At 34.3% G+C, this 60,948-nt stretch overlaps 3 protein-coding genes across 3 annotated transcripts; 2 read left to right on the top strand and 1 right to left on the bottom strand.

Moving 5' to 3' along the window:
* Positions 1-17,669: 17,669 nt before the first annotated feature.
* LOC117923046 (protein indeterminate-domain 5, chloroplastic) lies at positions 17,670-23,396 on the top strand. The gene is given in 5 exon segments (XM_034841304.1): positions 17,670-18,390; positions 18,584-18,980; positions 20,363-21,444; positions 21,447-21,669; positions 22,914-23,396. Coding segments are annotated over 4 exon segments (1,809 nt in total). The 5' UTR covers positions 17,670-18,239; the 3' UTR covers positions 21,626-21,669; positions 22,914-23,396.
* A 7,870-nt stretch (positions 23,397-31,266) lies between these two features.
* Positions 31,267-31,623, top strand: LOC117921030. Its single transcript, XM_034838785.1, has one exon. It carries the CDS (start codon positions 31,267-31,269, stop codon positions 31,621-31,623), a length of 357 nt encoding a protein of 118 aa, XP_034694676.1.
* Positions 31,624-52,907: 21,284 nt separating this feature from the next.
* Positions 52,908-57,378, bottom strand: LOC117919033 (protein indeterminate-domain 5, chloroplastic-like). The gene is made up of 4 exons (XM_034836074.1): positions 56,966-57,378; positions 56,594-56,817; positions 55,922-56,318; positions 52,908-54,310 (listed from the first exon to the last, which is right to left on the bottom strand). The coding sequence occupies exons 2-4, from the start codon at positions 56,745-56,747 to the stop codon at positions 53,098-53,100; spliced, it is 1,764 nt and encodes a 587-aa protein (XP_034691965.1). The 5' UTR covers positions 56,748-56,817; positions 56,966-57,378; the 3' UTR covers positions 52,908-53,097.
* Positions 57,379-60,948: the final 3,570 nt, after the last annotated feature.

The raw sequence follows: 60,948 nt of genomic DNA, 5'->3' as shown, positions 1-60,948 counted from the left end.
ATATTTAACAAAATTATGGACTTTGGTGAAACCACGTCCATCTAACCCTTCTCTGATAAGGATTTTTGTGGCTCAAGGAGGTTGATTTCCTCCTTTTCTGGCTTGAACGACTCAATGAATGGCTTGAGGCGACGACCATTGACTCTGAAGGTGTCTATGCCATTGAAATTTAGTAATTCCACCACTCCATTGAGATGTACTTGGTGAATAATGAAAGGGCCTATCCACCTTGACTTGAGCTTCCCTAGAAAGATATGGAGCCTTGAATCATAGAGTAGGACTCTTTATCCTTTCCGCAATTCTTTGTTGGAGATTAGTTGATCATGCCACTTCTTCATCCTCTGTTTTGCAACTTTGGAATTGATGTAAGCATCATTTCTTAATTCCTCCATCTCATTAAGGTCTAAGCACCTCTTTGCCCCAGCTCTGATCAAGTCCATGTTCAACCTCTTGATTGCCCACCAAGCCTTATTTTCAACTTCCATAGGGAGGTGACATGCTTTGCCATAGACGAGACGGTAGGGGGACATGCCAAGAATAGTCTTATAAGCTGTTCTATATGCCCATAATGAATCATGCAGCTTAATAGACCAATATTTTCTGCTTGTAATCACCACTTTCATCAGTATGTTTTTTATGTCCCTGTTTGCTAGCTCTACTTGCCCGGAAGTTTGAGGATGATAAGGTGTAGCTACCTTATGCTTCACTCCATACTTGGCTAATAGGGTTTCAAAAGGTTGGTTGCAAAAATGAGTACCTCCATCACTGATTATGGCCTTGGGCACCCCAAATCTTGAGAAGATGTTCTCCTTAAGAAATTTGAGAACCACCCTGTGATCATTTTGTTTACAGGGGATTGCCTCCACTCATTTGGAAACATAGTCCACCTCCACCAATATATAGGAGTTACCAAAAGACATTGGGAAAGGTCCCATGAAGTCAATACCCCAAACATAAAAAAGATCAACTATAAGGATGAGGTTCATGGGCATTTGGTTTCTTTTTGTAAGCTTCCCGAGTCTTTGGCATCTATTACATCTCCTACACATGATGTGGGAATCTTTGAAAAGCGATGGCCAAGTAAACCCTGATTGCAAGACCTTCATGGCTATTTTCTGAGAGACAAAGTGACCTCCACAGGCATTCTCATGGCAGTGGCTGATGATCCCTTGTTGCTATTTTTCAGGGACACACTTCCTTATGATCTGATCTGCACAATACTTGAAAAAGAAGGGCTCTTCCCAATAATAAGCATGAATCTTTGCAAAGAAGTGCTTCCTGTCTTGCGCTTTCCATTCACTTGGAACTTCACCAGTAACCAAATAGTTAGCAATATGAGCATACCAAGGAGCTTTCTCTAGCAACATAAGTGATTCCTCGGGAAAGTCATCATTAATAGGTAATACATGGGAATTATGTGCTATAGCCAACCTTGAAAGGTGGTCAACTACCACGTTCTCCACCCCTTTCTTGTCTCTGATTTGGAGATCAAACTCTTGCAACAAAAGAATCCATCTAATCAACCTTGTTTTTGCATCTTGCTTCGTCAATAGATACTTCAAGACTGAATGGTCAGTGAAAACAATGATGAAAGACCCTACCAAATAAGCACGAAACTTGTCTAAAGTAAACACCACAACTAACAATTCTTTCTCTGTAGTTGTGTAGTTTATTTGAGCCTCGTTCAATGTTTTGCTTGCATAGTAGATCACATAGGGCTTCCCATCTTCTCTTTGGCCAAGTACAACTCCTATAGTAAAGTCACTGGCATCACACATTACTTCAAAGGGTAATTGCCAGTTAGGAGCCCTTACTATTGAAGCGGTTGTCAAAAATTGCTTTAGTTGATCAAAACTCTTTTGACATCTTTCATCCCAGACAAACTTAGCATCCTTAGCTAAAAGTTCACAAAGAGGCCTTGACAGCTTAGAAAAATCTTGTATAAACTTCCTGTAGAACCCTGCATGGCCAAGAAATTGCCTTATTCCTTTTACAGTGGTTGGGGATGGCAATTTGGCAATAAGTTCCACCTTCGCTTTATCAACTTCAATACCTTTCTCAGAGATAATATGGCCAAGGAAAATTCCTTGACGTACCATAAAATGACATTTCTCCCAATTGAGCACCAAGTCTTTTTCAATGCATCTTTTAAGAACTGCTTCCAAATTTACTAAGCATTCTTCAAATGTACCTCCATATATGGTGATATCATCCATGAAAACCTCCATAATTCGCTCCACCATATCACTGAAGATACTAAGCATACATCTTTGGAATGTTGCAGGTGCATTGCATAAACCAAAAGGCATTCTTCTGTAGGCGTATGTTCCAAACGGACATGTGAAAGTGGTCTTTTCCTGATCTTCAACATCAATTTCAATTTGGAAATACCCTGAGTACCCGTCCAAGAAACAATAGAAAGGATGACCAGAGACTCTCTCCAGCACCTGATCAATAAATGGGAGTGGAAAATGATCTTTTCTTGTCACAGCATTCAATTTCCTATAGTTAATACACACCCTCCAACCTGAAGTGAGGCGTATAGCAATTTCTTCGCCTTTTTCATTCTGAACCACAGTAATCCCTGACTTCTTTGGTACCACTTGAGTAGGACTCACCCAAGGGCTGTCAGATATGAGATAAATAATACCCGCTTGGAGTAGCTTCAGTACCTCAGTTCGCACCACTTCTTGTAAATGAGGATTCAATCTTCTTTGAGGTTGACGAATTGGTTTAGCTTCTTTCTCCATATATATGTGATGTGTACAAACCAAAGGACTGATTCCTTTCAAGTCAGATATTTGCCATCCTATTGCTTTCTTGCACCTCTTAAGAACTTCAAGTAGAGAAATTTCCTAATGATCGGTAAGAGATGAAGATATAACAACAGGACATTGGTTATTTTCTTCCAGGTATGTATATTTTAACTCCATGGGCAGAGGTTTCAAATTGAGCTTCGAGAATTCTTCTGTTACATCATCTTGTCCCTCCTCTTTATTGAATAAAGGTAGAATCTCTTCTTTCCTCCTCCAACCTTGTAGAGTAGCAAGCACATCAGCGGGTTCAGACAACCCTTTTCCAAGATCCTCAAGACTTTCATTCAACTCGTCTTGCATATTTTGATCACAATGCTCCTCCACTAGAGTGTCAATAATGCATACCTCTTCTGGACCTTCTTCTTCTTCCAGAGTAATTAGCCTCTTTGACATATGAAAGATATTAAGCTCAAGTGTCATGTTGCCAAAAGTAAGTTGCATAAGTCCATTCCTACAATTTATGATTGCATTTGAAGTAGCAAGAAATGGCCTTCCAAGGATGATAGGAACATAATTAGCTTCCTTAACTAAAGGATCAGTATCAAGAACAACAAAATCTACTGGATAATAGAAATTATCAACTTGAACTAAAACATCCTCAATTATCACCCTTGGAATTTTCACTGACCTATCAGCTAAAAATAGGGTGATTTATGTTGGCTTTAATTCACCAAGTCCCAATTGCTTATAAACAAAGTATGGTAGCAAATTCACACTTGCTCCCAAATCTAATAAAGCTTTTTCCACTACATTTCCTCCAATCATGACTGAAATGGTAGGACTTCCTGGATCTTTGTACTTCAAAGGAGATTTGCATTGTATGATGGCACTTACTTGTTCAGTCAAGAAGGCTTTCTTATTCACAATCAACCCTCGTTTGATAGTACACAGGTCCTTTAGGAACTTTGCATATGTTGGAACTTGCTTAATCATGTCCAGCAATGGAATGTTGACCTTCACTTGGCTCAATACTTCAAGGATTTCTGATGCATTTTTTATCCCCTTTTTCCCATGCAAAGCTTGAGGAAAATGTGGAGATGTGCGTTTCTTCATCAATTCTTCCTTAATAGGCTCTTTCTCCGGATTTGCATTCATTGTTGAATCACGGTCCTTCTTCTCTTCACTGATATCTTTCTTCTTTCCTTTCATTTCCTCCCTCTTCTTTGTCTCTTCTTCTTCCTTCTCTTCAACGTATGGCTTGGGTGTTGGTGACTCAAGCTTTTTACCACTCCTTAGAGTGATCAAGGCTTTAACATCTCTCACCTATGAAGATTCTCCCTTTTGAGTTTCCACTTCGTGGATACCCTTGGGGTTTTGGTAAGGTTGAGAAGGAAATCTACCCTTCTCCTGCACTGTGTTCAAATTAGTGAGCCTTGAGATTGAGTATTGGAGATTATCTATCTTCTGAGATAAGTCATTTTGCAGCCCATCAATCCTTTTATTCAAAGTATTCTCTACACTGTCAATTCTTTGACTGAGTTGAGAATTGATGGATTTTTGTTCTCCAACAAAATCTCTCACAATCTTGTTGAGATTCACTATTGCTTGTTCCAGACTCGAAGCTTGTTGGGATGGTTGAGATGGTTGAGCCGGCTATTGGTATTGAGGTGCTCTTGGCTTCTATGAAAAATTTGGATGATTCCTCCAACTTGAGTTGTAAGTATTGCCATACGAAGCATTGCTATTGGGCTTGAATTGTCCAATGACATTTGCTTGTTCTTCATACATTTCTTTAGCAACTGGAATTGTAGGGCACTCCTTCACCGAGTGTTCATAAGATTGACAAATCGAACATGACTTTACTTGCACTGGTGTTTCAGCAACAGCTTGCACTGCATGCATCTTTTTCAATTCTAGTTCCTCCACTCTTCTTGTCATAGCTGCAAATTTTGCTTTCATATCAACATCCTCATTCAAGGTGTACATCCCAGCCTTAGCATGAAGAGCATTTGGTTGAGACTTCATCTTTCCCACTTCTCCTTTGTGCGGTTCATCCCATCCCCTTGAGACTTCAGCTACATAACTCAAGAAATCCATAACTTCCTCAGGATTTTTACTCATGAAATCCCCTCCACACATTGTTTCGAGGAGTTGCTTCATTGAGGAAGACATCCCATCATAGAAATAACTCACCAATAGCCATGTATCAAAGCCATGGTGAGGACAAGCATTAATGGCTTCCATGTATCTTTCCCAACACTCATAGAATTTCTCATTCTCTTTAGCTGAGAAGTTTGAAATTTGCCTTTTCAAGCTATTTGTTATGAGTAGGAAAAAACTTCTTGAGGAATTTAGCTTGTAAATCAGTCCAAGAATGGATACTCCTTGGCCTTAAAGAATTAAGCCAAATCTTGGCCTTATCCTTTAAAGTAAAAGGAAATAATTTAAGCCTCACCAGGTCGATAGAAGCTCCTCCCTCTCGGAATGTATTACAAACATCTTCAAATTCCTTGATATGGGCATAGGGATTCTCACTTTCCATTCCATGGAAAGTTGGTAGAAGTGGCACAATATGGGGTCTGATCACTAGCTGCTCTGTTGGGGGCACTATACATGATGGTGCACTCATACGAGGTGGATGCATACGGTCCCTCATTGATCTGAATTCATTGGGATTGTCCTGATGATCATGGTGACTATGCTGATCCTCAGGTGTAGTTTCCATGATGTTCAAGATTACTTCCAACTCTTTGTTATGAGGTGTTTCAAGTTTAACAAGCCTTCTTCCACAATCTCGTATCCACTTTAGCATACACAACTAGTATCAACTGTAACAAAGAAAGAAAAACAAAAACAGAGGAAAACAAAAACAAAGACAAAACTACCAAAAAGAGTTCGATTAACTAAAACTAAATTAAAAATTATGCTTGAATATAAACAAGTAAAAGAAAAAACTAAAAGAGTTAGTAAAATGAAGGAAAATTCACCAAACTTGTGATGAAAACCACAAGTACCCTGAAATAATATCAATATGAAGTTGGCACCTTCCCTGGAAACGGTGCCATTTGATTCGTTCCCAATTGGTGTCTCAGCTGATTCATGTCCAGTTGGTGCTCTTTGATTGAGAGAGTAATCAACAAAATTTATAACCTATATCACCATGCATTAGGATAGCTTAGCTAATATAGCATAGTGGCTCTAGGATCGTTCATTGGGAAGAGTTTTCAACTCTCAACTGATACCAATTCAAAGTAAATTGGTGCTTTTTCATTTCAAGGTTAGCTCAAGAAATAAAACACAAACTTTGTTTAAATGAGGTTTTGTTTAAAACTAACTAAAAAGAAAGTAATGGAAATTACTTATGAAGAAAAACATTCATTGGAGGTTTAGGTTCACAGGGGAGGTTCTTTATGCAAAATCAGAGCTCCGGTCATTTGGTTTGTTTCCTCGCATTAAAGAATTAACATATAGTCAATTCTCTAACCGGTGTTGTACAGATGTATCCTTTAAATGGATTTCAGCTCTAATTCCCTCTCACTGATGCAACTTGCAATGGCTCGTGCCTTTCACCTAGCATTTGCCATTCAAGGTGATCTTTAACTTTGGACTTCCTTTCTCAAGCTCGCAAGAGATAACTAATGGATGTCTCCTTGGAGTCCAAAAGCTTACCAAGTGTTGGCAATTCTAGAAAATCCTACCTCCAAGTCACTTCCCAAAAGCTCGCAAGAGATAAACAAGTGCATCTCCATGGACGGAGATCACGTGCCTTACCAAGTGTTGGCTCAAGTGACTTGAAGGTGTTTTAAGTTAACTAAAAACATAGAAATCAGTAAAGGATCATACTTTATCTTCATTAATGATTGAAACCACAAAGCTACTAATTCATGCACTTGGAACCTTTCCCGGCAACCTTAACTCCAAGGAACTAAAAGTCTAGCCACTCATTCTCTGAGGAAACTTCCTCAGAGCTTGTTTGGCTAGTAGGAAAACTAACGAAAAAACAAATATATCAAGGAAAAACAGAGCAAGTGCTCTGTGAAATATATTTCTTTCTTCCACCGATTACATAATTGATATCTTTGTAAAGAAAATTACAAACTATATATATGAGGTTATTCACCCTTTTCCTTGCTTAAAGACTAAGGAATCCTATGATAGGTGGATTACAAGGAGATTTTGGGGATTTAGATAACAAATATCTAAAGCAAATATCCCAAAATATCTCAACATGTCGGTCGAAAATATTAGGAAGCTTCAGGAGAACACCGCTGCACTGTATACTGAGAGAAAAACTCTCCTGGTAAGCGCTATCAGAGGATCCGGATAAGTCTGACCGGAGAAGTTGAAACGTCCTCCTCTCCCATCAGGCTGTGAGATATCCGGATGTAAAATGTCGACGCACGGAATTCCGGATGTGAAAATGTCGGCGCACGGAATTCTTCCCCGGGTGGACTGAGCTATGCTAGGCAAAGGAGGACCGTCTGCGTGTGCAAGGTGTAAGGACCCCTCTTCCGGATGACACGGAGCGCGCAAGGCTATCTGGATCAACTCCATCCGGATTTCCCAAAAGGACATGCGCCGCAATGCTATCCGGACTCCCTAAGAGGAAAAGGCGGTGCAATGCTATCTAGCGCAGCTCCATCCAGATAATAGCATATACTATCCGAATATGTTGTCCGGATGGAAAACATTGACTAAAGTGAGTGAGCGAGCCTTACTACAGCCCACGTTCTGCCGCCCTCCGATGGTGTGTCCGGACGCCCTATCCGGACATCTTTTGCCATGGATTCCTAAAGAACTCTCCTTAATCTCAGATTGCTTTGGTGATAAAAAAATTATCAAAACACCAAAATTTAACACAATTTGATTAGAATTGATTGCAAGGGTCCTTAATATGTCAATTGGGTTAAAAGGTGATAACTACTACTCAAAAGTGTTTATAAGAGTTAATTACAAGCTATGAAATAACACTTTTTGAGTAGTAATCAATTATTTATTATTTGACTTTTTTTTTTTAAGATATTCAAATATTTTTCAAACATTTGACAAAATATAATATATTAAATTTATCATTGGGCAACTAAAAACCATAATGAACTATTAGTTAGGCTTATGGTGACTACCGTTTTATGTTAGGATTAAAACACCCTAATCCTATTTTCAAAAGGGATAATAAATGATTGCGAAAAAAATTAAAGCACAAGAACACACGAGATTTATAAGGGTTTACTCTCAATGTGAGAGCAACGTTCACTTTCAGCCATTGTAGATTTTCACTATGATGAAATAGAGATTATAAGAGAATCATAAAACGCCTTACACCCTTTAGGTTTTTCTCTCTCTATTTCTCTATCTCTCAATACTTTAATCTAACCAAGTTGGTTACCTTAAACATAACATAATTAGGGTAACCAAATTACATGTGTAAAATCCTTAAAATATCTCAACTTAAAATATCCTTACATACAAAATTTTGTCCAAGGGGTTCCACCCCATTTAACCTTTAGGAAATAGGTTTACCACCCTCTTTTTAACCCTCACATTTGTTAGGAACTTAAAGGGCTATCTAGAGTATTCACTTGTCAAGGCTAAAAGATTCCTCCACAACAATAATCACATCTCAATAATAATAACAACCTAACAAGAATCAATAATGATAATACAAGAACATTCAAAATAAAAAATAAAAGTGACACCAAATATAATGTGGAAAAACCCTCCAAATGGAGGTAAAGAACCATGAAGAAAATTTCTTCCACTTCAATAAAGTGAGAATACAATAATTAAGTCCTCATAGGTTCCTCCACCTTGAAAACTTATATAAATATCTCAATGCTTGAGGTGGGAATCCATCACCCCAGAAAATAATGAACAAAAAGAGATCAGAAAGAAATCATACCATAGGGGCTTCCCCAAAAGGTTGATGAAAGAACTTGTAACTTCACCCTTGAGCCTTAGAATAGTGCCCATAAAAAGAACCTTAATTTTATTTCTTTTTCTCAATCAAATCCCCTTCTTTCATAATGCCAAAGACCTAATGCTATTTATATATCTATATTTGGGCTTAAGGAATACTCAACTATAAAATAGCCTAATATATGGGCTCATGGGTTGGACAAACATAGCTCAACAATGTTGACTTTACCACAAAAGTTGATCTACGTGCTGTCTCTATATAGGTCAATTTGCATCATGGAGATCACCATCAGGATAATAATTAGGCTCCATACATCTTAACATTTTCTACTAAGAATACTACAAAATAGACGTGTGTAATTAATGACCTAGACCTCATTTGCTATAGCTTTTTATTTTTGGCTTTACTTGTAAGGTGAAGTTAAAACCAATGTCACAATTTCTAAAAGATAATATTGGTATTATAAAAGTTTTATTAAACATAAAATAGTTTCTATTTGAGTCAAGGCAGAGATTCTATGAGAAGTAAATTTTTTTTATAAGTTATAAGCTCTCATAACAAAATTAGCCAGACAAGTATATAATATCTTATTAAGCTTAAAAATGGTTTTAACTTAGAAGCTAATCCAAAGAAGGTTATCATCTTCTTAGAATCTCTAGTGAAATTGAGCACATGACTATCTATGTTCCCTACAACAAATCAAATCTAATTCCAATTATTCAATAGCTCTAATAGTGTAATCTTGAATTGTCTATCAATAGTAAAATGTCTTTGGAGATGTGTTAGCTTAGAGGACAAGATGTAGGTTAGAGTATTGGTATAAGAAATGAAAGGTAGAAAAAAGAATATTACAACGTAATAACCTAAACTTTGGGGTTTGCTTTTAACTCTATATTTCACTTTTGTATTTGAATTCATGCTACTGTGGTTGATCCCAACATTTATTGCTTACTTATCTCCCCTCAACGAATAAGGTCAAAACATAGAAGCAAAACCTTCTTTTGTTATAATGTTTTGCATTATGTGCGTTCTATATCTCAATAGATTTGCTAATGAGTAAAAAGTAGATTAAACAAATGTAGAAAATAGTTTTTTTTCTCATATTTACTGTTTCAAAAACATGACATTTCCATCTAAATTAAATTTGGTTTACTAAAAGGTAATAAAAAACTTTTATTTTACAGACTTACCTATACGTATGAGGGTGTGTCGTAAATGAAACATAATATGCCAGATGATTGTGTTGCGAGTGAGTTTTCTAATGGAATAATTTCTATCCAATAAAAAGAACTCCAAATATTTAAATTAGTCTCAACTCTATTTTTCAATTGGACTTAAACTTGGCCAATTATACACCAATAGAGCATAGTTACACTCTGAATGATAACACAACCTATCTTAACCCTATTTCGATAATCCCAAATCCTTAAGATCAAATCGTGATCATTGATTTCTTCAAAAATAAAACCAAACCGTTGATTCAAAACCCTAGATTTGCCTATAAATGGGCATCACTTCTCAACGAGCGAGCAGACTTTTAAGATAAAATTGATAGTCAAATTAGATCATTAAACATTGAGTTTTGTTTGATTAATGTGAACACATTAAGATTGCTTTGGGAGATTAAAAATGATCGAGCAAGTTACTTTGACGATGAAGTATACTCGTAAAGGTAAGAATTTCTAGTTTCTCTTTCTTTATCGGATTTTTTTAAAAAAATCCTTTTATAAGTTTCCCCTATGTTCATAATATTGTCAACTATGATATTTCCAAGATTCAATTTCATCCCTATTTTAACTAGGGCTAATGTTTAATTATTTGTTTCTTAATTGAAATTCTATACTAAAATCATGTAGTTAATTGATTTTATTTGTATGCCAATTTTGGTGATATTAATTTTGAGTCTATAGTTTGCTGAATTTTTGTTTGCATTACCTTAGATTTTGTTATGGAAGCACAAATCCTACTTTGAAATTGTTTTCTTTCTTAGAAAAAAAATTATTTGTTTTATTGCCCCTTCACGTTTTCTACTATTTAGTTTAATTTAATTATTTATTTTGTTGGTGCTTTTCTTGTTTCGATTAACATACTTTTTTAGTTTTTTTTTTCAAGCTTAGGTTAGGGAATTGATGATAAGTCATAAAAGTAGTAAAAAATCTTCATATGATATGTTAGACCTAGAAAAGGCATATGGTGTGATCCTTAGAGATGTAGTTTAGAAGCTTTAATCTGAAGGGAAATTGTATTAATTGATATACTAATGTGGCTAAGAGCAACAGTAATTGAGCAACAACTGGCCTCAAAACAATTAGAAGATAAATAATTTCTTTACAATTATAACATAGGTTTATTGCAAAACTTGGGAAAAGACCATTTATTTGCTTAAGTATTTGTCGTTTATTATTTTCCAATAATGTAGTCGAATGAAATAATAGTATTATGGGATACTTAGAATGTATGGTTTTAAGATGGAGGAAAATTTAGGGAAAATTTTATAATATGTAACTTTAGTAAACTAAGAGTAAAATTAAGGGTTTAGAGATGAATTAGAGGCAACAAAGAAAAAGAAAATGAGTGCCTCTTTGATAAGGAAAAAAAAAAAAAATAGGTAGAGCATTCTATCAAATGATTTAATTGTTGCAATGAATGAGAGCAAATTAACAATATAAATGCTATATTTTATTGAAGTTGAAGATGCTATAAGGGCAAGAAAAAGAAGAGGTCAAAATGGTGATGAGTTGAAGAAATAGCAAAATACATTGTTACTTATGGTTGAGCATAGAGGCTTACATAAAGTTGTATATTGACAAAGAAAGATTCATGTAGCCATTTCTATGTACTTTGTGTTAAATAAGATTTTGTTTAATTGATTCACATGACTGTATTAATTTATTTTCTTCTTTAGATATCATATTTGTTAGTTTCAACATACCTAAGTTTACTTGAATTTGATGTGTGTGTTAATTTAACTTACGCTCTTAGCCAAAAAAGATTTTCTCAATTTGGACTGTTTCTAAGTCAAAAAATTTCCTTATATGCATATTTTTGGTCTATTAATTAAGTAATTTTCATTTATTAATTTTTACTAACATAAAAGGTATTTAAGTAAAGGCTAAACTTTTTAACAAATAAAAAGTGCTATCTAAGCAAAAGCATTTGAATTCTTGGTTATGAAGTATAAGCATGTGTATATGGATTAGAAGTATTTTTGACTTGCTGCATTGTGGCTATAGACAAATTTAGGGTTGTTCTAACTTGAACTCTTCCATCCTAGAAATGACCCCAGTTTGGTGCTGATCAAAGAGTTATTGAATCCTTGGTTACAAACAAATGAGCACACTTGTTTGTTTGTATAAGTATGTCTATATGTATTGTAATTGCTACAAGTATTTCTGAATCATTGTATTGTGGCTACAGATGAATTTAGCATGATTCTAACTTTGAACTCTTTCCTGGCTAGACATGACCATAACTTGGTGCTGATTGAAAGTCCCCACTTATAAAGTTAGTAGAAAACCCCTGATAAGTTTGTTCTCGGAATTATTGATGTCCTCTCATTAATAATAGAATCGGTTCTTATAGCCAAGACTTAGAACATGGTTTGTGCATGTGTTACCTGATAACTTGAGTCCATTTTTGGAGGGTCTGAATCACCATCCATTGGTTTTAAGGATAGTACCCTTGATAGGTTTGTAGCAGTTATAGTACAGTTGTTGTTGGTGGATCTTGAAGTTGAAAGGATTGAGCTATAGTTTCTTGGCATTAAAATATATCCAAAGGCTTGTACTTCTTTTCTTTTTTGGTACTTTAGTTCCATGCTTATGGCTGTAGATCTTGAGTATGGAGAGCCTAGTTAATAAGCTCAAACTTTCCATATAGTGATTAGTCTCTATTACTTAGTTTGCTCCTAGTGCTACCAAGAGATTGGATAGATTTCCAAGAGAATAAGTGTATAGGTAACTTCAAATATTTTTACATGTGATCCCTTTCCCAACGCCCCCTTCTCATATTTAAGATCTTTTAGAAGGGGAAAACAATTTTGGTGGAAAATTAAGGATAAGGTATTTAAGCACCATTGCCTATATTTTATCACACTCTTCATTGTGGCATCCTTGGTTTGTGTGGCACAACATTTTTATAGTCTTGATGCTATAAATATGTTGGCTGAGAAACTTGGCTGGTTTGAGCCCAACTCCTATACTAGACTGCCCCTATTGGAGTCCCCATAACTTTCCATAATCTATTTTGTGTATTATCCTTTCATTTCTTCCACTTCTACCTTTGTTATTGTGTTGGTTAGCATTTTTGTCATTTTATCTCTTCCTCATTGTTAGTGACCCCTTTGGCCAAACAATATAGTGTGCCCATCATCATGGCACCAACAAGAGCAACAATACATGGATGGCGGTGGAAGGGGAGATGGCAACAAGAGAAAATGTGTAAAGCATCCTAATGGGCCAAACAAAAGAAGTTTAGTATCATCACCTAAATTGATGTATTGTTTCAAGGGGTACTAGTAAAGTGAGAAGTTTCAAGTAAACGGTAGGCTTGTGAGTTGAATATCATAGAGAGCACTGAATACCAAGCCTCTTCTTGTTGAATGCCATCTGATAATCATAGACATGTGAAATTTTTGTTCTTTTGATTCCTTGCTTTTGGTTGGAGAGCTAGAGCATGGAAAACTTGGGCAATGGGCTCAGTTTTCCATGACTAGAGCTCAAGTTTTTACCATCTGGGCTTTCAATTGGGGTTAGGACTAGTGCACATTGTTTTCATATATAAATATATATATAAAATGGAATTCAAACCCAATAATCTCACCTTGGTGGTGGCATGATTGCTTTGAAGGTTCTATCCAAAAAGACACAAATGCCTTCAATTTTTTCCTTTTATTTATTTATTTTTAATTTTTTATAAAAAAACTATTCATTTATCTCTAAGTCACAGTTGTCTCGAGCTGTTGTCTCTATTTCTTGTGGTGTACTTCAATACTAAACTATTCACTTTTGATTTTGCCTGAAGCTTCTTGTGTTGTACTGGAAGATTACACCAAGTTATTATTTCCTTGCTTTAGGAAAATTCAACAGTAGACCATGTGTTTGGTTTATTCTCATTCTCTCTTTGATTTTGCTTGAAATTATTGTCTCTAATCCTTATACTGCAACGGAGTATTACGCTATTCGCTGTTGAACAGTGGTGCTGAGTACTGTTGTTTTTCTTAAGTAATTCATAAAGAGAAGTTAAGACGTGACTTTTCTGGAAACAAAATCCTAATTCTTTTCTGAAAAATGTTTCGTCTGGTCTGAATACTTTATTGGAGATGATCTATGAGACTTGAGAATTTCAATATCCTAATATGCAATAGAGTCTGCAGCTTCCCTTGTTTCCATGCTCTTCACACGTCCATTTCAAGCTTCATACACACCGACTTGTAAACTGGGCCAAGAGAATGATACCAAACCCTCAATCTTGTCACCTTTATTCCTCACCGTTTTCCTCTGGTTTTTGTATTACATGCAAGTAGGAGTCATGAAGCTTCCAAGAAACCCCTTTCACTTTCCCTCCTCATTTCTTATCACCACGCTTTCCTTTGTCTCTACATCATCATATTATAGGCGAATCCCACGAATGAAAATGTGCATTCTTACAAACTATATATTAAAATAAAGAATCATCAAATCATGAATAGGGTTCAAAGACTTGCTAGGGTTTTACTAGGAGTTAGAATTGAGCCTCAAAAAACATAGGAAATTAGTAATCACGTCTCGGTTAATTTCGCTAACCATTTTTAAAATATGGTCGATCGGCCGGTTCACTAGGAGCTAGGGTTCAAACTCGACCTCTTTGCTACATGGGTCGGGTTGCGAATACTTGACTCAAGTGGCTGGTCCAATTCCCAACCCAACCCAAGACCATCACCGTTTGGGCCCGGCCCATGGAAATGGTCCGCCCTCAATTAATGTCACCATGAATGCATGGGGAACGTAAAAGAGAGGGTGGTTAACAGGTGGAGTCAAAAGGTGGTGAAAGCAAACAAAAAAGAGGAGAGAAGGTGACGCCAGAGCAGTTGATCAAAACGCAGCGTGTCGATGTTCTGTGAAACCCTCATAGTCTTCGTTTTGAAACGTACTCGTTTCTTGTCACTGCATGGCCTCAATCTTCAACTCACCGCTCACCTTAGCCTCTGGTCAAATGCCTGCTATGTTCCATCCTTTGGATATATGTATATGTATATTAGTTTCTTAGGCACTTCTCTGTCTCTCAAAATATGGAACTTTCTATATTTGTATACATATATGTACTTTGTATTTTTAAAAAAAAATTTATATACTGTTTATACTTTTTCAGTCTTAATTTAGGAATTAATGAGCTTTTCAAATATTAGGAAATATTGATTTTTTTTTCTTTGGAAATTTATCTTTTTAAATGACTAAATACTATGTATCTTACTTTTTTTTTTTGGAACAGGTTTTAGGAAAATAATAATATTATTTAATGGTCTCTTAAAATTTTAGGTATTTTTTTAGGAAATACTTAAAATTTTGACAGATTATTATTATTATTATTATTATTATTTTATTGTTTCAATGCATGGAAGTAATAAATTCAGATTTTGGTGTGATTTTCCTTTAATGTGTGATTGATGATGGTATTTATTGTGAAAATTATCTTTTGAATTTTTCCCCCTTTTTTCTTCTGCCTGTTTGGACTGATAAATTTATTGAATTGAATGGCATTAATTATTATGTTAGAAAAATTTTTACATGCCATTTTCAGTGGGTTCAGCTTGGAAATTAAACAGAATAATTATGACTTTTAGGAAAATGCATAAATAAAAATTAAAATACACTATATCTACAATAGACCTTAATTGATAAAGCATTAATGGCCTCTTAATAATTGTATAATATTGAAGCTCTTGTGATGGTAATATATTCATTTTTAGTGTTATTTCCTTTTAATGATATTTAATGTGCAAAAACTTTGACTATTTTTTTTTTAAAATTAATTTCATTTTGGGTCTGCTAGAAATTATTAATTGCATGTCATTAATGCTCTACCATTGTTATTTAAAAAAATACATTTTTATGCATTTCATTTCCATTTAAGTTTGGAAATTATATATCTATAATAAATAGTTATGATTTTATGGCAAGTATATGCACAAAAAATTAGAAAATTTTAGCCTATATATATATCTCACTAAAGTGGTTCTAACAAGACTCATCAGCCATTTCAAGTTCTCCAAGCTACACTTGAGAGTGATGCAGGCTTTTTGTTAGTCTTTCATTTTGATAATCTTCTGTTAGAAGAGGATAGCTGGTAAATATTAAAGTGTCATTTTTGAGAAATGACACCATGGTCATACATTTCATTGTCATTAAAAGAGAATTATAGCCTTAGCCCACTCTAAACTCAAAATCTACACATTCTTTTCCATGCATGTGATGATTATTTCTTTGATGATTACATTTTCCTTTTTATTATAATGTTCTATAGTTTTATCTATTGATTTGTTTTGTGGCTATCGTATTTTTACTTCCTGAATTACAAGACAATTTGAAATAAATGTATGATTATTAAAATTTAATGATTAAAATTGATGATCTGTATGTTGGCGATGCAATTTTTTTTCTTAAATTAATGTAAAATATTGCACTAAAAAAAAGGAAAAATATTTATAGGACATTAGAGATTGCTTAGAAGGCCTTATATTTTCATCCTCTAAATCCTAAGATATATAGAGCATGTCTTATCTTATAAAATTGATATTATTCATAGTTTAGAAAACCATCATGAAAATAAATTATCATCGTTGAGATAAACTAAGTGATCTATAAATCAATTATGATGATCATCAAGCTAATATAATTTTTATTTTTTTATTTTTACTTTGAATTGTTCATTTATGTTCTATAATCAAATTAAATAATGTGATTTGACTGTGGTTTTCAACAGAATGCATGGCCAGTGGCCACTGTGTAGAGAGACAGCCCTTGTAGGGCTATCTAATTGTAGTGTGTCTAAAATTCAGTGTGAGCATTTGTTTATCCTCAGTGGTTGGATTAGGTCTTTCCAAGGTCATGACGTTGATTTCCCTCTTTTATTTTTTTTCTTTTTCTTTTTCTTTTAATGACAGAACTGTCCCTGCTGCATGCCCTCGAGGCTTGATGCTTTGATGTGACCCGCACATAAAAGCAGTATATTGTAACCTTACAAACTGGATATCTCAGAACCGCACACACCTCCCGAAGCTCTCAAACAGTAAGAGTACACTGCCCTCAAAAGCTCATCTCCAGGTATCTCACTCACCCAATCGAAGAACTGCTGTCCTACCCATCAGATATATGTATTGAAAATGCTCTTTTATCTTGCTTCTTTTTAATGCTTACATTTCCGTCTTATCTGGTATAAACTTCTGTACCATTGGAGATATTCATATTTATTTTGACTGATTATAAATATTTTTATTTGCACTTCTTTGAGACCCTAGATCATGTTGAAGATGGGTTTATTTAATTTTGTATAGTGGGTGAAGGGAATTGAGGGAACAGTGTGTAAGCGTTCAAACTTACTAAAGACCAAAACCTTGAGATCATTTACTAACTAATTTAGTTTTAGTTAATCAAAGATTGATAATTCATTGGAGTTTCATTTTCACTTTCATTTTTTTGATATATATTTTGGTTTTATGTAATATAGTATGTGGCCCAGTATAGAGGTGATGAAGGAAGTTTTGTCTGGACATGAGGAGGAAGATCCTAAAAGAGAGAGTGAAAGAGAGGGTGGGGTTGCCCTTCATGCTTGCTCTCACGCACCATCTTGTGTCGCTATGCGGCGATGGTTGGGGCCACCGACCCTCTCTCTCTCTTCTCTCTCTCCCTACAATTCTCTCTCTCTATATTAATTCTCATCTCAATTAATTCCCATTTGTGTATTTATTTAAGGGAGAGAAGGTGAAGGAAAATGGGGAAAAGCATTAAAGGGAAAAGGAAAAAGGTAAAAAAGAGAGAGAGAGAGAGAGAGAATAAAAGGGAGAAAGAGAGGGTGGGGTTGAGGTTTGTGTATGTGTTTGTGTATTTGCATGACACCAAATCACCCAAGAAGAACAGCAGCAACAACTACTACTAGTAGTACTGTTATACAGTAATATATATTTCTTGTTTTGAAGATTTTCATTTAAAACGCAAAAGGAAAACTGTGGGGTGAGGAAGGAGAAGGAGAAGGAGGAGGAGATGAAAGGGGAGGCTTCAGGTGTCCATGGGTTGATCCATTTTCTTTCTCTCTTTTCTCCCTTTTCCTTGATTTAGCTTTGCTATCAGATTCTTTCTTCCCTTTCTGGATTTCCCGTGCTAATTACCACCCGAAAGCTTGATTCGATTGCCCGAGTTTTACGGGTTGGAGATAAGGTTTCAGAAGAGCTTAAATTGCATGTGGGGTGTGTTGTTTCTGGATTCTAGATTGCTTTCCGTGGAGAGGAAGAGCTAGAGAGGCAACAGCAGCAGCAGCAGCAGAAGAAGCAATTTGAAAAAGAAGAAGGTACAGAAAAGGTAAATTTGTTCAAGATGGCCGCTTCTTCAACGCCTGCGCAGTTGTTTGGAATCAGAGAGGAGGAGCAGAATCAGGTGAAACAACAACATTCCGCCGTGCCATCCTCATCGAACGCCCCAGCTGCAGCCCCCCCGAAGAAGAAGAGAAATCAACCTGGAACTCCAAGCAAGTATCTGACATCTTAACTTGTTTTTCAATTAAAAAATTTGAAAAAAAAAATTCATGAGAAAACCCTAATTCTGAAACTTGTTAGTGGAATTGGTACATGTGCGGTATGTTCTTATTTCTTTGTTTCTTCTAATTGTTTGATATTCCCAGCCTTTTTTTTTCTCTTATGGCTTGGCTTTTTCCATGACAGATCCAGATGCAGAGGTCATTGCACTCTCTCCAAAGACCCTAATGGCCACAAATAGATTTATATGTGAGGTGTGTAACAAGGGGTTCCAAAGGGAGCAAAACTTACAGCTCCACAGAAGAGGACACAACCTACCCTGGAAGCTTAAGCAGAAGACAACAAAAGAAGTGAGAAGGAAGGTGTATTTGTGTCCGGAACCTGGTTGCGTTCACCATGACCCGGCTCGGGCTCTTGGCGACCTCACTGGTATAAAGAAGCACTACTCAAGGAAGCATGGAGAAAAGAAATGGAAGTGTGAGAAGTGCTCTAAGAGGTATGCCGTTCAATCAGATTGGAAAGCCCATTCCAAGACCTGTGGTACGAGAGAATACAGATGTGATTGTGGTACCCTCTTCTCAAGGTAATCAACAATCCCTTGTTTTTTCCCTTTTTTTTTCTTTCTCTCCCTTTAATCAATCTCGTAATAGAAGCTTATATATATAATGTTTGGGAGAAAGAGAAACATGCAAAGATGGGTTTCTTTGGTTTTTTAGTGCTTAGATTCCTCGAGTGATGGGAGAGAAGAAAAGGTGTTGATGCTGTTCTCGTTTTCTTTTCTCCTTCTCTTCTGTTTTCTTGCAAATGGGTGTCTCTCTCTCTTTCTCCCTCGGCTTGTTTTTGTTTTTTCCCTCATTTTCTACTGGTACTAAAAAAAATGCTCTCACGTGAATAATCTCTGGAAACTGACATGTTCTTAGAGTTTTTTTTTTTAAGAAATTAAAAATAAAGGGAAAAGATAGAAAAAACAGTTCATCTTTTCTTTCTCCTCGGAACCGTCGCCTTTTACTTTTTTTCCTATTCACGTGTTGCTATGCCATGTAGAGAGTGTTTTTACCAGGTTTGTTCTCTTATGGGTTGGCTAGTTGTGTTCAGAGCTGTGCTCTTGCAGGTACTCCTTTTCATGATAACGTTAAGGGTAACCAACCCAACACCTCTTGTCTCTCCAACCACATCTCTCTATTTGAAGATGCCTCTCAGTTTTGGAGCTGTGCTGTTGCAGTACACAGATCCATTGCAGTAGCTCTCTCTCTATCTATCAATCTATGGCAATTTAATTGAACAATATTTTCAAGCTTTTCATGGGTTTGATCATCTGTTCTTAGAATAATTCTCACACTGGGACACCAGACGGGTTTTGCATTAATTAAACAATGACTCCTGATCTGAGCTTCTTGATTGACCACTTTTCATCATTTTGAAAATATTCCCTTGTTGCATTTATTGAATATCCAGTTCTTAAAATGGTACTTCTGGTTGATTGTTTGATCATTTTCAAGTTCTAGTGAAATTCTTCCACCCACCCTCCTTAATTATCCTTCTGTCTTGTTTGGAAATTTTAGCGACTTGTTGACAAAATATTGGGTTCCTTTCTTACCTACTTGCTTATTGACCTCTCGTGATCATGAAGATCATCGATGCATGCTAATTCAAATTATATTTATGTACAAACTGTTCATTTGTAGGGATGCATGCCTTAGACATTCTGTGCAAATTCAAAGATTTCACTGTATTTTTGTGGTTATGTACTCTGAACTAATATATGCCATTATGTCATTTAGCACGAAACCATTATAGAAACTGGGACCTAACTTCAGAAATGAAAGTGAAAATTGAAGGAAGGCAGTCCATGAGATTCTGTACCTTGTAATGGTGGAAAGACATGATGGGATTTTTAACTTTGTTTCTGTCCTTTTTACTATCCACTCCGATCTAATGTCTTTCTTTTTATAATAATTATTGCAGGCGTGACAGCTTCATTACTCACAGGGCCTTCTGCGATGCGCTCGCGCAGGAAAGTGCAAGACATCCGACGCCAATGAGCACCATTGGCAGTCATCTCTATGGAAGTAGTAACATGGGGTTAGGCTTGTCTCAGGTGGGTCCCCAAATTTCATCCATGCCAGATCAGAGCCATCAACCTGGTGACATGCTTCGACTTGGAGGTGCCCGGGCTGGGCAATTCGACCATCTGATTCCACCTGCGATTGGTTCGTCATCCTTCCGAACGCAGCAGCCCATGCCTTCTCAAGCCTTCTACATTCCTGAGCCAAACCAGGAATTTCATGAAGACCAGCAATCTCAACATGGGGGGTTGTTGACGAACAAGCCATTCCATGGACTGGTTCATCTTCCTGATCTGCAAAACAACACAAACAACCCTTCTTCTGCTGCTAATCTGTTCAATCTCAGCTTCTTTTCCAACAGCAGCAATACCAACAGCATGCTCAGTAACACCAACAATGCCAATAACAGCACTAATATGCCATCTTCAGGGTTGTTGATTTCTGACCAGTTCAACACTGTAAATGGAGGTAGTGGTAGCGAAAGGAATAATCTCTTCCCAAGTAACATAATCGGGGATCAAATCAGCTCTGGGGTCCCTTCTCTCTTCAGCACATCTCTCCAAAATGAAAATGCAGTTTCGCATATGTCTGCAACTGCATTGCTTCAGAAAGCGGCACAAATGGGATCGACCTCGAGCAACAACAGTGCCTCCTTGCTCCGAGGCTTTGCAGGTTCTTCCTCCGCCAACGCAAAATCTGATAGGCCTCTTGTTGGCCCCAACTTCGGGGGTGTTTTTGGGGAAAACGAAAGCCACCTTCAGGACCTGATGAATTCTCTTGGTGGTGGGAGCTCGTCCATCTTTGGTGGTGGGTCTGGAGGGGTGAATGCATATAGTGGACATGAGAATGAGAACACCTATGGAGGATTCAATGCAAATAGGTCTACTCTGGAACAACAACAGCAACAGCAGCAGCAGCATCGCCATGGCCCAAACTTTTGCAACATAGATGAAATCAAGCTCCACCAGAATCTGACTGCTAATATGGGGGCTCTGATAGACTAACCAGAGATTTTCTAGGGGTGGGGCAGATGGTTAGAACCATCAGTGGAGGATTTTCACAGAGAGACCTACCACCTCCTGGTATTAATATCAGCACCTTGGATTCAGAGAGAAGCAGTGCACAGACAAGCCAAGCTTTTGGTGGTGGGAATTTTCAGTGATACAAGAAGAGATAACGAGGAAAAAGAAACAACTACAAGTCCAGGTACGTTAAAAACCTAGTGACTTGTTTGGATGATTACATCACCAAAGCAGCTACTCTCACTGGCAAATGTGTCTTAATGCTTTACTCTTTCATTGGGTTTACAAAATTTTCTGTTCTGTCTGTCTGTACTGTGAGGAGGCAGATACATTTAACTGGAGTACTATAGGAATAGGACTCTTGTTTGTTTCCCTGTCGTTTTGTTTTTTAGTTTTCTTTTCTTTTTCCTGGCAAGTCACGGGTGCTGGAATTAGGAAGCTCACATAAATGCATGTCTTCTCTTCTCAGCAATGATGTACTTAGATGTTATCTGCATGGATTAGCCATACATGAGTTGTTTTAAATTTTAATTACATATGCAAGTCTAGAGTACTACTCTCCTTAGGTGCATAGGCTGTCAATACTATAATGGGTATCACTAACTTGGACTAATTTGAGATGTAGCTCTCAAAATATTCTTAGAGAAATTCAGCATTTTTAAGGGTGAATTAATGATTAGTTTTCCCTCCCGTGCTGTTTGTAAATGTATGGGGTTCATTTGAGACCCATTGGGGATCAGCTATCAAAAGTCTTTCATCAAGTTCTCCTTTTCTAAATAATAATAATTTATTCTTCCATTGCTATTTGTAAATGCATAGGGTTTTAAACATTGCTGCATGATAATTATTTCTTGTTCCTTAATTGCTTTCTTTAAATGCATATTAAGCCATAGTGAGGTGACATGCTTTCACACCATATATACTTCAATGTTTCTTCTCTATTGCTGTACAATTTGATTGCTACCCATGCTGAACCGCTCATGATTAATTTCCATGTGCCCCCTTGAAAGCTTTGGTATATTTTGTTTATTTGATGTATTCTGATTTAATTATGTGTAGCAAGTGGTGGCTTATGATAGTACTTGAGAGGATACCTCGGACAAGACACAAACCCTCTAAACAGATACTTCTCAAGTTCCAAAAAAACTGCCGAGTTGTTTGGCTTTCTGTTTGTACAAGATTATGTCATGGATAATTTCTAGTGCTTTTGAAGAGAGATGTTATCTTATGTCGGTTTGGAATTAAAGACAAAGGCATATGAACAAAGTAGCTCTGAAAGTATATTCCTGGAAAGGGATATGTATTTCTTATGATAGACAAAAGCATAAAATACAAGATATTTCATGTATATATGTATATAGATATAGATATGTATGCATGTAATTATGCCTTTTTTTCATCACAGTTACTAAGTGTGCTCTTTTGCAGGAACTCTGGCTGTTCCATGGAAATGCCTTTTTCCTCTTCTTGTGGAGTAGAACTCTCTGGATGGATGATGATGTTTTGACTTGTTGATCTCAGACAATGGAAAACACAGGCAGCTTTTGCTTCTCCAAGCAATTTCCGGTTCCTTTTTTCTTTTTCCTTTTCTTTTTCTTTTTTCTTTTTTCTTTTTTGGCTTACCCTCAAGTGTACTGGGAATACAGGTAGACCCTCTGATATTTTGGTTAATGACTTTAGCTGCAGATGGTCCATTTCGATCTGTTTCCTTTTGAACTAGTGGCTGTTAATGCATTTTCAGTTATCTGGAAAATTAGGAGATAGGAGCTTTAATTTACGGTATATCACCAAACCCACACAGTTGTGTTGAACTTAGGGTTCCTTATGGAGTTTTTGTAAGACAAGTATGAGACAATAATATGCATGTGGCTTCAAACAGCATCAATCTTACGCATTTGGTCTCTTCCTATAGTACTATTCGCAGTGATTCCCGCCCTATATATCCTTTTCTTTTCTTTCCTAATATATACAGCTCAGTGTATACCTTTAGCTTTAAGTAAAGTTATATTGCATGCCACTGAATTTTCCCGGAAAAACAATTTTAAAAAATGTTATCATTTCTTGATGTTGTAGCTCTTTCCATTCTCACTCATGTCTCTAGTGATGGCTTCATTTTCTTTATTATGTACGCGTTTGGGAAACAACAAAATCAACCTGTGAATGCAATGGGAAAATACTTCTACAGTTTGGCTGCATGCAGATTTTCTAGAGAGATTTGAGAAGTCAATCCTTTGCTGACATAGGAAATTCTACCATGATTTGTTTTGTTGCCATTCTGCAAAAGTGTAAAGCCAGAAAGATTACCATTATTCCAAAAGCCTCATAGCTAGCTACAGCTTGGGAGGTGCATGAATGCAGCCTAATTCACCGTACCATTCCACTGACCCAACGAAATTTCTGAATTTTGTACGTTGTGAATTGGGCTCCTTTATCCACCAGTTCAGAGAATATATCATTATAAATGCAGAACAAGACTTTCTTATTTTTATATTTTTTGTGTGTCCCATTAGTGGGTGGCCCCCAACACATGTACAAACTACGAAAAGAAGGTTTGTGTGTTTGTGCAGTTGTCTTGTCAAGCCATCATGTCCAAGGAAAGCCTAGTGGGCGTGAGGAAGGATTCAAAAATGGAAATGAGTATGTGCTTTCCGGAAAACCTTTGCTTGTGACATGGGGATTAACAATGGGATCCTAGAGGGAGACTAATTTGAAAATGACTGTGGAAAAGGGAAGAAAAGCAAACAGACCCACTTACAATAAAAAGATAAAAAGAGGACAGTATGCACTTTTAAGATATAAGATATTTAGTCCATGTGATTAGTAGGTGCAATAGAAAATGTTGAGAGAAGGGATGTTGTAGGATAGGTTAAAAGAGGAAGAGGGTGGAGGAGATTTAGGGGGAGATAATAGGAGTAAATTTAAAATAAAAGTAGGTTGACAGCTCTTGTATTAGGGAGTTCTGTAAAAACGTGGAGAGTAAGGGAGGTAGAAGACAGATACAGTGAAAGTCAAGCTAAGAAGAAGAATAAAAGAGCCATGGGCGTGGTGGGGTTTAGTCTATCTAGAGACACCAAAGCTTGCTGTTTTTATGCACTAGTATGGATCACATCTTTGTTCCAAGTCTTTTTAATATGCATACTTGCTATGTACATTTATTGATGTTTATTTCTATGTGGCTGCGTTACTATAAAAGATGTGAAGATTTTGATCTCTTTTAGCCATGCAGCTTTGCAGCTTTAGTAGATTTTTATGCGTCTGCCACTAGACATAGGGAGAACGAATCTTTCATCGTCCCTTTATGTATTTCAATTTCTTAATAATTTTTTTTGGGATCATATTAGTTTGTGTACCATGGATATCTGCAATATTTTAAATATTTTTTAATTTATCTATAATTTCTATATGTAGGACAATTATAACCTTGTCATATATCATGTCTCTATATGGTGAAAATAATCATTAAGCTATTGTTTGTAAAGAAAAAGGTGAGAGACCCACATCCTATTTGTTAGGGTTCTATAACTGGCAATTCTGGTCTCAAAATGTGACATGGAGTCTATTGTTTTCTTTATATACATCCAATATGGGAAATTTATTGCCCTAGAGTGTAAGAATCTTCCATCAAGTTCAATCATTGCTCGAGTTTTCATTACATAACTATTGTTAGGTTGTGAGGAGATAAGTTGTTGGTTTTTGAAAATCAAGTTTCAAAATAAAATAAAATTGATGAAGTGAGAGGCTTGAAGGTTGATTGATCGAGGTTAATTTATCGCCAAAACCATGGATGCTACAAGAAGTTAGTATGATATTAAGACCAAAAATTGTGTAGCTTGCGATATTATTAAGGCATTAGTTTAGTTCTAATTAGAAGTTAAAGTTAAGTCAAGAACAAAATTTGAAGGGACAATTTTAGTGTCATGCAAGTCCAATTAAACAAGAAACAACTTTGTGCACGATCCAAAAAAAAGGGTTTTTATGAAAAGCAACTATTAATGCATATATGTATATGAAATAATAAAATTATGTAGAAATATTTAAAGAGTGTTATCAAGTTAAAAAAAAAATCTAATTATTGAGTTCTTATAAAAAAATCAATCCAAATATGTGTAAAGTTAACAAATTTGATTTCTTGATGAAGATATGAATAACATGCTAATAGAAACATTGTAAAAGGATAACCAAAAGTGCATTTTTCATTGGGTACTATATATATATATAAACAATCCTAGCCATTAAATGTTGAAGTAGAGAGCAATATGGATAGGAAGCCAATCCAATATATAAATGAATAAAAAAAAAAATCCATGAGATAATTGTTAAATATATTTTCGAAAAATATAAAAATAAATAACAGAAAATCCATGAGAATATCACCTATTTTAATTTGATAGTTTATTGGATTAGCAATTGCTTGAGTATTTAAATACAAAATTTAATAAGAGAAATCTTAATAATACTTAAATATATGAATTTAAGAAAATCTAAAATTTTGGTGTTAATTACCCATAATCACATTGAATCAAGGCACTTCAAAATAATTAATGAGATTATACAACAACAAAATAAGGTTAAGATAGAAAATAATGAGATCAAGTAATTTGTACTTGGAAAGTAAGAAAAAAAAGGGGAGTCATCTATAAATTAATAAGACATGGGTAGGAAAGGAAATAAGATCAATGTTTAAATAAATAGAATTAAGGTGCAAACAATGCGGTGAAGGTACAAATAATAAGACTAAGTCATAATAAAATGAAATTGAGATACAAATAAATGAGATTAACTAGTATCTCTAAGGTGTGAAGAAATAGGAAAATAGTACTAAGGTGCAACAAATCGAAAGGAGCCAATTTTAAATAAAACTTTTGAAGGTGCAAATAAAAAAGTTAAAGACTTGATCCAATAACATCAAAGTAAACATAAATGAGACCAATCAATTTGTTTTAAAATGTATGGATAAATGAGATCAATATATAATAAAATGAAACAAAATTACAAATAAATGATAATCAATACGTAGAAATAAATAGTATGAAGGTACCATAATTTGATAGGGCTAATTATAAGTTGTTCAAAAATGAAAAATTAATAAAAGAAAGTTTAAAATATGAATAGATAAAAATTTATGTTTGAAGAAATGAAAATAATATATAAATATCTAAATAAAAAAAGGGTGTGCTTTATTTTTTGAAAATTCCATTCCCATATATAGAAAACCATTCCCTTTAGTAGTTTATTGTGTAGAAGTGTTTTGATAAACGGGAATAATATACAAATCATATAAATTCTGCTCTTATTCATTCAATTCTCTTTTGTTGAGCATAATTTGCTTTTAAGAGCACTTTACTTAGGTTTTTGTTTGCATAATACATCTCCTTAATCCACTCCTTAAGGCTTTTTCCCTATATTTTGGGAATGAAAGTGGTCTTCGAAATGATCAATTTGTTTCATTTTGTTCTTACAAAATCTTAGGCTTCTTTCTTCATTTGATGAATTATTTTTTGCACCTTTAAAGTACTCTTATTGCTTTATTTAGATGAAGAAGGTATGAAACCCCTTTTGAAGTACTTACCATTATATTGAAGTTTAAAACATGTGGAGGAAAAAAAAAAAAAAAAGGCTGCCAAGAGATCTTATACCTTCAAAAAATAAGTATATCCCTGTATTATAAAAATGTTATACATAATTAAATAAAGATAGAATAATTATGGAACTAGTATGTGAAAGAGGATGCTTGCCACTCCATTGTTTTGATAGTGATATCAATGTGGATTGGATTTATTATATTATTCATATAAAAATTAAATTAGTATTTATGTTTTATAAGTTATAATGACGCTATTAAGTAATATGATATGTTAACTTTATGATAATCTATATGAAAAATTGTGACTTGATTTATGTTGTTGAGAAGAGCATGCACACTAATCTACTTTTGGAACGAGCAAGTTTAAGTTTGCAGGATTTGGGTTCAATATGCATATTATGTTCCCTAACATCCGCCCTTACATACAACCACTTGCATGTGAAGAGAAACAGAATTTGCATTCATATCCAAGGAACAAATAGAATAGAAATGCAAATTGCAGAGAGGGTTGTTAAACCTAAGATCTTTCACCAAACCAAATTCTGATACCATGGTGAACTATCAATTTTTCTAAAAGATTAAGCTTACAAGATTTGGGTTTAATATACATATCATGCTCCTTAACAATGCCTTCCTCTTGATACAACTTTGACAATTAATTAAATACTTCAAATCATTATGAATAATGGTAAGAGAAGTAAAACAATCAAAGCTTAGCTAAGCCATACCATGTTCTAAAAGATAAGAATAATTCTCCTTACCTAATGTGTCTACTTGAATATGTATATTTTGGAGACTAATCTATAAGATGATATTATTCTTCAACTATTGTATAACATCTTTGGACATTATTGAATTGTATGACCTATACTCTTACATTACCATATCCTTTTCATTTATGGAGTGTGGTCATTGAGCTACTTGGTTTCCCTTTAGTGTTCACAATATTTAGATCCCAAACAAGACTCTATTATAGATGCTTACAATAAGGCTTATGTTCATTCCCATTCTAGAGGACATGTATTCATGATCAAATGTAATATTATGAAGCTAATTCATTTTACATGTTAGTCAACTTAGTTCACATCTCGCCTTCATGAAGCTTTGATGTGTTTGTGAATCAAAATAAGTCATATTGTTGCACACAAAACTCAAATTACAATAACATACTAGTTGTAAAGTATTATCACTCTTTGCTTTGGTTGACAAGATTTGATTGCATATTAGATTTTATGAATTTTGTCTACTTGTCATCATACATCTTGGGAATATATATATATTTTAAATATTTGGTTTTTTTATTAAAACAATCATAAATGAACATGGGAGTCCATCCCACTAAAAAATTCATATATGTCCCTGTCATACTCTAGTCATGAGGTTAATAATGTACTTTCTAAACTTAGATGACATTTGCATATGATAGACCCCATGGTCTACAATTCCCGTTGTAAAGAAAAATTCAACATTTTTAAGTGCTTGAAATTTGAAAGAAGATTATTTGAAGAATACTATGGTTGCATGTTTTCTTTAGTGTTATTAATTTCATAGTAAGAATCAATATAAAAAAATGACGTGTATTAAACTTTGATTTTACCACATTATGTTTGTTAATGTCTTTTTTTGTTAGTTGGCAATTTTATTCCATTTCTTGTTGATTTGATGTGACTTACTTCCTTAGATCTTATCGGTTTTTTACTTCAATAAAGGTCAAAGTGTGAAACTTTGAGGGATCTATTAAGAAGCATGTGAGTGCTACATTGAGAATGTGGAAAATGGGTATAAGTGTTGATGGTATAAGAATGTAGGGAGTAGGTGCATCATGTCATGTAAAATTGTTTAGCGGATTGTTTAGTGGTTGAAATACTAATCGTGGTTTTTAAAACCTAGTAGGTTTTACTTTTCATGTCATATACTGTCTTATATTATTGATTAGATTATTTATTTTTGCATGAGATTGTTGTGCTCTCATTGAATGATTAATATAAAGTGACAAAACCAGAAAATTGATAATAAAGTATTAATTTGAGATTAATTGATGAACTGTCTATTTAACCCCTTTTCCCTCGAATAGTTTCATTTACTAAAACAAAATTTCTTTCTATTGGTATCAAAGAAAGTAAGAATCATTTCAACTTTTTCTATATGATTCCTTCATTTGCTCTTGATAACATGGGGTTTAAAGGAAAGAAAATTAGTTTTTATTTAACTTGTAAATTTTTTATCTTGAGTGAGAAAACACAAGAAAACAAAATAAAAAATTGAACGAGAAACTTAAAAAACAATTTTGTTTTTTTTTGTTTTTTTGTTATTTTATTTTTTTTTATGTGTGAATCCTTGACTCTTAAATCAAAGAAGTAATGAGATGAGATAACATTTTTGAATAAAGACAAACTCTCACCTTGAAAAGATTTCTTGTTAGAAAAAGAAATTCATGAGATCCAACATCATTCAAAATGTGTTACCTTTGTAGCTTCTATATAGATAACAAGGTTTTGTTATTTCCACATTAAAAATTAAGTGGGTGGCCCACTAACCTAGTATTTAGCCAATTAAAAGAATACCTAATATCTTTAAACTGTTATAAAGATATTTACCCTTGATGGAGTGGGTAAATTATAATAATTATAATATTATTATTTGAAATAAAAACAGTTATTCGAATAACACGTTTAGAACGGTTTTTGAACGTGTATTCTTGGCCCTCTTCTCCTATCAATAAGAGATATATACAGAAACCCCTTCATGTGCGGTGACTGCTCTCTTCCATCAATTACAGAAAACAATTCTGTGTATTAAGGTTTGATAAGGAGAAGAAGAGATCAAGGATTTAAGATCTATAAACTGAAGGGAAATCTCTCATGGCTGCGTGTTCTTCAAACGGTATGTAATTTATTTTTAATTAATGTTTTTATTATTTTATTATCAGAGATGAGTTTGAATTCAATGATCTAGATTATTGTGTGTTAATTTCCATATTAAATCTCAACAATTGGTATCAGAGCAAGGTTGAATTTAAATATTCAGAATCACTGTTTTATAAAGATTAAATTTTGAGATTTATCTTTGATTAATTCGTCTCACTAAAATGAATAAAAAAAAATTAATTAAACAAAGTAAAGACCAGCCTTAACGCGTAGAAGGAAGATTTTTATTTTTTCCTTGCAACGTTGATTGGATCAATGCCGGTGAGGGGCGCTGGTTTGGCGTCAGTCCGGTGGCCGTTTTCAGGCGCCATTACTGGCCGTTTTCAGGCGCCATTGCTGGCCATTTTCAGGTGCCATTTCAGGCGCCATTGCTGGTCGTTTGGTTTGTCAGCCCCTTAGCTACTTGATTCAGACCCGGAGAATTAGGCCTCATGGGTAGACCTTGCACCCTTGAGAGCCTAGGCGGAAAGCAAGGAAAGCCTGGGGGTTTGGTGGTTCAAACCCCAGGAGCTAAGTGTGGGGATCGCGGACAAGTCAAGCACGCACTCCGGATAGGCGTTACCGAAGGATCCGGACATGTCTGCCCGGGGAAGTGGAATCGTCCTCCTCTCCCATCCGGCGACAAGGGCACCAGATGTGAGATATCCGTCTGCCCGGGGAAGTTGAATCGTCCTCCTCTCTCATCCGGCGACAGGGGGTGCCGGATGTGAATGCTCGTCCGGGTGGAATGAGGGATTCCCATCCGGGTGGAATGAGATGATTATTAAAGATACTATTTCCTTGATTTTTTTAACTCAAATAAAGGAATTAATTTCATCTTGTGAAATTTAATCCAAATGACAATTTTTAAATGTAAGGTTAACTAATTTAGATAGTTGCCAAAGTAACCTAAATTAGTGAGCCTTGTATTTATTGAATTGCATAAAAGAATAAAGGAAGACTTGTAAAATTCTTAATAATTCTCTTTATAATTAGGAGAATGAGACTAACCCAAAGGAGAGTCAATTTCTGCTAATTATTAATTAATGTTTTTATTTTGTGTTGCTTAGAAAGGTAAAATGGATACCAAAAGGTAACATATAAATGACACAAAATAGTAAAGTGTTTTAAGCTCCCTCCAAGTGAACACTGGATATGTTAAAATTTACCCAAATGAGAATTTTAATGATATCAATAGTTCATTGCTATTTATTTTATACTTGAGGCCTTATTGTGAGCCATTGTTCTATTTTGTATAGTTCTCACTTCATTACACTCTCTTGCATCTGGAATGACTGTTTTTGATGGGTCGAACTTTTCTGAATGGTATGAAAGGGTTCAATTCTCACTGGGCGTATTGGATCTTGACCTGACTTTAATAATGGATAAACCTCTTGAAACTACGGATGACAGTACTCCGGAGCAAGTGGAACAATCAAAAGCCTGGGCAAGATCCAATAGGCTCAGTCTGATGTTTATGAGAATGACCATTGCCAATAATATCAAGACCTCTCTCCCTCAAACCGAGTTTGCCTCGGAATTTCTGAAATCTGTTGATGAGCGCTTCAAACGCGCTGATAAGTCCCTTGCAGGCACATTGATGGCTGAATTGACCACCATGAAATATGATGGTCAGAAAGGTATTTAGCAACATATTTTAAACATGACTGAAAAGGCTGCAAAGCTTAAAGCACTAGGCATGGGTATGGATGAGTCCTTCTTGGTACAGTTTGTCCTTAACTCACTTCCATCACAGTTTGCTCCATTCAAAATCCACTATAATACTAACAGTGATCAGTGGAACTTGAATGAGCTCACCAGTAAATGTATATAAGAGGAAGTGAGATTAAGACAAGAAGGACATAATCTTGCTCTTGCTGTAACTCATGGAGTCATGAAGAAGAAAGGAAAATTCAAAAAAGGAAAGAACTTTCCACCTAAGAAAAGCGGACCTGGGGAAGGTAGCCAGAGTCATGATGGAAAATTCACGGTAAGTTGCTACTTTTGTGGCAAGAAAGGGCATGTGAAGAAGGACTGTATCAAGCGCAAGGCTTGGTTCGAAAAGAGAGGTATAAATCTTTCTTTTGTATGTTATGAATCCAATCTTGTTGAAGTTCCTTCAAATACTTGGTGGATTGATTCTGGAGCCACAACTCATGTGACTAATTTAATGCAGGGATTCCTTACAACCAGGAAACCAAAGGAAAGTGAAAAGTTCCTCTATATGGGAAACCGTCTCAAGGTTGAAGTGGTAGCTGTTGGTACCTATCGCTTACTATTAGAGACGGGTCATCGGATGGATCTTTTAAACACTTTTTATGTACCTTCTATCTCTAGGAATTTAGTTTCCTTGTCCAAATTAGATGCTACTAGATATCCTGTTTTATTCAGTTCTAGACAATCAAGTTTGATGTTAGATTCTGTTACAGTTGGTTCTGGTATTTTATGTGATGGTTTATATAAAATTTCCTTGAATCATGAATTTGCACAAGCTTTGATAACCTTGCATTCAAATGTTGGTTCAAAATGTGGCTTAATTAATGAAAATTCTTCAATCTTGTGGCACAGAAGACTAGGGCACATCTCTAGGGAAAGAATTGAGAGATTAGTGAAGGAAGGAATTTTACAAAATCTTGACTTCACTGATTTTCATGTATGTGTGGAATGCATAAAGGGAAAGCAAACTAAACATACAAAGAAAGGTGCCACAAGAAGTAATGAGCTCCTTGAGATAATTCATACAGATATTTGTGGACCACTCTCTGTTCCATGTTTTACAGGAGAGAAATATTTTATCACCTTTATAGATGATCTATCTCGTTATGGTTATGTTTATCTAATGCATGAAAAGTCTCAGGCCATTGACATCTTCGAGATGTTCATAACAGAGGCCGAGAGACAATTAGATAAAAAGATTAAAATTGTGAGATTAGATCGAGGCGGTGAATATTATGGCAGATATGATGAATCAGGACAAAATCCTGGTCATTTTGCCAAATTCCTTGAAAAGCATGGCATTCGTGCTTAGTACACAATGCCTGGTATGCCACAGTAGAATGGTGTTGCTGAAAGGCGTAATCGCACATTAATGGAAATGGTTAGGAGTATGATGAGTTACTCTTCTGTACCTATTTCATTGTGGGGTGAAGCCTTAAAAACCGCAATGTATATCTTGAACAGAGTTCTTAGTAAGGCAGTTCCAAAAACTCCTTTCGAGTTATGAACTGGTAGGAAACCTAGCTTGAGACATATACATATATGGGGTTATCCAGCGGAGGCAAGAATCTATAACCCACATGAGAAAAAGCTTAATTCAAGAACGATATCTGGATATTTCATTGGCTATCCGGATAAATCGAAAGGGTACAGATTTTATTGTCATAACCACAGTGTGAGAATAGTTGAAACCGGTAATGCTAGATTCTTAGAGAATGGCGAAATCAGTGGGAGTAATGAACCAAGAAAGGTAGATATTGAGGAGATAAGAGTGGGTATCCCACCACCTTTTTTACCTCAAGAAATTATTGTCCCCCAACCTGTTCAACAAATTGAGGAAAATGAGCAACATAATAGAGATGGTTCATTACCACCAGAAAATATTGCCATTGAAAATGCTATAGAGCCACCACAACCAGCACCTTTAAAGAGATCTCAAAGAGAAAGGAGACGTGCCATTACAGATGATTATGTGGTGTATCTACAGGAATCTGATTTTGATATTGGGATAAGGAAGGATCTAGTTTCGTTTTCACAAGCCATGGAAAGTAATGATTCTAGTAAATGGATGGAAGCTATGAATGAAGAGTTGAAATCTATGGCCCAAAACGGTGTCTGGGATCTCATCGAATTGCCTAATAGTTGTAAACCTATCGGCTGTAAATGGGTCTTTAAGACAAAGCGCGACGCTAAAGGCAATATCGAACGATTTAAGGCCAGACTTGTGGCCAAAGGTTTCACTCAAAAGGAAGGTATCGATTACAAAGATACCTTCTCTCCGGTTTCCAAGAAAGATTCGCTTAGAATCATCATGGCACTTGTAGTTCATTTTGATTTAGAGTTACATCAAATGGATGTGAAAACTGCATTCTTAAATGGGGATTTGGATGAAGATATCTACATGGAACAACCTGAAGGGTTCGCAAAGAAAGGAAATGAACACCTAGTTTGCAAATTAAAGAAATCCATTTACGGTCTTAAACAAGCTTCCAGACAATGGTATATTAAGTTCAATAATACCATTACATCTTTCGGATTTAAAGAGAACATTGTTGATCAGTGTATATATCTGAAAGTTAGTGGGAGCAAGTTTATATTTCTGATACTGTATGTGGATGATATTTTGCTTGCTAGCAGTGATCTTGGTTTATTACGTGAAACCAAGGAATATCTCTCTAAAAACTTTCATATGGTTGATATGGGTGAGGCAAACTATGTTATTGACATCGAGATCTTTAGGGATCGATCTCGAGGAGTGCTAGGCTTATCTCAGAAAGGATATATTGATCGGGTTTTAGAGAGATTTAATATGCAGTCATGTTCATCGGGTATTGCACCTATATTGAAAGGTGACAAATTAAGTAAAATGCAGTGCCCAAGGAATAACATGGAAAGGGAGCAAATGAAGAAAATTCCTTATGCATCAGCTGTGGGGAGTTTGATGTACGCTCAAACATGTACAAGACCGAATATCAGCTTTGCTGTAGGTATGTTAGGAAGATACCAAAGTGATCCAGGATTCGAACACTGGAAAGCTGCAAAAAAGGTGATGAGGTACTTACAAGGAACAAAGGATTATATGCTCACATATAAAAGATTAGAACAATTAGAGGTTGTCGGTTACTCAGATTCTGATTATGGTGGTTGTCTCGATAGCTTAAAGTCAACTTCAAGATTTGTCTTTATGCTAGCAAATGGGGCAATCTCATGGAAGAGTGAAAAACAATCAATTACTGCTTCATCCACGATGGAGGCCAAGTTTGTTGCTTGTTCTGAAGCTTCAAGTCATGATTTATGGTTGCAGAATTTTATCTCAGGGCTTGGTGTTGTCGATTCTATTGCTAAACCTTTGAGAATACATTGTGATAACACCACAGCTGTTTTCTTCTCTAAGAATGGCAAATTTTCTAGTGGATCGAAACACATGGATTTAAAGTTTTTAGTTGTTAAAGAAAGAGTCCAGAAACAACAAGTGTCAATTGAAAATATTAGGACCACACTTATGGTTGCTGATCCATTAACTAAAAGATTACTTTCAAAGGCATATTTGGAACATGTTATGAGGATGGGCCTTTTGAGTAATCCATAATATGTATGATAATGAATGGTGATTATGTAATTGACAATTTGCGCATTAAAATTGTTTATGTTTATTCTTGTTTTCAATTATGGGTGCACGTTTTATTGTTTGATAAATAAGAATTGTCCCAACAAGACAAATTACAGGGGCTATTTGGCATTAAGGACTGGGTTAGTAAGGGTTATTGATGTATGGTGCATGGAAGGAAACATGACATTATGGTCATGTGACCGCCATGACTCGCATTTATGATCTAAACTGATTCAGTATTATGGTATATGATTTTGGATGTATTGGCTAAGTTTATTGAAATCGTGATCACGTGTCAAATTTGTTTTCCAGTATATATTTTATATATAAACTAAATATATTATAGTTTTCATAATCGATTTAGTGGGCCAAGTGGGAAAATGTTATTTCCACATTAAAAATTAAGTGGGTGGCTCACTAACCTAGTATTTAGCCAATTAAAAGAATACCCAATATCTTTAAACTGTTATAAAGATATTTACCCTTGATGGAGTGGGTAAATTATAATAATTATAATATTATTATTTGAAATAAAAACAGTTATTCGAATAACACGTTTAGAACGGTTTTTGAATGTTTATTCTTGGCCCTCTTTTCCTATCAATAAGAGATATATATAGAAACCCCTTCATGTGCGGTGAGTGCTCTCTTCCATCAATTACAGAAAACAATTCTGTGTATTAAGGTTTGATAAGGAGAAGAAGAGATCAAGGATTTAAGATCTATAAACTGAAGGGAAATCTCTCATGGCTGCGTGTTCTTCAAACGATATGTAATTTATTTTTAATTAATGTTTTTATTATTTTATTATTAGAGATGAGTTTGAATTCAATGATCTGGATTATTGTGTGTTAATTTATGTATTAAGTCTCAACAGGTTTGCTTCATGAAAGAAGAATTATATGACATATATAAAGCCCTACATCATGAAAGTTATGAAATTAAATGTGGAATGTAACTCTAAAGGGTTTTAAATAAAAAGAATTCTCTTATTGAATCTCTAAATTATGAGAAAATTGAATTGAATAATAAGATCAAGGAACTAACTTTGAAACATCAAAACATGCTAGATAAAATCAATTTTGGAATTTAAATATTTTTGGGTACTTAAACACAATAAATCATTTGTTGGAATATGATATCTAGGCTTTGAAGTGCATGCATATAAGATCTTAAGCATAACATAAGCATTAGAAAACAAACTTTCAGCCTCATGGGGTGTGTTAGAAATCATATCTAGGGTTTTGAATGCTACCAAACCCAAATCTTTTGTAGAAGAGATCTTGAAATCCTTGTGATCTTTTGCCTAATTTGTCATGACCCTTTTTCATTGAAGGATATATGTCAGTACCCAAATACATTCCCCATTAATATATTTCTAAGGGAAAATTTTCTCTTTTACACTACGAATCTCTTTTTCTTCTTAATTTGCCTTTTTCGAGGTATTTCCTTTTCACCTTTTTTGTTTTTAATTTTTTTTTCCATTTCACACAATTTTTCATCATTATTTTTTCTTACACAGCTATGATGCAAATGCAATGCACTATACCCACATATTAGAAACTATTATTTCTAGAATACATTTTTATTTTTCAAATATAGTCCAATAGTCTCAACATTTAACACCAATAATGTTTTTTATTCAATTCTCATAAGTTATATCATAAAAAAACAACCATTTCATTATTTCCCTCAAACACCCATTTCATCTTTTTAGGGATGAAATGTAATGCTAAAGTTCAATTGGGTGCCCATGGTTTTTTCAAACTTTGCCAAAATTGAGATGTAAACTTAGGATTCTTATCACAATATAGACACCCATGAAGCCTCACAATTTCTTGTATATACAACTTAGCTAATGAGTTCGGGGAGTCAGTAGTCTTCATGGCTAGGAAATGTGATAATTTGGCGAGTTGGTCCACAATGACCCAATCTCAATTTTTGTTGCTTCTAATTCTTAGTAGCCTAAGGGAATTTGAAGATTGATAAGATGCATATAATGCCTTATGTTAGGAAAGTTATGAAATTTAAATGTGCACTTAAAAGGATTTTAAATAAAAAGAATTTTCTTATTGAATCCATAAATTCTCATAAAGTTGAACTGAATAATAAGATTAGGGAACTAACTTTGAAACATAAAAAAATGCTCGATAGAATTAATTTCTTGAATTTAAATATTTTATGGTTCTTAAACAATAATAAATCATTTGTTGGAATATGATATCTGGGCTTTGTAGTGCATGCATATAAGATCTTAAGCATAATGGAAACATTAAAAAACAAAACTTTTGGCCTCATAAGGTGTGTTAGAAATCATACCTAAGGTTTGAATGTTTCCAAACCCAAATCTCTTATAGAAGAAATCTTAAAATCCTTACAATTTTCTACCCGATCACTTATTGGAATCTTAACACTTGTGTAAAGTGGCTACACATTTTTAAAGGGAAAGAGATAAAGCCTTTTTGGAAGACCACTTTTTGAAATGGTTGAGAGTGTGTCTACCCTAAGAGTAGACTTCCTTATGTACTTAAGTGACTTTAGCTTAACTTGGGCTTAGGAGAGATAGAGGCTTTTTAGAAGACCACATTTTGAAACGATTGAGAGTGCATTTATCCTAAAAGTAGACTTCCTTGTGAGCTTGAGCAACTTTGGCCCAACTTGGGCTTGGGTTACTTAATCTAATACATTCAGTCATAATTAATTAATTAATTAATTAATTAACATAATCTAAAAATAATAATTAATCATAAAATGTTGTGTAACCTTACTTTTTACCAAAATGCCTTTATGCTTATAAATAATTAATTCTCTATAAAACCTTAAGACTTTGTGCCAACAAAGAATATGAGCTTGAGTAGGGATCACTAAGATCCATAGGAAAATACTAACTCTCTTAGAATCCAATTCTCAAATTGACTTAACACATTCATTAAAGAGAGTCAATTGCATTCTAGTACCTATGAAATTATATCAAGATGAAAATTAATTAAATCCAATTTAATCAATTTCTTGAGTTTATAACCTACTATTAACTACACGTAAAATCCTAATGAACTATATTTGTAATCTAGCATGGTAGAAGCTATCAACCTTTTAAGATTACCTCAACCATATTGGAGTTTTAGGTCCTCTTATTTTGTAATAAATTGACAAAATCTAATCAAATGACATATTTTAAATCTTAATTAGGGAATTATTACAATACCACAGACTTCATGATCACAAGTCCTTATGATTACCTAAAGGAACATATTGTTTCAATTCTATAAGATATCATGGTGCCTTTATTAAGAATACTTGTTGCTAACTAGCTTAATCGACAATAACCCAATTTATAGATAATATATGACCACCTTAGGCTCTCACTCATATGTTAAAGCCATTGATACCTCAACACTATCTTAGTATTCTCTCAAGGTTAAGGGTCCATGCAACATGGTGGTTTAGTGAAATCATGACTACTTGATAGTCAATGTCATGATTCATTATAAGTCATATGCAATGTGTAACCGAGCATATTAATGTACTCAATATGGGAAACCCATCCCAATGACCAAGATAAGTCATCTCTCTAATATTTAAGGGGTAGTAAACTACAACCTTAGATGGATTATTTATGTTAATAAATTGTGAACAACTCAGTAACTTGCAAGAAACTTATAACTTGAATCTTTTGTGCAACTCTTAATGCACCTAAGTGATGTATAATGCAAGAAATACCAAACTAAATGCATAGATAAATATTAATGAAATCATGGATAGAATAATGGAAACTGAAATCATAATTAATGAAATATTATTTATTACATCATTTTATGATTTTAAGGGCTCTATCAATTGCACTCTAGTATCTTATGAAATTACAATAAACATAGTGGGAGTCTATGTCTTACTATCCATTGCATGCAAACTCCCCATGAATTGGTGTCTATAATATAATAAAGTAGTGTTATCATCTATCAAGATTACCTTTCCAATTCTTGAGTTATAAATCTTTCTTATTATGTGATCAATTGATATACTCTAACTCCAATGAACATATGTCAAATTTCACAAGTGAAATGCTATGACCATAATCTTCTAGATTACATGTCCTTTGAATCACCAAAGGGGGCATACTATCTCAATACCATGAGATATCATGGTGCCTCTATTTAGAATATCTATTTTCACCACTTTTCATCAACAATAACCCAATTCATAAGGATATATGATCACTTTAAGGTTTCACTTATAGGTCAAAGATTCTTGTTGATTTTGGCACATGGTCAATACCCTCTCAAGGTTGAGAGTCCATGCAATATGGTAGTTAGGTGAATCATGACAAATGATAGTCTTACATCATGATTTACCTTTGGTCTTGTCTAATTTGCATCACATATACAAGTGTACTTACCATGGAAAAATCATCCTGATGACCAAGACAAGTTATCCTTCTAATTAGGAGGTATTGTACTATAGTCTCAGATGAATTGCCTAAATCCATGAATTGACTATGGACTACTCATCATTTTGCAAAGATCCCATGAGTTGGATCTTCTATGCAACTCCTAATAAGCCAAGTCATATATAATACAAGTGATGTGGACATGTATGCTCAAATAACCAATTAATACATATGGGATAAATGGAAATCAAGAAACATAGATAAATAAATTTATAAATGAATCTCAATATATTACATTATGTCATGCTTTCTAGAGTTTATTCCCAACACTTTCTATATGCATTACTTAAGAATGTGAGCTCAAGTAGGGACCATTAGGATCCATAAGCAAATACTGACTTCCTCATAATCCAATTCTGAAGTTGACTTAACACTCCATTAAAGAGATTTAGTTGCACTCAAGTATCCTATATCATTACATCGAGATAAGAATTGATCAAATCCAATTTAATCAATCTTTCTAATCTACGACTTACTATCTATTACATATAGACTCTTCATGAACTATTGTTTGTAATCTAACGAGGTAGATGCTATCAGCATCTCAAGATTACCTCTACAATCTTAAGTCTTAAATCCTCCTATTAAGTAATTGACAAACATACTTTAGCCCACAAAGAACATATGCTAAATTCCACTAAAATAGTTACTACAATGCCACAAATTTCATGATCACAAGTCCTTAGGATCACCCAAAATAATACATTGTCTCAAATCCATAGGATATGATGATATCTATCTTGAGAATACTTGTTGCTACCTATTTTAATCAATGGTGATCTAATCCATAAGAAATATATGATCACCTTAGTGTTTCACCCATATGTTAAAGCCATTGAAGATCACCTTAACACCAATTCAATATTCTCCCAATGTTGAGAATTCATGTAATATAATAGCTTGATGAAATCATGACTACTCAATAATCACTATCATGATCCACAATAGTATTGTTCAATGTGTAACCATACATACTAGTACACTTACCATAGGAAACTTATCACGATGACCAAGACAAATCATCTCTCCAATTAGAAGGTAGTGCGTTGAAACCTCAAATGGATTACCTAAGTCTATAACTCAACAAAGTGAAACTCATCAAATTGCAAGAAGCCTTTGACTTGGATCTTCCGTGCAACTCCTAATGCACCCAAATCATGTATAATACAAGTGGTACGGGTTTGAATGTTTAAATAAATCATAATGAAATTATTAGATAAAATAATGAAAATTCAAGTTTAACTTTATTATATCATGTCTTGTTTTTAAGGGCTTTATCCCAATAGAGAGTTTAGGTAACATAATAGCTTAGTTAATCATGATTTCCTCATAGCCAATGTCATGATTCAATGTATGTATTATCCAATGTGTAACTATACGCACTAGTGTACTTAACATAAAAAACTTATCTGAATGACCAAGATGAGTCATTTCTTTAATTAGGAAGTAGTGCACTATTCACTTAGATCGATTACCTAAGTCCATAAACTGATTGTGAACAATTCATCATTTTACAAGGAATTCATGACTTGGACCTTATGTGAAACTCTTAATCAACCTAAGTGTTGTATAGTACAAATGATACAGGCTTGAATATTAAATAAATCTTAATGAAATTATTGGATAGAATAGTTAAAACTTAAGTATAGCTTTATTACATCATGTCTTGGGCTCTATCCCAATAAGTCAAACTCTTGTAGGAATTAGATCTTGAATATTTAAAAGTATGGCTAAGGAAAAGTCCATTTCATACTGCCCTTAAAACAAGGCAAATTTGGGTTAAAAAAGAAGACCTAATTGTACTTCAAATTTTAAGCCTAGTGAATTCAAAGTCAACTCCTTTAGATTCTCTTAGGATTTCTCCTTCTAAGAAATCCTTGGGAACTTTCTTTTCTAGCTAGCATACTTTGCTCCATAGTGTAGGGTCTAGACTTGGTGTTTCATTAGTTTTCTTTAGTGCTATATTATTTAATTTAGAAGTCCTTGAGTCCTTTATTTTTTTTATTTAAGACTTCTTTGCTAGCTAGTCTTTGCTGAGTTTGGATCTAGGATTTAGGGAAAGCTTATCTATTCTTGAGTTTAGGACTTTACATTTAGGGGGAGTGATTTACCATATAAAGTGTCTTATCCTTTTAATGTCCTTTTGTTTCAAAACCTTAGAAAATCTTTAAAGGATTGGTATCCTGGATTAAAATTGCATTTCTTCTAGATTTTAAACCCTTGAGATTAGGGAGAGGATTATTTTTTGGAATTCTAAGATCTAGATTCATGTCCCTAGAAACTAATATACTTTTATTTATCATTTTAAAAAATCAAAATATTATGGAATTTAGGAAAGATGAACATGATTTTATTATGTTTCTTTATATTTAGAAACATCTTAATTGATTTATAGAATGATTTTGAAAAATAAAGATTTTTATAAGTACTTCCTGATGTTAGTATTTTTGAAAATTCTAAAAAGTTGTGAATCTATTTCTTCATGTTTTTGAAAGGAAATCAAATAAATTATTTTTTTCTTATTAATATATAGGTCTCTCAAGTGTCCAACATGTTTGAATTGTCTCATTTACTTAAATGAAAAGTAATATAAAATTTGTGAAGTGATAAATGCTACCTCAGACAAATTCTAAATTCAATACATTTAATCCAAGCATAAAAGTCATCTCTTAATTGCAAAAGTGAAAAAAAATCCCCAAACTGGAATATGCAATTATAAATGAACGGTATGCAAAGTTAAGGTAACTTTCTAGGTGTTACCTAACAAAGGGGTTGTTGTGAATTGGATGAGGTCTAATTTTGCAAATTTTTAACCAAATGAATGCAAAATACTATTGCTAGAGATGGTAACCACTTAAAATAATATTGAAATAAATTAAGAAAAAGATGAGATTTGCAAATTCATGATTTATAGTGGTTCAACCCCAAACCTAACCTATGTTCAATCTCCTCAAGCTCCAAGTAGGTTGAGAGTTTCATTAGCTTCCAAAGCTTCAACTAAGCTTTAATTCTTTCACTTGGATTCTTGATTCCAAGGGACTCATCACCCTTGAAGTCACTCACAAAGTAGTACTTGAATAAGATTTGTCTCATAAAATTCCTAGCATGAGTTTAAGCTCACAATGATACAAAAATGAAACTAGGATTAAAGGTGGTGCACTCAAGGATTGCAATTTTTGGTTCAAATGCACTTAGCAAGATGTTGAAAGCCTTTAGATTGATAAATAGATCACACGTCTCTTGACAATAATGACTCAAAAAAAAAGTCTTAAGAATGAGAAAAATACTAAACTAGCCATTAGGCACAGTTTGCCTTGACTAGTTGACTTTGTGATCAATCAATATTCTAGCCATTAGAGGTATGAGCATAGTAGGTAGTCATTGGGTAGTGACATGATCAACTAGTTGAATTGGGCAATCAATCAGTTTCTTTGATTGGTCAAGCTTCCTGCTCAACTAGTGGCCACTACCAAATAATGCAAAAACTAGAATTAGGCCATCTCAATCAGTTGGCCTGAGTGGTTAACTAGTCCCCCTATAACTTCCATAGTTTTTCTTAAAAATTAAAAATAAAATGCAAGTTTAGGCATAAAATAAGGGAATAAAATATATTTAAAATCATTCTAGATGAGTTAAGTGCTTTAGAATGTAAATCAATGTGATAGACTCCTAGTGACACCATTCAACATTACAAAATATGATCCTAAGGGTCTTTACTACATTAAAGTCTTTAACATGATCCTCATTTGTCTCTTACCTTGATTAACTTTTTTAGAAACTAAAAATTTAAATCCATTAAACTCATTAACACTAACCTCGCTTTGTTATCATTAGAATTTCAATTAGGGAAAACCTTGGACTAATAAGGTAATATTTTATTCTATTCTAAAATTGCCCTATTAAAGAAAAAATTATGATTGAAAAATTAAATCTAGGTTTAAGGGGAATTCTTAAGACACTTGATGTGTGTAGATATTTATGTGAAAGAAATGAAGTCATGTTAGTTAGAAATCTGGTTGAATGACATTCAAATTAACTGTGTTCTACTTTTGGACCTTAAATTAATTAGTTGAAATAATAAAATGAGATGGAATGAGGATATTAAGTTGTTAATGATTTCATTTTTTGGAATTAAATTTTAATTCCTTTACTACGTCATAATTGGAGAAATGACTTGTCTTGATCATTAAGATGATCCATGATGATTGCATTAATGTGTATGGTTACATATTAAACAAGATCTATAGTGAGATATAACATTAGCTATTGGGTAATTATGACTTCATTAAGCTGGTATGTTCCACCGGCTCCCAATCTTAAGAGAATATTGAGCTAATGTTGGGGTCTTCAATGACTTTGGCTTATAGGTGAAACCTTAAGTTTGATATCTCATGGGTTTGGGATAGTATGTCTCTGGGTGATCCTAAAGATTATAATACAAGAGTTTAAATTTTCAATTCAATTAATCCTTTGAGAGTGTAAAATATAAAAAGCAATCAAACACACACGAGATAAGGGATTTTTACATGGAAAATCTCCACACAATGTGCAGAGATAAAAAACTATGAAGCTAGAGACTGTAGAGTTATAATTCACTAAATATGAAGATACATAGATTTACTTAGCAATTGCCACCTTCTAAGACTTACACTCTAGAACCTATACCTAATCTCACATCCATGACAGAGTACCATCATGCTCTTTAGTGGACTCCTCAACGCCTTGAGGGGATGCAAATCTCTCTTAGGAACCCAAACATAAGAATCATGAATTTTTTTAGAATTTTGGGTTAAGCGCAAAGAATAATAACTTAAAGCATAAACGTATCCAATTTTTGAAGAACACTTCCAATATGCATATATAAGAGAAAACCTAGTGGACTTGGAATCAATTTAGAAATTATATTTTTGCCAAAATAATAATTTAGAAACTTAAGAATTTTAGAAATATTTGGAAAGATTCCTTTTAAAATTTAAATTATTTTCCAAATCTATTTTCCAAATTCCTTTAAAAGATTTGGAAAGATTCTCTTTTAAAATTCTAAATTAATTTTATTATTTGAAATGATTTTTTTTCTTTTTTAAAATTCCTAAACCAAAATGGATGGAACGAAATTGCTAACTTAATCTAACTAACCTAATGCACTAACACTAACTAACAATGTGTTGCTTGAGTAGTATAGAATTGGAGTATTGATCTTTAAGTGCTGTAACTAGTGAACTAGTTTAGCTTAGTTGTCTTTTTTTTAGAGATTTGGCCTTTTGTCTTCAATAGTCCTCTTTTTCTTTGGTGTGACAATATTGATGAAAGTACCCTTACTTCTAACTCGATATTTCATGTAACAACAAAACATATTGAGCTTAGTGGTCATTTCCTTCATTGAAAAGTTATCTTCATGGACCTTGATGTTTGTTATGTTCTTACAAAACATTAAACTACTGACATATTTACCAAAGCCTTGTATATCTCATGATCTACATTATTTTAGGACAATCTCACTTTGGCTTCATCACCAACGTCATATTACAGGGTTGTGTTGAAGAAATTGATTGTTAACTAATTTGATGTAGTGACTTAGAGTGCATTTGGTAGTAATTCTAAGTGTTTCTAACCTTTGTAACACTTGAAAATTTTCATTCTTCAAGTATTAAAAACACTTCCTATAATCATTGTCAAACGCACTTTAAGAGTGTATTTGGTGATGATTTGGGAAGTATTTTTAGTATTTTTAATGCATGAAAAATAAATATTTTTAAGTGTTAGCAAAACTAAAAACACTTTTTAAAATTATTGTCAAACACACTTTTAGTTTATTAGACTATTAAAAATTAATTTATTTGTTATATATATATATATAGATGAATAGATGAAAAGTTTAGTTGAACCTTTCATCATTCTCTCATTTCATGACTTCTTCGCATGTGGATGTAGATTTAGATCAAACCATATAAACGGTTTTGTGCTTTATGTGTTTTCTATCTTGACTTTCTTATTTTCTTTTACCTATAAATTATTTTTCTGTGTCATGATTCATTACAACTTTTTTTTTTTTTTTTTTTTGATATCTCAATTACTACTCTATGATCACATTTATCTAGATCTCAATGTAGGCCTACTAGTGCCTAACACAAATTCCACTAGTCTATGTGATCCAAAAATCACACAACTGTTAAGCTACCTATTTTTTCAAAAGCTTAATATGCATGTAAAGTAGTAGTAAAGTAGTACTACTTGTGGACTTAATAAATTGGGAAAATAACATACAACATTCATATTCATTACCTCTTATTAAACAAGACTCTAATTCCATGTTAAATAAATGATTATTCTAAAACCTCAAGCTGTGAGGTAGCTAGTATGAAGCTTATCTAATCTCTCCCATGTTAATATTGTCATGTAGGTTGAGGCCCATATGACTTTAAAATACATTTGTATAGTTCAAAGGAATCTACAACACATAAAATATAAGAAACTTTTCTCCTTAACCAAGGTGAGATGTTACAATCAACCCTATATAGACACGACATTCTCCTCAAGTCTCATGAATTAGGGGTCGAATTAATGGTTGGATAGATATTAATCTTTATATGATCAGATAAGTAGATTCTCACATTAGGATCAAGGATTAGCTTTAATATCATATTAAATTACCTATTTTTCTAGAAACTAAAACTATTATATAACGGGTCAATGATATATATTATTCCTAATAACAACTACCACCTAATAAAAGGACAATTTGAAAAATTTGCAGATTTCCTCTTTCAAAAGGACTAGAGCTTGCCCCACCAAATAAATGTATTCTCTCAAAATCAAGGTGCAGATTCGGTGAGTCAAACAAAGGCCTTTGCTAGTGAGGATGCTGGAAATCTTACGATGCTTGCCACCTTATTGTAGACCACCTCGACCTTGCTCGCTCTTCTTGACGTCAGACATGGCTTCATGGATTCCTTGCCTTCCCACTGATCACAAACCACCCTGAGTCGATTTCCATATTATTTAGAAACGTCTTTTATTATTATAAAGGCAAAAATCTCTAATTTACCAAAAACTAAAATATAAGCGGGATCATAGTTTAATCTTTTCCAATGTCAAAGAATTCTTTTAGGTGCGTGGTATATGTCATGACTGCCAACTGCCAGCTCTTTTTATGAATAAAAGCTACAGCAGATTGATGAAGCAGAGAGCCATGATTAGGCAATTATGAGTCAAAAAGGTGTCCAGTGCCAATACTTTATATGCATACATACGTAGGATTGAAGAACTAATATTAATAATTCCATACAAAAGCCAAAGCCAAATCCAACAAGACAATACAAGAAACAGAGTCTTCAATGTCACTCAAAATTTAACCACCTTGTTTACATTACTTTATATATACTTCTTCAGCACTGTGTCTGCCCCGAGATCTACTTACTTTGATTCACATAACCCTTTCCAGAGAATGTTTTGTCTTCTTCTCCTTGTCCAGAATCATTCCGGAATTATAAAAAGCTCAAGCGCAATGCATGCATATATATATTTGAATATTAATCCATTAAAAAAATAAAAAAATGTGGAAATTATAAAAGAAGAGAAAGAAAAACTTGAAAACAAAGGAACAACATTTTTATATCTTGGGCACGTGATCCATGCTCAGAAGACTGGTCCCACTACAGTAAAAACAACGTTTATTAATTTTTAAAATTAATAATAAATTTTTATTCAGTTGTGCGATAATGCATTCTTTTAATTGTAATATTAGTTAATTTTATGCTTAAAAAAATATTATAAAACTAATATATTGAATGTAAAAATGATCATGGGCTGGGGTTCGATGAAAACTGAAATGCCCTCTATTTTGTCGTCAAAAGTAGGATAAGTTATAATAAATGTGTAGATAGGATAAATAATAATAGTTATCTAGATATTAATTATTTTATCACTTGTACATTTTTATATAATATTAAGAAATTCATAAAATTAGAGGGTAGAGAATTTCTGTATTTACATAACAAATGATATAAAAATGAATATTTTAGGCTAAGAGGTGTTTAATAAAACTAAATTTTTATTACTTAATAATTTAAGTTAATTTTAAGTTATCGAATTAAAACTTATTATTTAATTCTTACTTTAAACATTAAAATTATTTGATAAAAAAACTTAAAATTTATTCTAAATCATCAAATTGAAGTATTTATATTTATAAATTATAATTAGGACAAAAAATATTTAGTTACATTGAAAGTTGTGGAGGGGCAAAAAAAAAATCGTGAAGGTAACTAGAACAATTGTTAATAAAAAGACAAATAAAGATGTGAACTTAAAAAATAAGTTAATTGTTTTTACTTATTACTTAAAGTTGTTTTTTACTTTAAATATCATGTCATTAAGTTATTTGATCAAACATACTTAATTTACTCAATTACTTAAATTAAGTTATTAAGTCACTTTAAGTGATTAGGTTGGTTGACCAAACAACCACTAACTTAACACCATTGTTTCCGCATTATTATGAACCAAGTTTCTTCTTCATGAACTTGGGATTTTCTTACAATCTTACCTAGTTATTTATTTTGATAACATTGAAGCTACTTATAATTGGGTCAATCTAGTATTTTAATCTTGTATGAAGTGCATTGCTTATTGACTTTCATTTTTTTCATGGAAAGGTTCAAAAAGGTGAACTTTGAGTCTCATATATGTCTTTCTGAGATCAACTTGGGGATTCCCTCGTCAAACTCTATCTCATCAATATCTTCAAAATCTTTGATTAAGATTGGTGTCTCTATGGAGCACCATCTTGAGGGACATGATAGGGTATGAGTATTCACTTCTCATATTTTCAGGAATCTCTGTAAATATTCACTTTAGTTTCTTGATTTTACTTCCCTAATTTTAAGAGATGTTTTCCTTTGTAAAGTGTACATTTTACATATAAATATGTGTGTAAAGCCATAAAAAAAGAATCAAACCATTCATTCTCCAAGCCCTTCAAGCTTACACTTTCTCCCTCAATGTTAGTTCGGTTCCAATCATCATATAATGCACATATTGAAATTTTCCATTTAAAGAAAATAATATATATATATATATATATATATATAGATATGATATTTAAAATTATAAAATAAAATAATTAACATTATAAAAATAAATAAAAATAAAGTGCTTGATAATTTTTTTATAATTTTTAAAATAAAAAATTAAAGTGACAATATGAAAAAATAAAAGAAAATAAAAGGATAATAGAATATAAGAAGAATTTTTTTTTTTTAAAAAAAAGGATGATGTTGGTTAATATTTTGAAAAAAAAATCCAAAAACATAAAAAAGAAATATTAGTGATAAATCTCCCATATTTTACATGAATCATCCAATTTACATTGAGTAATAATTTTTTTTCTCAATTTTCACTGATTTTTTGCCAAATATTGGTTGAACCAAGTTTTCTTCCATGTTTTTGTATCTAGGTCCCCAAAATTTGATATTTTACCCTATTTTTCAATGATTTTCACTAAAATTTTCTTCCTTGCCCTCACCCCATTACAAGGGTACCTTTTATTATCATTTTCTCTTCTATTTTAGATGATAGACACCTATATCAATACACTCTTCAAGAGTATCGTGAGACCCTCTATTTATCTCATCAAGAAAATATCATGGATTATTGCCTCAATACACCATTCTAATGGGATGGTCATAGGAGAATGTTTCCTTAATAATGTGGACAGATCATCTTACATATGGTATACACTTCCTTTAACAATGCCTAATTATAGTGAGGTTTAAGCCTGCCAAGCTGGAAGTAAAGTTCAAAAAGCTTAACATTAGCATGCTACACCTTAATAATGAGCTCACCTTTTTAATCAAGCACCTTAGTTTAGTTATTAGAGTTGAAGGTTTTCCCATGTGTGATAAAATTGTACTTCAACAATTTTTTGATGAAGGGATGGGGAGGAGAATGCAGCATCATATGTTAAATGTATGTTACTTTTTAAGAGCAATCTTGGAAAAATGGATTTAGGTGTGATCTAAAATTAAGGGCTATTATATTGAATTTTAAAGGTTCTCCTTGACTCAAAAGTTTTTTAATATGAGCTGTCCACACAAGTTTAGTTTCATTCTCTACAAGTTTGCATCATCTTTGACGTCGTACCCCACTCCTTTAGATTTTTGGTTGCATAATCATCTAATAAGTTCTCAAGGATTTAAAAACATGACAAATCTAGGAACTTGTCTCCCTAGCTATGAGATATCATAGCCACTCATCATGCAGATATGAAGTCCTCATTATGTCTGATGGGGTTGTGGGCCTAAATAGGCAAACACTCCTTATAAGGGTAAACAAAGTCCTACCTTAGGGTCAAAGATCAATTCTTATATGATTTGTAATGGCTTGCTTCATCTTGTGTAAATATTATTTACTTTGGGCCCATTGTGATACCTAACATTAGTGACGAAAAGAAGTTCTTAACGCTATATAAGCAGTAGAATTTTCGTTATTGTATAGATGTATTTTAAAGTCATGAACAATAAATTATCATTAAAAAAATATTTTTCCACAAAACTAAAATCATCACCAAAGACACATCTTTGTTCATAAAACTTTTATCATAAAAAAACTAGATTTGTTACTAAAGATACTTCATAAAAACTTTTGTTACAAAAAAATATAGTGATGATACTTCACATTTTGTATAATAAAATATGATTATTCAATGATGATCATATTTTAGTGATGTGTTTTTGTCTACAAACCTTATGAAGCAATTTTTTCATTAGAACACATTAATAGTGATTAATTATTGTTTACCTATAACGAATACTTTTGTGGCAAAAAGTGACATTTGTTGTAGTAATTGGTTAGGGATTAGTCCATATTGATTAGAAACAAAAGTTAACACTATATATGTAGTGAACTTGTCTTAATTATATAGATATATTTTAAAGTCATGAAGTGGACTTCTCAAAGTGGATATATATATATATATATATATATATATATATATGAGCTAATCAGTAACCCATAAATAGGAATCTGAGTGTTTTGATTGATCGTAATGGGGATGTCAGCCTTACATGAAGTGAAGGGAAGGTTGATTATGAAATCTCATATTGGCTTAGATCCTAGTGTTTTGATTGACTTCGATGAGTATGTCATCCTGGAAGGAATGGAAAGGTGGGTGATTCGGAGATCTCACACAAGATAAGAGAGAAGTTCTCAATACTATGTATTAGTAGCTTCTCTTAAAGACTCGTAAAATCCAAAACATAAAATATCCATACAAAAAGAAATGAGTAATTACAACTCCACTCAAAAACTTACAATAAAGTTCTATTTTTCTTTCTCAAATTTTCATAACAAATTCTAAGTTTTTAGCTAAGTACTCCATCAATCAATAAAACTTTTTTTTTTTTTTTTTTGGCCATTCCCTTAGTCCAACCGTGAACCCTTCACTTATCTTTTTGTTTGGTTTTTCTTTGTTAGTTAATTAGTTGATAATTTCCTTTACATTTTTCAAATTTTAATTTTATTTTGCTGGTTTCTATCTGAAGAGGTTAAAAAGACAACAGACATAATATTTAAAGTTATATGAGGATGAAGCTAATCCTCCTATTCGAGGAGGAGATTCAATTGGTTTACGCAATTCCTCTCCTACTCGGTCAAAAGGAATCTTATTCTAAGTGAAAGACTCCAAATATTCAGGAATGTTTTAATTGCGTTAGAACTCATAACTCCCCAACAAAGTCTTGTTAATTAGGCCTACCTTACCAATTAGGCAACTAATTCTCATGCAATGAAGATGTATAATAGTCCAGTAAAATTATTTTGACTAGAATGATCATGACGCTTGCCATTCTTTTCAATTTTAGTATCACTAAGAACTTTTAAATACAGGTTAAAAAATGGCTCAATGACCCACACCTGGCTAGCCCGAGGCCAAAGCTACAAGGCCCTGGGCTTAGGCCTAATTCTTCAGTTCAAGTGGTCCAGGGCCTCCTTCTCGAGATCGAGATAGATCCTGCCTAGTGGTCATGAATAGCCGGGTCCTACCATGCGCGGGACCAGCACTTCATTCTCAAAATGGAGCCCTCTTGAGGTTCGACTCAAATTTTGATACGAATATCTATTCATGCGTTCATGGTCAAGGACAAATGATTTAGAAAAGAGAATAAGGAAGACAATGATTGGAATAAACTGTTGCGGGTTTCACAGTATTCACCATAGCCTTTTACTTGAATGTAAGTCTTGCATAAAACATGGAAGAAAAGGCTAGACATACCAAGTATTGATTGCTCCCAGAGATTATCATATAAATGGCGTCAGGGTCAAAATTTTCTAACTCAAAATTATGAGGAGAATGTATGCGAGTCTCCTCAAATTCCATGCTTTCTATTGAATTTTGTGCCAAAAAGTTAAGAGCAGTGGGACCTAATATGCTCCCAAAACCCATGATGCTCCATGTTTGTACTTGAAATTTATTCCATTAAATTATTGGGCTAAAAGAGAGAGTTGATGGCTACTGGGATAAAAAAGAAAAAAACTAGTGCTTGTAAAGGGGAACAGTGAGCTGAGACATGTGCACCTCCCATAAAAGTGAGAGATAAAAATGAAGTATATCTAAAGGGAGTCAAAGAAGCCGCAAGTTATAAGGAAGAAAAAGTGTGGAAAGTCTATACGGAATGTCAACAAAGGACCCTGAAATTCAGAAATCTTTTTTTTTTTTTTTTTTTTTTTTTTTGAGAATTAGGATTAGGTATTAGGTATTGGGTATTAGGTGGCCAAACAAATTCCTTAGGAAATTACAAAGAAATATATTTCTAATTCATTCTCTCTCTCTCTCTCTCTCTCACACACACACCGTGTGGACAAAATAAGAATAGAGTTTTAGTCAGCACGTGAACATTCTTAGTGGTCTTCAGTGTCCTTGTTTCAACATTCTGCTTTAACATCACTTACCTCATATTTTTATGAGTTTATGGATATCCCAAGACAAACCCAGAAAATGACTCTCAAGTATCCATTTGAAGGCAACGGATAATTGCATTTATTCTGAATAATTTGGAGGTTTGTGTATCATTAGTTCAAATTTTTCTCTAATAGACATACACTTAGATGTGTGTGTGTGTCTTAGAGAGAGAGTTTTGTTTTCATGACCGCATGCAGCTGACCAAGCAAGAGAATAACTAAAACTGGATATAAAGAGGAAGAAAGCCTTAGTTCAAAAAGTTTACCAGTGAAACCCTAACGGAAGTAAAAGAACTAAATCATAGTTTCTTCCTACATATTCACCACACATGCACATCTAAACCTGCATTTTCCTTTTCTTTCTTTCGTTCTTTCTTGCTCCTTAGGTTTTATCTTCACTGCAGTTTTGCACCTCCAAATGGCCGACTTCCCTGCGCTGCTGCCGCAGTCTTTATTTCAGAGTCCAAAGAGCTCATTTCGACAACGTGTCGCTGTTCTCTCTGCGAGAACCCACCACCCACGTTTCTTACCACCCCTCCCACACCCAGAAAATCGAGTGTTAATCTATCAGATCCCCCCATGCTGACACCAAGACTTTGATGCAACTTAGCATCATCAACCTTGGAGAAGTTGGTGTTCTTGTGCTGCTGTTCCAATGTGATCCCTCTCCCATTAAAGCCACCGAAGTTATTTTCTTGTGCATGGCCCGATCCTCCAAAGATAGAAGAGTTTCCGTTTGCAAGTGAATTCATTAATCCTTGGAGATGATTTTCGTTTTCCATCTGTGACCTTAGGCTGCTGAAGTTGGAAGAGAGGAGTTGCCTATCAGACTTAGCGCCGGTTGATGAAGAGCCGCCCAAGCCTCTTAGCAATGAGGAGCTATTACTGCTTGTAGTTGGACCCATTTGAGCAGCCTTTTGGAGCAATGCAGTTGCAGACATATGTGGGGCAAGGCTTTCCTGTTGCATCGAAGTGCTATAGAGAGAAGATAGACCCGAGCCGACGTGATCACTCATGCTACTGGAGAACAGCGTTGTTCCTTGGCCACTGGCGTTCCCATTGTTAAACTGATCCGGACTTAAGAACCCTGACGGCGGAAGCGTGGTTGAATTGTTGGCATTGTTGCTATTACTAATACTGCTACTGGTACTATTATTCGGAAAGAAACCAAGGTTAAAGAGATTGGCAGCAGCAGAAGGAGAGTTGTTGGCATTGCCTTGATGATCCGGGAATTGCATCAGCCCGTGAAATGGTTTATTCCCCAATAAACCATGATGAGATTGGTGTTCTTGATAGCCTTGGTTTGAATCTGGCATAAAGAATGCCGACGAAGGCATTGGCTGCTGGGGCTTTCCAAATGAAGGGTTAGATGGAGGAAGGAGGTGTTCATATTTTGCTGCTCCGGCACTGTCCAGGCGTAAAATGTTACTGGATGGATGGTTCTGATCATGGAGTGAAGCAATCTGGGAACCCACTTGAGATAGGCCCAAGGTCATTTGGCTGGTTCCATATAAATGGCCACCCATGTTGGTCAAGCTGGGAGGATTCCTCGCACTCTCCTGAGCCAGTGCATCGCAGAATGCCCGGTGAGTGATGAAACTATCGCGCCTGCAACAATAATTACAATGAGTAGGAAGCCATTAGATCATTGTTCTTTTTCCTTTTCCTGGTGGATGGTAGAAGGGTTTGTACATTAACTGGTAAAAATGGGAACAAGGAAAGGATAGAGGGCCTTGTTTCTGTAAGGAGGCCTATGTGAAGACAATATTTGAACAGAAATTCTTGTCTGTGGTGTGTCACTTCTAATTATAAATAAACCCTCTAAAGTGTTCCAGCACAAGATTCAAGTGAAATCATTCAATATTCTTTCTCCAATTGTACAAAATGAAACCATTCAATTAATTAAACTTAAAATGGTTTCTGAAACAAAGAGGAATTAAGTTCCATTTTCGTTTCTTGGCCAAACTAGACCTTCAGCGTTCCAAGTTAAATGAGCAGTTATTTTCATTATATATATAGAGAGAATAATTGTTAGATTAATTGTAGTTTCCCTAAGTGGGAAATGTGGGAAGGAATTTTATATCCAGAAAATGAAAAAATGAGCATCAAATAAAGAAACAAATAAAAAAACCATTTATACAGGAATTTATAGTAATAATTTCTACGGGAAAAAAACAAAAAAAAGAATATAAAAAATGACTACTATACATCATTTCAACTGCAGAAGAATAAAGATGGGAAGCGAAAGGGAGAGAATTTAAAAAACTTAGGACTGAAGGAGTAACTTCTCTTTCCCAAGAAGAAGAAAAGAAATTAAGGATGCTGAGGCATCCAATTTTGCTAAAGCCTGGAAATACTTAATCAATCAAGCTTGAACTGCCATATCCAGGACTGACTCTTCAATAAATGAACAAGGGAATTATTTTTCAGGTTTGATGAAAAACCAGCAACTGAGAAGCCTGTTTCTGGGACTTATCCTCATTCATGCAATACCCATGGACTGTGATTTAAAACCCAAGAAATTTTTTTTCCAGACCCATGAAAATTAACTTCAGATGACCGCATCTCAAAGCCTCTAATGGACCAATACTTGACCCAAAAGACTGTTTTTCACTTCCAGTGACTGTAAAGGTTGGGAATTGGTGCTGAGAGAGAGAAGTTGTTGGCCACATAGGCCCACAGGGTTCCATGGGAAGGAGAACCTGCAAGAGCACAGTTCTGAGTACATGTAGCCAACCCATAAGAAAACAAACCCAGTAATTATGTCCAACTCATATGAGAACAAATCCAGTAACACCATCCCCTTCCTTACATTTGTAATAACGGCACGTGAATAGGAAAAGATGAAGGGCGATGTTTTCGAGGAAGAAAAAAAAAGAACCTTTTTTTCTCTCTCTCTCTTCCCCCCTCAAAATTTTCCTTTTGACACTCTACACTATGGCAGTTTCACTGCAGACACTACTCACGTGGAAGCAGTCTCTTTGCCTTTGTCTTCCACACACAGACAGAGAGAGAGATAGAGAGAGATAGGGGAGGAGGATTTTGAGAACCTATGCCTTGAAGGAGGACCCATATAAAAGATAATGGAGGAAAAGTGCTCACTCTTTCTGTTCATATCCTTGTCATCTTGGAATATGATTGTATGAATGGGTGAGTGCCTAATATAGTTATATAATCTTGATTATGCATATGACTACTGTGAAAATTAAGTGTGTTTACCTTGAGAAGAGAGTGCCACAATCGCATCGATATTCCCTAGTACCACAGGTCTTGGAATGGGCTTTCCAATCGGATTGCACGGCGTATCGCTTGGAGCACTTATCGCACTTCCATTTCTTCTCGCCGTGTTTTCTAGAATAGTGCTTTTTGATGCCAGTGAGGTCGCCAAGAGCTCGAGAAGGGTCATGGTGGACGCATGTGGGCTCGGGGCATAGGTACACCTTCCTCCTCACTTCTTTTGTAGTCTTCTGCCTTAGCTTCCAAGGCAGGTTGTGTCCTCTTCTGTGTAGCTGTAGGTTTTGCTCCCTTTGAAACCCTTTGTTGCATACCTCACAAATGAACCTGTTTGTTGCCATTAGGGTCTTGGGAGATAGTGCAATCACCTCCGCATCTGGATCTGTTTAGTTCGGGAAAAGCCAAACAACAAAGCAAATAGAAAAATCACAAAAATTATAAAGAGATCTTGGAAGAGAAAGAGACCATAAAGAAAAAGAAAGATATCACTCTAGGAAGTTTTACAAATTAGGGTTTCCTTATGAGGTTTTTTCTAGAAAAATGGATAAAGGAAAAAAGAAAAATTAGGAAGAAAAAGATGTCAAGGTTTGTTACAGTCAATTAATTCATTTACTACATATCTGAGGTAGATCTTCTATGAAATTATTAGATACTTGCTTGGTGTTCCTGGAAGATTTCTCTTTCGCTTTTGGGGTGCTGCTGCAGTTGGAGCTGTGGAGGAAGTGGGTGTGGAGGATTGTTGTTGTATCATTTGGGTTTGTTCTTCTTCCCTCGTTCCGAAAAAAGGCGCCGATGAGGAAGGGGCGGCCATCGTCAACAATCTCTTTATGCAGCTGCAGTTGTTTGCTCTATCTTTGTGATCTTCTTCAACAGAAGCAAATCTAAAATTGGAAAAGGGAAAGAAATATATAGCTTAAAATCAGCCAAAATAATCAATTACAACCCACATGAAAACATGCAAAGACTTAGAAATTTAAAAATAAAACATAAAAAAAAAAATAGGGAGCTCTTGGCTGCCATTAATCTAACCTCCACTCTAGTACCCTGAAAACCTTCAGATACAAGCCATAAAGAAACAAGAGGAAAGTATCCAGAGGGACAGCTACAATCCGGAGATGTAGAGAGAAGAAAACAATCAATCCATAGGCCTATTTTGCTTCTCCTCTATTGTAGTACTTGCTGTTGTTTTTTAATGAAAAAGAAGAGAATCGATCCGGCATGCTCTTATTGTTCCTCAATGATTAATTCTCATGTACATACGCCCTAACCCCCAATATATATCCACCCATATGCATACCCATCTCTCTTTCTTTTTCTCTCTCTGTTCCCCAATATTCTTCCTGATTTTCCTCACCCCTTTTCGATTGTAAATAAATTTAGCTGCTCAGTATTTTCCTTTGTAAATAAATCTAGTTAGAGAGAGAAGGAGAGAAGAGAATTAATTGAGGGGTGTTGGTGTTTCTGTTCATGCAGCTCTTACGCACCCTTAAGTGTCGTTATGCGGCGATTGTTTGGGGCCACCGACCTGTAGGCCTTACCCTCTCCCCATCTCTCCTTCTCTTATTTCGTATCTTCTCTACCATGTGAAGACAAGCCTCTCCTTCGTCACTCCCTTTCCCCCAAATCTCCATGCTCCCCCTATACTTCTATTTATTTATGCTCGCAGCCCTGCACTTCCACCACAAAATTCCATATTGCCCCATCATTTTTCAGCTATAGTTCTTACATATGCAGCTCATGTGTGTCACAGACTCACAGTTTCACCTCTTTTCACTGATGTAAATCTTAGCTTTTTGTCCCCTTCGCTTTCTTTTGATGGAAAGATAGCATGACCGTCAAAAGGATACTGTTTTCTCTAACCCAAATTCAAATTTGCTCCACTAGTAGAATTTTTTAGCTTTTACATGCAATATCAGTATACCCTTGCTCCACCCATTTTTCACCACACTGTATAATGAAATCACTCTTTTTTCTATTCCTTATAAACTCCACATCCCTTCAGAATATCTTGCAGATTGCTACCCTACCTTAATTAGCATAGTCCATAAGATTGTAAATCACAAATCGTGTTCATAGAACCATCCTGGCCATTACCAATTTGAGTGCTAGCCACTCCCATCAGTGGAGGGTTGTTTAGACCATTTTGGGCGCCTTTTTTTTCCCCCCAAAGGGATTGGTACAAGGCATGAATAAAATCAAGGCAATTCAGGCTAACCAAACACTTATCACACACTATATTGTAGTTAGGTATACATGTTCCTTCCCACAGTGCTTCCATAAAAAGGTATGTCTTTTGATGACAAAATTAGATTAAGCCTACCATTGCTCAACGATGCCATGTCATCAAGGTGTGATTGATTCGGATGAATAGAAATGGGAATAAAAATAGAGATGAAGGTGAATCACAGTGACATACGAAAAGGAGTGAATATTGATTTCATCGATAATGAAATTTTATTCCTATTCTCGGTTTAATTAATTAATTCAAACATAGTAATGAATGAAAAATGAAATAGATTTTACATTCTCATTTCCTATTCCAATGTTCGGAAGATACTCTAAGAAAAATAAAGTACGAATTCAATGTACAAAGACTAGGGACGAAATGAAGTTATTGCCAAATATAGGGTCCCAGCTGAAAGAATTGCTTCTTTTCACATTGGATTCCAAAAACTAATTATACTAGTCCAAACTGAATTTCTTTTTTCTTTTTTTCTTTTTTTTTTATTTGGGTGTAAAATTTTAAAATCATATTAATTATATTCTCCAGGTATATGGCTTATAACATTAGACTACCTTTTGACAAAATGGTCGAAGGTTACACATTCTTGACAGAGACTTTTAGCTTACATATGCTAGTTCAAAACACAATGTCAAGTATAGGTAAATCATGTAAGAATATGTGCACCCACTAGGCACTGAAACCCAAACTGCATTGGGTCCATAGGAGGGTCACCAACAGGTGCAGTACATCGATCACAAATGTCCCATGACAACAGAGAAAAGTGATCATTATGGGGAGGATGGATATATATGTCTGAAATTTAGTTAAGACCATTGCACAGGAAAAGCCTTGATGAGCTATCTCGTTACCTGACATTCATACTTCTTTCTTCAATTCTATAATACTATGCCATTCGCTTAGAAATCGACCATGTTGATTGACCTCTGGATGGACTAACAGTACTAGAGTCAATTACCTCAACTACAGCATATATATATATATATACTCTGCATATGAAGATTAATTAGGCAGTGGCATATTCCATCTACAGCTATATTTTGCTAGTGAAAACATGTAATATTGATTGTTTTTAAGAGGTTTGTGTGAAGCCCTCAAGATCTTATCTGAAATTCTAGTATTGGGAAAAGAGGAAACCACTCTACTCCCCATTAGAGGACCAATTTTATAAGCTAAAAATTGCATAAGCCAAAGGGATAAATGAACCCAAGGGAAACTGTAAATGGAACAATTTTTTCCAACAATTGGAACAAGTCCATAACCAGAAATTGCTACAAAGTTTTTATTTCCCAACCTAGAATTTGGTTGGTCATCTTAAATTTTAATGGAAAAAGAAAGTGGCGGTTCTTGGAATAATTTTCTTTTTAGACATTTTGAAAATCGGGTAAATGTCATTTAACTTTCAGGTCAAATACAACACAAAGTGTAAGAAAGACATTCTAGCATCTGTATGGAAAGGATTGTTATTCCTTGTGAACATTATTTAAAACATATAGAGCATCATATTAAATGTGAAGGAAAAAAAAATTATGGCCATGAAGGGCGGTCAAAGCACAATCAATTGGGAAATCCATTAGGATAGATAAGTCAAATCTAATATCATCAATATTCATTTTTCTCAACATAGAAAAAGTAAAATAAATAAATAAATAAAATTAAACAGCATGCCAAAGGAGAATGACTAATTGCTTTAAAAATATCAATTATACATTTATTAAGAAATTGAAAATTCATTTATAGGTCCAAAAAGGAGGACAAAAAGTTTTTAGAGGCAACATTACATTGCTACAAATGCATCAAGAGCACAATTGAGAGAGCAACTTAGTAGAGTAGAAATGATCTTGAAACTCTACTAGGGTATTGCAATCATCTCTACAACTTGAAATTTGAAGTTTTTTTGTTTGTTAATTTCTATTTTTTTACTCATTATTTGTACTCTTCGGATTTCACCATCATTTAGACTGTAGTTGCAGGTTAGCTTATGTCAATGTTTTTAAAAACTATGAAGCTAATAGACTCAAAACGGATTATATTTATACATAGATCATTATACATGGTATTAGAGCTAATTTTCACTTGAAAATGTATGAAGCTTAGTCACCTTCTAATCTCATGAGTCACAACAATAACATCATGTTTGCATGGAAGACTGAATGTGATCACATATTACCTTGGGGGAAACTTTATGATCCTTATAATGGCACAACTATCCACAATATATATAGATGGATTTTGCATAGTAAATGCTAGTGGAACTAAAATGAACATTATCTATATATATGAATATGTCATTATTGATGATATTAGAGCTCATCCCTAATTAGAAATTTGTTAAGTTTTACTATGCATTGATCCTATGGGCTATAATAGGAATGCTCTATTTGTATAGGAGGGAAATGTGATATTCATATACCAAGAGGAAGAAGATTTTACTTTTGACCCTTATAAAGGGTTATAAGGGGCAACTTAATTTTTTGGTACATATAGACATGTTTTAAAATATTAAGGGTCAATGAGCCTAAACATAGAATATCTATATGAGTTGTTGCATTGGAGACCAGGGTCAAAGGTTTATGATGAGAATGTCACATCTATATTGGAGAATAAATATGATATGCCATGTTCTCATGGGGCTAGAAGGCTAATAGACTCAAAGCAAGCAATATGATCTCATGTGTCCGAACAAGATACCATATACGCATAAAAGAGTGAGTGTGATATCTTACATAACTTGAGAGAAAATTCGCTTTTATCCTATCTCATGTTATAT

This window comes from Vitis riparia, chromosome 1 (genome assembly GCF_004353265.1).
Source record: "Vitis riparia cultivar Riparia Gloire de Montpellier isolate 1030 chromosome 1, EGFV_Vit.rip_1.0, whole genome shotgun sequence".
NCBI lineage: Eukaryota > Viridiplantae > Streptophyta > Magnoliopsida > Vitales > Vitaceae > Vitis > Vitis riparia.
The sequence above is the reverse complement of the archived record's forward strand: the minus strand, read 5'-3'. Positions and strand labels throughout refer to the sequence as shown.

Coding starts and splice junctions, on each gene's coding strand:
- LOC117921030 (XM_034838785.1), top strand. CDS start 31,267: ATGACTGTTTTTGATGGGTCGAACTTTTCTGAATGGTATGAAAGGGTT.
- LOC117919033 (XM_034836074.1), bottom strand. CDS start 56,747: ATGGCCGCCCCTTCCTCATCGGCGCCTTTTTTCGGAACGAGGGAAGAA. Junction 56,319..56,593: donor AAATCTTCCAGGAACACCAA/GCAAGTATCTAA, acceptor CGAACTAAACAG/ATCCAGATGCGGAGGTGATT. Junction 54,311..55,921: donor TGTGGCACTCTCTTCTCAAG/GTAAACACACTT, acceptor TTATTGTTGCAG/GCGCGATAGTTTCATCACTC.